At 37.7% G+C, this 60,948-nt stretch overlaps 1 pseudogene; it reads right to left on the reverse strand.

The window, feature by feature from the left end:
- Nucleotides 1–32,226: 32,226 nt before the first annotated feature.
- LOC149180620 (uncharacterized) lies at nt 32,227–60,639 on the reverse strand (annotated as a pseudogene).
- Nucleotides 60,640–60,948: the final 309 nt, after the last annotated feature.

The raw sequence follows: 60,948 nt of genomic DNA on the forward strand, positions 1-60,948 counted from the left end.
CATCGCGAACCCACAACTTATTTATCTGTTGGTGTTGGGACCACTTCCCAAGCACTGTTCTTTACAAATGGATTTATATTCCTCCACCATTGCATCAACCCATATAGGTTGTTCAATTTCTTCCTCCAAAGAGGATGGATCAATCTCTACAAGCTCAATCATCAGATCCATGTAGCCAGTGTACCGATCAGGTGACCTTCTCTATCTGCACTTATTGGAAGGAGAACCCACATTCTCCCTCCCATCTTGCACAAGTCTTTCAACTTCCCTAGTTATTGTCCTTCCTTCATGTTGTGCTTATCAACAACCCCCCATTTATTAGTGTTATTAATAACATTAATAAATGGGGACCCTTCCAAAAAATCAAATCTTAGCATTTAAGTCGTGCCTTTCTTGTTTCTAGAATAAAACAAGATGTCAAATTGGAATTTGCTAAAACATGGAAATTCATCTTTTCATACTTTAAGCGCATAAAACTTCACAAACTACAAGTTTCTTATAAAAAAAACGCTACATATTCGAAAGGCCTAAGAATAACTTTATAACGGAAAGTCGTGAATATTAAGGTAAACATTTAACAGATCCGCTTTAAATAAGATTATTCTTGCATTGCAAAACATTTAGGGCGAACCTCCCTTATAAAACTTACCACTTAAAATTGCGATTCGCGAAAATGCAAGATCATAAAATCTTATAACATTATCGCATCATAGTTTTAAACTCGCAGCGCTACTTAATAAATCATAAGCAAATATCGTGAAATGTGATAGCATCTCGCAAATCGCATACCACAGCAACTCATGTAGCGGTGGGTTTTAACGAAAACAAGTTTTGCGATATAGCGATCTGCGATATTGTGAAGCAAATCGCAAAATCGCTTTTATCGCAATTCGAAGGGCTCAAGATTCTAGGAGAGTACTTCTCGACTTTTGATGTGAAATTATGAACATTAAAGTTAAGCATAACGGTTCGTTAGTGATAATTTATTAAAAGAATGATTAGGATCAGTGTAAAGGACCATTTGACGCAAGTTGATATCTTTTGATGTGATTCAGAATTAAAGAATTTTCGTCACCTTATTTTCATCTTTCTATTGGTTATTCCTGTATTCACTATCATTTTTATCATATCTTTCTCTCTGCTTGCAACTTTTAGGAAGAACACACAGAACACAACATACGAAGAAATGGGTAAGAAAGGAAAGGCACCCGTGTCTGAGAAGTCAGAAATGACCCCATTGTTCACAGACACTACCTGTAATCAGGATGCAGGGACATCTACATGGGAATCTATGTATCAGTTATTGGAGGAGGAACAACTGAGAATTATGGAAGTAACAGTTACAACGGATGGACGCGGCTCTTCTGATGCATCCCTAACTGAACTTGCATGCTCATTTCTACATTGCATTGTTGCAAGGCCAAAGATACTCCCCTACACCGACATGGTGAAATGGATTATAGATGACGCAAACATATCTGACATAGAATTCAACACGGCAAGCTAGGAAGTCATGGGGTCATTTACTCCAGACAATCTGAGGCTTATGTACCACTTACCAGAACCCCAGGCCATCTACAACAAGCAATTTGTTGATAAGTTCGCCAAGGAGAATGAAGACTTGGCAGAATGCACGAAGCACTAGTCAAACAATGAGGAAAGACTCAAAAAATATAAAAACGGTATGTACGCCATTGGTTCTCTTTGTTCCCCTTATTGTTTTGCCACTGCTATGTTATGTAGACTATTTGGTAAACCAGACAGCAACAAATTTTCATTAGAATGGTTACCACTAGTGGATGCGGCTATTAATGCCACAATAATGAATTGGGCCCAAATCCTGTCAGATAATTTAGCCACTGCAATTTTAGAATACAGAAGAAAAAGAAGCATTGCTTCGAGGGTTTACCCTCCATTTTTTATGAGCGCCTATGTTATGGACGCTATTTGTTTTGTTTCCAAATTTCCTGTTATGGGATGGAAGTGGACAGTCCAAAATCCACTTCCCATTCAAATTTATCACAAAGTCATGTGGGAATAAAGTTTTGTGCCACATTTCTTCAAAATTTGTCACGAAGTTATACTCCCAATCCATAAAAAGATCTACAACAGAGATGCCCCAAGGTTTTCCCAAGAAGCTGAGGTAGATATTCTCCCCGTGGCGAGATGGTTTGGGGAAGAATTATTCACGTATATCAGAGTGTTTGGCAACATTGCTTCACCCCATGTGCTACCTTTTTATGTCCCAGACAAACTGATGGCTAGGGAGATAGCCTATCAGACATGCGATGAGGGAGGAATGAGCAAAATACTGAAAGATTCCAAGAAGGCCATTTGGCCTCAATTTCCTGTAATATGTGGAGCATTTGCATTGCATGACTTAGGTCATGCTTTCAAAGAAGTTAATAATGTATTATCTTTACAACTACCCAAGTTCCCGGGAAGGCAATATGATCCCTTTGGTGTTGTAAGTAATTTTAACACAATGGTTAAAATAAGAGTTTTTACTCATGAAAAAGATCCCTTTGATGATGTTTTCCTGCAGAAAAACACCTTCAAAGAGGTTCAGCATACAGCACGAATTCTTTTTGACCAAGAAGGTCTCCAAACTTTTGAGAATTACAGAAAACAGAGGTTATCTAAGGTCCCATTGGACCAATTACTCATCGAACCAATAAGAGATCCTACTCCCAGCATTAGCATAAGTGATGATTCAAAAGAAAAGTCCAAAACAAGTTCTGAAAAAGAATCAGCAGAAAAGTCTGGCAATCAATCTAAGAATGAACACAGTAAGAATGAGGAGTCAATAAAAGACACAGCTCAGTCTACAACAGAGTCTGATCAGCAGACTTCATTAATAAAACAAGCTGAGGCCTCAACTCCCCTTACAAAGCAAACAAAGCCGCTAGTAATTGATCTAGAAGGGGAATGGGAAAATTTTAATAAGATACTTAACACAGAAGAACAAAGCGCAGAGCCACCAACAAATCCAAAAGAGACGACCACAGAAATGGTAATAGAAAGGGCTATCAACACTCAGGAAATGGAGCACATTCCCATTGCTCCCTCATCTGAGATTGTACTAAGAATAGAGGAAATTCCTCCTCTAGATGTATTCTACAGCCCTCAACATAAAGTTGTCGTTAGAAGGCAAAGAAAGAAAATAAAGTTGGATTATGTGCTCGCTCCCAAGGATGAACCTCTGGATGTTCTTTGGAAAGACCCCTCTACAGATCCATCGGCAAATCTCACTAGGCTCTCACAGGTCGTAGGTGCATACGCTTCAGCAACTATTGATAAGGTAGCAGAGGTTCAATTGCTACTTAAAGAAAAAGAAGATAGAATTTCATTTTTGGAACAACATTTACAGCGAGTCAGCATCAATCAACAAGCGGAAACACAGTTGGAAAAACATCAGTAAGACTTTCAGCAGATGCAGTTGGCACATCAAAGCAGTTTAGCTAGCAAAGAAGAACAATTACATGGTATAATAGAACTGCATAAATATGATCCCAAAATTGGGCAGTTTGTCACAGAGGCACTCAATCTCAATTCCCCAACTCTTGCAACAGAAAGAACTACTATGCCAGAAGATTTCGCAATGGAATTCCCATTGCGAAATGAGCGATAATATTAAAAATCAAGTCATTGAATTGCGACTTGAATATGATTCAATTTTTAAGAAAGTCTCAGACTTCTTGAACTCGCAAAAATCCGAAGAAGGGAAAAGAGCAGACATGCCAAAAATTGATGAATCACACAAAGAGATTTTATTTACGAAGTGGGATTCTCGGCTAAGGGAGGCAGAACAGGAAATGGAGGATGCAGCGATAGCAGTGAACAGTGTCATCGAATGCGTAAATGAAAATCTACACAAGGCTAATTTAGTAGCAGAAACTACCCCTGGCTTTCTTCCAAAAGCACGGCAGCTTCAAGCGGTATGGAAGCAAGTAGCGGAGGAAAGGGCAGAGGCAATTAAACAAGTAAATAAATTGAACTGGGAAGCATACTGGCAGTACCTAGTGAAACCACATAGCCAATGGATGACCCTGAAGTGCCTGATGACTTCCGCCAAGAAGATAGTGCCAGCTCTCACCAATGTCGTGTTTGCAGGACAATTAAAAGCTGAAGTCGGCCAACCAACACTCTTAAAACCAATGTTGGATATTTGCGATCTAAAGAATCAGATGCAGGATTAGTCATATATATATATATATATATATATATATATATATATATATATATATATATTTTTTGTTTATGTTATTTTTGCTTAAAATGAGGCAGGTCATTTAAACCTCCTCATCTATTTTTGTAATATTTATTTTTAGATTTCATAAATTAGTATTTAAACCCCTCTCATGCATTTAGATAGGGGTCCAGAGTTTTATCAAAAACATTCTTCAGAACATGCATCTTGCCCCCCACTGAGGAGATTTTGATAAAATCAATGGAACGAGATTTATTTTCTATTTGAGTTTAACATCTGCTACTGATATTGCACTTTTGTACTCTTAGTTGATGTTAAGTGATTTGAAGATAGATCGATATTGTTGCGGCTCATGAGTAGGACGTATTAGGATATTCCGACACATAGGATATAGTTAAGTTCAACTTGGTCTAGTGTAGAGTTAGGTATAGAGTTAGGTAAAGTGTGTTTCTTTACCGTTGTACATTTTGTAACTTACAATCCGACGGTCACGATATGTAGTGATCCGACGGTTCACTCTCTCCTCGGTATTACCGACACTTGATCCGTGGCTTGACACCCGATTGGTCCATGAGTTCTATTTAAAGCGCATGGAGGGTCATTGTTCGGGTAATCCGTGCATGAGAGAAGCTTATGTAAATTTTCATTCTTTGATTAATAAATTGCATGTAGTAGCCACGTTGGCACAGGCCGTGGACTGTTTCCCTCTTTGAGGGTTTTAACCACGTCAAAAATACTGGTGTATTGATCTGTGATCTGGTTGTGAGCGGTGTCCTTTTGGTGTTATTTCTGAGGAACTTACCCTGTAAATTCCTACATGGTATCAGAGCTATTTGAGGGTCGTGTCCGTTGGTGATCCAAATCTGAAGCCGGTAGAACTGCATCCGACTGTCGTTTCCTAGATCTGCTGTTTCTGACTGCTTTCGGGCCGAGAGGACTGCTCTGTTGTGTTCGGAGCATCTGTTCCAGTGAGGAACCCCTTTCGTTTCACGCGAAAAGGTTTCCGGTAGCCCTAGCTGCGTCATTTTTAAGATCTGGAGGTATACAGTCTTTATTTGCAGTTTACTGTTATTTTCTCTCTGCTTATTTCGGTTTCGGTTTATTTAGTTTTTTTTAACCGGATCTATACCTTTCATTTCTGCGTATGCTCTTTTCCCTGCGACTCTGTGCGATCTGGGCAAATCAGAAACAGAAAGGAAGGATTTTTCTCATGCGTATGCTCTTTTCCCTGCACCTTAGTGTGATCTCGGAAAATCAGAAACATTGAGAAAAATATTTAGTTTTTCGGCTAAAGCTAACTTTGAGCCGCAAGGTTCATTTTTTGAAAATATCTAGTTTTTTTGCTAAAGCTAACTTCGAGCCATAAGGTTCGTTTTCTTTGCATGTCCGTGTTGGGTTTTGTGTTTTGTGTTTTGTAGGGAAAAAGAGCTTTCTCAAGGCAAGCACGCAAACCAAGCCCCCCCCCCCCCCCCCCCCTCTCTCTCTCTCTCTCTCAAATTTTTTGTATAGATCAATTGGTTCAAAGCTATTTTAAGAGAGTAGAGGTCTTGGGTTCAAGTCTCCATTTTGTGGGGGCGGATTTTTTCATTTCCGCACATTCGCGCACTTTGCCGGCAACTTCAACAAATTTTTTTTCAAAAAGCCATAACTTCTTCATCCGGAAGCCTTTTTCAGAGCCGTTTTTTTTTAAACCGCCTAATTTTTCGAGATCTATCCATTGGAACACTTAATTTCAGCATCTTCAGCTTCAGTTTTTAAAAAAAAAAAATGGAAAGTCCATGCCAAGTCATTCTTGACAGCACTAACTACTTCCAATGGATATCCTACATGGAAGATTTACTTAGAAGTAAAGGTCTCTACAGAATAGCCACAGACCAAGAGAAGAAACCAAAAGATGAAGACAAGGCTGCAAAATGGGAAAATAGACAAGATCAAGCACGTGGTTTGATAGGGATGTCTATTTCTCCTGATCTTAGATTCCATATTGCAGAACTTGAGACTCCTCGTGAAGCATTGGAACAAATCTATAAAGTTTTTGGGATTAAAAATGAAATTAGAGCCCATCAACTTGAAAATGAGTTGCTTACATTGGATCCTAATAATTTTTCTTGCATTGAAGATTTCTTGTCCAAATTCAAGACCCTTAGATATCTCTTGGAAGGTGTTAAGGTTAAGAAAGAAGATAGTAACCTTATTTATTCCATCCTTACTAAGTTGGGACCAGCCTACTCTGTATTTGTTTCCACCTTTCACTCTACAAGGGAAGCTTTCATTTGTCAAGGAAAAGACTATAAGGCCCCTTCCTTTGACTCTTTTTGTGATTCTTTAATAAGAGAACAAGAAAAACTCTTACACCTTGGTCTTCTTAATCTTGGAAACTCTTCCAAGAAAGCGTTAGCCGCCCAGCAGCAACCAAATTCAAAGAATCCTAAGAAGTCATATCCTAAAAAGAATGGTCCTAAACCAAACAAGGGTCCTAAGCAAACTCACCCTCAAAATGAAAGATCATTTCAGCAAAATGATAAGACCAATAAAAACAAATGGAAGAAGACTGATAGACATTGTAACTTTTGTAATCGAGATGGCCACTTAGAATCTAAATGCTTTAAGAAGATGGAAGCCTTGGAAGCCGCAATGAAGAAACATAACATCCATGTGGAGCATTCTTCAACTTCAACTTCAACTTCATCTTCAGGAATGGCACTTTCTACATGTCGTTGTCAATCATCTCAGTCTGGTTATGCATTAAATGTATCTTCTTCTTCTCATTCTCATGAGTGGCTCATTGATTCTGGAGCCTCTTATCACATGGCCAAAAACCAAGCCATGTTTTCTTCTTTAAATGATTGTAACACCAAAAATATATATGTTGGTGATGATAGATCTCTTAATGTTGTAGGGACTGGAACTGTTCATCTAGACAATGGTCAGTTTAATGATGTATTATGTGTTCCAACCTTATCCTGCAACCTTCTATCTGTATATCAGATAACTCATTCAGGTGAAGGTAAAATTGTTGAATTTTCACCTCATGATATTGTAATCAAGGATCTGAGAGATCCTAAACAGATTCTAGCTACTGGTATTGCTGATGATTCCACAAGGTTGTATAAGTTTCACAACTTTGGGTCATCAAATCTTCCCTCAGTATTTGTTGCTCATAATGATGAAGTGAGCAAACTTTGGCATGAGCGATTTGGTCACTTAAACTATCGCTCCCTTCAGCATCTATGTAAAGAAAATATGGTGACAGGTCTTCCTATGGTATCTTGCAGAGATGGTGTTTGTTCCGGATGTGTACTCCGAAAACATCATCGGGACAGTTTTGAAAAACGTGCCTCTTGGCACGCCTCAGCCCCTTTACAGCTTGTGCACAGTGATTTATGTGGTCCACTTCCTGTTGCTTCATTCTCTGGCTGCAAGTATTTCTTAACTTTCATTGATGATTTCTCCAGACGCACTTGGGTATACTTCTTAAAACTCAAGAGCGAAGTATTTAACACATTTTTGGCCTTCAAAGCCTTTGTTGAAAAACAATCTGGACATCAAATTCTTAAGCTAAGAACTGATAATGGTGGAGAATATGTTAAAAACACATTCATCAACTTTTGCACCGAAAATGGAATTCAAATGCAACATACTCTTCCATACACTCCACAACAAAATGGTGTAGCTGAAAGGAAAAATCGCACCTTAAAGGAAATGGCTAATTGTATGCTGCAATCTAAAGGACTCAGTCTTAGTTTTTGGGCCGAAGCAATTAATTGTGCAAATTATATAATAAATCGCACTCCTACTAAGGTTCTAAAGAATCTCACTCCAGAAGAAGCTTGGAGTTCCATTAAACCAGATGTAAGTCACTTTCACGTTTTTGGAAGTGAAGCATGGGCCCATATTCCAGATGAAAAGCATAAAGCTTTAGAACCTAAGAGTGAGAAATGTACTTTTGTTGGATATTCTGAAGATGTAAAAGGTTATAGACTTATTCCATTTAAGTCCAAAAATGTTATCATTAGAAGAGATGTAAAATTTGATGAAAATAAATCGGCCTGCGAGCCTAGTCCGGCGGATGTGCCACCTCTTCCTATCTCTTCTACTTTTGAAAACATTTCTTCTTCAGATGATGAAAGTGAGGATGACAATCCTCCCCCACCTTCTCAGGATCCTCAACTTCCAAGATGGGTCCGTGCTACTCAGGATGCAGCAAGTGATCTTGCCGGTGATCCTACAGATCAGCGACGTACACGTTCTCAGTTTGAAAGAGCCTCTTCTTTACTGGCTCAAGCTCCAGTAAATCATGATCCTGACACTTTTGCAGAAGCTTCAGGCCATCCACATTGGGAAGCAGCTATGAATGAAGAATATCATTCATTATTGACAAATGATACATGGGATCTTGTTCCTCTACCAAAGGGACGCAAACTTGTTAGATGTAAATGGGTTTACAGAACCAAGTATGGACCAGATGGGAAAGTTGATAAACATAAAGCTTGTCTTGTTGCTAAGGGCTTTTCACAGGTTGAAGGCATTGACTACACTGAAACCTTCTCCCCTGTTGCCAAAATGAACTCTATCTGCCTTGTTCTTTCCCTTGCTGCCTCTTTAAAATGGGAAGTCCATCAGATGGATGTTAAATCTGCCTTCTTGCATGGGGACTTGCATGAAGAAATCTATATGGAACAACCCATTGGCTTCATCCAAACAGACTCCAACCTTGTATGTCGACTTAAGAAATCCCTTTATGGTCTCAAGCAAGCTCCTCGGGCTTGGTATGCCAAAATGGATAGCTTTCTTTTAGAATCTGGCTTTTCTAGGTGTTATTCTGACAATACTGTCTACACCAAGAAAGTGGGCAACTCTCTTATCATCCTTGTTCTTTATGTTGATGATCTTATTCTTACTGGTAGTGATCCCAACCTTATAAACCATGTGAAGTCCAGCCTTAAAAAGAAATTTGAAATGACAGACTTAGGACACTTACACTATTTTCTCGGTCTTCAAGTCTTGCAATCCAAGGAGGGTATTTCCCTTTCCCAGTCCAAGTATGCTTGTGATGTTCTTCGTCATTTTCACATGGAAGACTGTAAGCCAGCCCCTTCTCCCTTTCAGTCTGGAGTCAAACTTTCAGTCTCTTGTACTTCTCCTGAAGTTGATGCTACCTTATACCGTCAACTTGTAGGAAAACTCTTGTATTTAACCCATACTCGTCCTGACCTTTCCTTTGATGTTGGCCTTGTTTCTCGTTTTATGCAAAACCCCCGTGAAAGTCATTGGAAATCAGCTAAAAGAATACTTCGTTATGTTCGAGGTACAGTACAGTTTGGGATTCATTACAGTGCCAAAGCAGCTCCTCTATTAGTTGGTTTCACTGATTCTGATTGGGCTGGTGACCCTGATGATCGGAAGTCTACTATCGGTTATGTCTTCACTCTTGGTTCAAGACCTATTACATGGGCTTGTAAGAAACAGGCTGCCATTTCTCTTTCGTCAACAGAAGCAGAGTATCGTGGTGCCGTGGAAGCCAGTAAGGAAGCCTTGTGGCTTCGTCAAATCCTATCAGAGTTTGGCTTTGAGCAGCAGCATCCAACCACACTTTGGTGTGATAATCAAAGTGCCATTCAACTATGCAAAGATCCAGTCCAGCATCAGCGCAGCAAACACATTGAACTACACATGCACTTCATCAGAAAGCTCATTCATGACCATGTTCTTGAAGTGCAATATTGTTCAACAGATGATCAGGTTGCAGACATCTTCACAAAGGCTCTCACAGAGGCGAAGTTCACTAAACTTCGATATATGCTTGGAGTTCAGGAAGTTGTCACTAAGGGGGGATATGCTCTAGTGCCTCCTTCCTTCTCCTATTGTGTCATATTTGTAAATCCTTCAATCCTATCCCAAGTTGTTCTTAAGGGGGATGTTAGGATATTCCGACACATAGGATATAGTTAAGTTCAACTTGGTCTAGTGTAGAGTTAGGTATAGAGTTAGGTAAAGTGTGTTTCTTTACCGTTGTACATTTTGTAACTTACAATCTGACGGTCACGATATGTAGTGATCCGACGGTTCACTCCCTCCTCGGTATTACCGACACTTGATCAGTGGCTTGACACCCGATTGGTCCATGAGTTCTATTTAAAGCGCATGGAGGGTCATTGTTCGGGTAATCCGTGCATGAGAGAAGCTTATGTAAATTTTCATTCTTTGATTAATAAATTGCCTGTAGTAGCCACGTTGGCACAGGCCGTGGACTGTTTCCCTCTTTGAGGGTTTTAACCACGTCAAAAATACTGGTGTATTGATCTGTGATCTGGTTTGAGCGGTGTCCTTTTCGTGTTCTTTCTGAGGAACTTACCCTGTAAATTCCTACAGGACGTATTACAAATGGTACTTTTATCTCCTAATGCTTTTTACTTGTGTGTTAAGCAATAAAGCATCTTCAGTTATTTACATATAAAAGTTTAAATGTTTAGTTATCATTATTGCACTTTTGTATGGTGATGACTTACTCTGCTGAACATGTGAATGACTCTTTATGCGATATATTTCTCATATTGTTTCGGCTAACTTTTTATACGAAATAATCATTCTTAAATGGATTCTCTTCTTATTATGATTGAATGATCTTCATTATCAGTCACTCTCAGAAATTATTTTAGATCGCATATCTAAACATTACTTCCGGGATATTCTTAAACTTAGATGTTTTCTTTGATTATGATAGATTGCATATGGTAGTTAGAAGATATATTAGATTTAGAACAAGTATTCATCCTTTAAAACCCAAAAAAGAAAAACACATCCCATTAGCACACACATCATAAATAGATTTGGAAACTGGTCCCATTATCCCCAGTCAGAGCCACTATTCCAAACGGAAAAGGAGTTGCACTAAGGTCCGAACTGGGTGGTTATCCCTGTTGGAAATAATACTGAGAGGGGGGGTGAATCAGTATTATCAGATCAATCAAACTTTTCTATTTCATACTCAGAAACATATACGCTACTTCAATTAAGTGAACCCGCGTGTACACGCTACTGTGTCTAATGAAACCCGCGTATATCCAGAGATCTTATAATTCAGTTATCTTAATCTTCAGTAAATGCATCAGATCATTATTAAGCATATTAACAGTAAACAGGTGCAGAATAACAGAACAGAACATCACACAAGAGCCACACACATGAACACCATGATATAAGGTGGAAACCCAATGTGGGTGAAAACCACCTGCTGCAATTCGTCTCTTTCTTCTTTAATAAGAAACTTCTTTTACAATGCACTGGTGCAGTCATTTACCAGCACGCAGGCTGCAACCTGCAGAGGGCTACAACCCTCATAGCTTTTGTACTAGCCGATCCATTTACTAGTACGTAGGTGCCAACCCTACAGAAGGCTACAACCTTCACTCGTTTTCCAGCTGCTCCTGGAAGGGAGCTACAACCCCCTGGCTCTTGTACTGGCTAATATGTTTACAAATACGTAGGTGCCGGCCTATGATCTACCCGGGACCATGTTTCATACATTTTCATACTAGATCCATAAGACAATCATCATTGTAGCACAACCTGCATCATCAATCACTGAAACACCCAATTCTGAATCACTGTAACCCTGTCAACAATCACCAGACAATCATAGCAACAACCAGATCCAGCTCCATATTCAAATATCATACTTCACATTGTATACGCTACTTGGATGACCCCAACCTGCGTGTATACGCTCTTTTACCAAAACCAACTCGCGTACAGATCTATAAATTCAACCTTAAAACTCTGCAGCTATATCAGACATCAAAGCATACCCAGATCATAATAATAAACATGCGTCAGTAGATCTAGTCTATCCAGAGTCAAACCATATGAAGATAATCATTCCAAGCCTTGAGATCTCGTTCCATCATTCATCATCCTCCACATGGGTGAAACCTTGGTTCAGATCACCAACCCATAACCAGCACTTGGATCACACACTTTCTCAGATCTTCATCACTCACACTTGCTCACACTTGCTCTCTTTGGCCTAGTGATCTTTTCCTTATATAGCCTTAGGTCTTGCTCAATGCCAAGAGCCAAAACCATAGTAACACAATACCATCAACTTCAATACTAGGGATCGACACGCCCGTCGAGACACAATGGTCCGAAACCATAGGCACAACTTCCAAGGACTAACCGCCATGGACCAAAGGTACGTTTCCACATACACGCGCTTTTGCTGAAGCCAACCTGCGTGTACACGCTGATTCGCCTTGCTGAACCTGCGTATATCTCTTTCTTGTCCTGCTGTACTGAGATCTGTCCATTAGTTAAGTTGTCATCACCTGTACCAGTCTCTGAGCACCTGTACCAACCTCTGAGTGAGTTGCCATCAAGGACAACACTTGAATCATAATGCCAACAATCTCCCCCTTTGGACTTGATGGCAACCACCACACCAAGTCACTCTCCCCCTTTGACATCAAGGGAAAAGGGTGGACCAAGATATTCTCTTCCTTGGTATACCTTCTGCTGTCCATACTGCTGTCCATACTCCCCCTGAGTACATGTTGAAATCTCCAAATGTGCTCCCCCTTTGTGTATGCCAAAGTGTACCAATCTATCCATCCTGCTCTTGCTGAATTGTGCTGTTCATGCTCCCCTTGACTGTAGGCAAGATCTGTAAAAGATGTTCTACAAAAAGAACAAAGACTTATACATCATAGAAGACCTTCCTATCACCAAAAGACTCAACATACATTCATCACCCAACCTAGTGGGGATATCCCAATATTGACTCATTCACCTAACCATGTGAAGATACATGATAATACATGAACATTTCATCATTCATCCCAGGCATAGTGGGGAAACCAACATAGGCCGTTACATGACGTTGACATCATAAAAGAGATACATGACATAGTGATGAAATATCTAGACCAAGACTTATGAAAGCCACCAACAGTATCATGATCTGTACCATAAGCATCAGCCTGCAATACCATTCCTAAACAGTAAGATGTATCATTTAGCTTCATAGACTTTATCAACACCTTCTAACCATAATGCCAACAATGCATTATTCGAAGAATATTCTCCCCCTGAGTGTGAGCCAACCATGTCTGAACCATTTCCTGAGTCTGTTCTGCTCCCCCTGAGCCTGAGCCAACCATGACTGAACCTGGGTCTGTTCTGCTGCCCTTTCTCCATATACGCGACTTTGCAGCCTGTAACTCGCGTATATACGCGACTTGTCTTCATGAAACTTGCGTATGAGAATCAGAACACTGAAGTTCTATACCTTCAGCTCCCCCTGAGTCTGTTATGTCTGTGCTGTGCTGAGTACCCTGTGCTGTGCCACATCTTTCTGACTGAACTTCCTTCTTCTTCCATATCTTCACGCATGTTGATGATTTCTTCTTATCATGAGCTTTGTTCCTGCAATCTCTTGCTTTATGTCCAAACTTGTTACATGCATAGCATCTTACATGTTTCATATTCCTCTTGTAGCAATCAGCAGCTTTGTGGCCAAACATATTGCAAGAAAAGCAATATCCATTAAAGTATCTTGAATGTGATGATCTTTCTGCATGATGGTCTTGAAACCGTCTTCTTCTACATATGGCTGCAACATGTCCAAGATTATGACACACATAACATTCAACATTATTCAGTGGAGGAAATAATCGTCTATCACGTCCATAGTTAGGAGTAGAGAATCTTCCTTGAGGAATTTCTTTCCTTGGTTGTTCCTTTTTGGGCATTTCAGATTTCTCATTAGAGTTTCTTGCCTCACCTTGTGAACTAGATTCACCTTCAACATATTCATGAAAACCAAGACCAGTCTTGATAGCAGGAGATCTTTGACTACTAAGAATATCATCCAAGACTTTAGAGCTATCTTGAAATCGTAAAAGCTTATCCTTTTCTTCTAATTTGTTTTTCAAGATATTTACCTCAACTTGATGTTGTTCTTCTTTTTCAAGACATTGCTTCTTCAAGGTCTCTCCAACTTTCCTTTCTTCATCCAACTGATGCCTTAGTTTGAGGATCTCGTTTTCTTGCTCTTTATTCAGTGCTAGCAGCATTTCTCGAACTTTGAAGGCACATTCCAACTGTTCTTCTAATCTGATGATTTCTTCTTTGAGGGCATTCTCCCTTTTGCTAGGTAGATCTTGTTGATCTATGATTTGATCTGACGCTTCATTTGCTTGTCCATCTTCAATCTGAGGTGCTTCTGGATCTGAATACTTGCTTCCACACAACGACAGGTTGTCATTGTTCTTTTGAGCTGTCTTCTTCTTCTGACGTGCTTTCTTCCCCATTGTTCTACGAATCTCCTTCAAGCGATCAAGCTTCTCTGAAGGACCTGCTCCGATACCAATTGTTGGAAATAATACTGAGAGGGGGGGTGAATCAGTATTATCAGATCAATCAAACTTTTCTATTTCATACTCAGAAACATATACGCTACTTCAATTAAGTGAACCCGCGTGTACACGCTACTGTGTCTAATGAAACCCGCGTATATCCAGAGATCTTATAATTCAGTTATCTTAATCTTCAGTAAATGCATCAGATCATTATTAAGCATATTAACAGTAAACAGGTGCAGAATAACAGAACAGAACATCACACAAGAGCCACACACATGAACACCATGATATAAGGTGGAAACCCAATGTGGGTGAAAACCACCTGCTGCAATTCGTCTCTTTCTTCTTTAATAAGAAACTTCTTTTACAATGCACTGGTGCAGTCATTTACCAGCACGCAGGCTGCAACCTGCAGAGGGCTACAACCCTCATAGCTTTTGTACTAGCCGATCCATTTACTAGTACGTAGGTGCCAACCCTACAGAAGGCTACAACCTTCACTCGTTTTCCAGCTGCTCCTGGAAGGGAGCTACAACCCCCTGGCTCTTGTACTGGCTGATATGTTTACCAATACGTAGGTGCCGGCCTACGATCTACCCGGGACCATGTTTCATACATTTTCATACTAGATCCATAAGACAATCATCATTGTAGCACAACCTGCATCATCAATCACTGAAACACCCAATTTTGAATCACTGTAACCCTGTCAACAATCACCAGACAATCATAGCAACAACCAGATCCAGCTCCATATTCAAATATCATACTTCACATTGTATACGCTACTTGGATGACCCCAACCTGCGTGTATACGCTCTTTTACCAAAACCAACTCGCGTACAGATCTATAAATTCAACCTTAAAACTCTGCAGCTATATCAGACATCAAAGCATACCCAGATCATAATAATAAACATGCGTCAGTAGATCTAGTCTATCCAGAGTCAAACCATATGAAGATAATCATTCCAAGCCTTGAGATCTCGTTCCATCATTCATCATCCTCCACATGGGTGAAACCTTGGTTCAGATCACCAACCCATAACCAGCACTTGGATCACACACTTTCTCAGATCTTCATCACTCACACTTGCTCACACTTGCTCTCTTTGGCCTAGTGATCTTTTCCTTATATAGCCTTAGGTCTTGCTCAATGCCAAGAGCCAAAACCATAGTAACACAATACCATCAACTTCAATACTAGGGATCGACACGCCCGTCGAGACACAATGGTCCGAAACCATAGGCACAACTTCCAAGGACTAACCGCCATGGACCAAAGGTACGTTTCCACATACACGCGCTTTTGCTGAAGCCAACCTGCGTGTACACGCTGATTCGCCTTGCTGAACCTGCGTATATCTCTTTCTTGTCCTGCTGTACTGAGATCTGTCCATTAGTTAAGTTGTCATCACCTGTACCAGTCTCTGAGCACCTGTACCAACCTCTGAGTGAGTTGCCATCAAGGACAACACTTGAATCATAATGCCAACAATCCCCCTTGTTGAAGTCTTGATTTTTCGAGCCTTCAACATATTTGGGGCTAGAAGGAGGGCCTGACTATGAATGGCAAGTAAATCTACATCTTCATGCCATTCTAAGAGTAAAACTCCCTCACCATCACCCTCAACTTTTCATTCCAAATCTTCCATCTTTGAACCAGAAGTTGAAAATAAAAATACAAAGCACATTACTAAAATCCCACACAAGCGAGATCATTCTTCTTCAAATCCCCCTGAGTTACAAATTTTAATTCATAAGTTATAGGGGATTTCTATATCTCAAGAAGAATCTGAGTTATCCCAAGGTAGTGTCACTTCCCATCTGACCCCATCTCAATGACTAACTAGAGCACAAAGCGAAAAGCTAGGAATCCCACCAGTTGAGTTTCCTCTACCGAGTTGTAAGAAAGCTAGGAAAACACCAGCAGAATCTCAGAGTGAGGTTCTATCATCATTTTCATCTACCATCCCATCCATATCATCACAAGGTCATTCATCCATCCCTCAACTCCATATCGTGGTTCATACAGGTACAGGAGTAACATCCTCCTCTACCCAATCACCTTCAACTACTGCCACACCTCCTCCTACTCATACTCCGACGATGGCAGGAAATCCACCACCAAGGCCATGGGCCAATCTAGGGGCTGTAAGAATGCCTGCACCTTTATCTCAATTACCAGCTCACCCTGAGAAATGGTTGCCCAAATTCAATCTTGATAATGGCCAACTAGCCGAGGAACACATAAATAATTTCATGTTATCTATTAATTTGAATGGAGTAACAGAAGAGGACGCAGTTGTAAGATTATTCATGTATACTTTACAAGGAGCAACAGGATCCTGGTATTTTTGTTTACCAGCAGGCTCCATTAATAACTAGGATACATTTCAAGATCAGTGTTTAACAAAATTTGGGGATGATAGGTAATAAATGACCTCACCAATTTGAAAGCCGAACCAAAGGAACCAATCAAGGATTTCAACTCTCACTTCAATAAATTGTTTAACGAAATACCAACAACATCTAAGCTTAGATATGAAGTCCAAAATGAATGGTATATTTCTACTTTACCTTCAAATTCAGTTATCTTTGTAGATAGAGCTGCCAAGCCGACGTTAGCAAAAAACATGAAAGAGGCAATAGCCGTAGAGAAACGTATCCTAACTGTAGAAAATAAAAACGTTGTAGATGAAAGAAAGTCTAAAAAAGTGTCTTTTAGAGATAATCTTAAGAAAAAACAACCGAAGGATCCATTCGACCTAGAAGGGTTACAGAAAGTCTCGAAGACCATGTCCAATGAAATGGTTGATAAAAAGAAACAAGTAGCAGAAACCTCTTCCAAGAAACCTTTCAAACCCTTTAAAAGGAATCCTCCAACCAATCCTAAACCACCAAATGCTATAACAAACATAGAATCAGAAGGGGAAGAGGAAGAAGTTTCAAATGAGGAACAAATCGATGATGATGAAGTTGTAGAACTACAAGGAATGTGGGACTTCATTCTTCCATATGAGGAAGATCAAGATGCATTACCTGTTGCTACTAGAAGTAGAAATCAACTAGATCCTTCGCAATCTAGTGCTAAACAGAAAAACCCAAGTTCGACTCCCAAGGATAAAATCGTAGGTAAGAAATCCTCACCAAAGTCTACTCAGACAAACCCAATCCAATCTGATTCAACAACTTCATCTAAAACGCTTATCATCTCAGATGAAATGGAATATAACATTGTTGAAGATATGAAGAAAACCAGAGCAAACATTACTCTTCACGAGCTCAGTAAATTGAAACATCAACAGAAATTACTCTTGAAAGAACTGAATGCAATACCTACTACGCCTCTTCCTACCGCTGTAATTTCACAAGCTACTCATGAAATGGGAAGACCTCCGACTGGCATTTCAAATAAAGTCGATCCGACTGACATTGCTCTAATTGGCGGAAGATCAAAATCCCATACTCCGCCATTTCTCCTTACTTTTGAAGTTTTCAATAAAAATTTGCATAATTTTCTAGTGGATTCCGGTGCATCATCTAACATTTTGCCTAAGACAGTTTGCGCAAAGTTAAATGTCCAACCTTAGAAATCTGTAGTACGAATAGTACAGCTAGATCAGTCTCAAGTCGAGGTCATCGATGAACTTAATCAAGTGACCATAAGACTTTCGTCAAACCCAAAGGTATGTCAAGTTATTGATATACTTGTCGCAGACATCCCTGAATTTTATGGACTGATCCTAAGTAGGGATTGGTCAGAAAAGCTTCGTGGTTACTTTGCAACTGACTGGTCTCATATGTGGCTCCCTTACAACGACAAACCAAATCAGATCAAGGTTGAACGAGAAAGGCACCAAAAGTCTATAGTGACAGAGTTAGAAGGAGAAAACGAACTTGTAGCGTATAGCAACAACATAATTAGAAATTATTATGTTGATTCGTTCTTAGAGAATTTCAATGCTCATACTTCACCTTTTTTGGAAAATGTCGTTTTATCTCAGATAGAAAATTTCTCTCAAACAAACACTTCTAGATGAATTCATTTTGTAGATAAACATGTAAATAAAACTTTCTTTTGGAAATTATTTTTTGATGGTTCTAAATCTAATGATGGAGCAGGAGCAGGTTGTATATTAGTTAGTCCAAAAAGAGAAAAAACCATGTTAACATGTAGACTTGAATTCGATTGCACAAACAATACTGCTGAATATGAAGCATTACTTCAAGGATTATACAAAGTAATCAGGCTTAATATCAAATACCTGCAAGTATTTGGAAACTCTGAGATTGTTATTAAACAGGTAAGAAATACTATACATTGCCTGTCGAAACACTTGAAACACTATCAATCTTTAGTACAAGAGTTGACCTCACACTTTACAGCATTTAATATTTCATCTATTCCAAGACTCCAAAACACTAGTGCTGATCTCCTTGCTAATGTAGCTTCCAATCTTATTCCATCAGAGGACCATAGCCTAGACAGATTCTCGATTGAATTAATCTTTAGACCCTCTATTCCTGATAACATTACCAATTGGAGAGTTTTCAACAATGACCCTAATATTGTGAGCTTTCTGACTTCAGAAGGCTCTTACAATAATCAGATAATTGATGAAGACCAACATGACAAACAGCTGGAACAAGAAAATAGCAATAATTCTATACCAAAATCCGTAGTCAAGTTAGAGGACCTATATGACTTAAAGGACATATTTAAACGATCCACCAATTCAAAACTCCAGAGTTCAACTCTGAGATATGAATTAGTAAATTTGGGAACAGACATGAAACCACAAAACATCAACCTAGGTCTTGGCCTAACATCCGAGGAAAAATCAGCTTTCATTCGATTGTTGAAACAATACAAGAGTGACTTTGCATGGAATTACGATGATCTTAAAACCTATAACACTTTGATTATACAGCACAAAGTTCTGATGATCTCTGATGAAAATCTTGTTCAACAGAAATTGAGGAAAATACATCTTAATTTGAAAAGCCAGATTAAATCTAAGTTGAACAATCTATTAGGAGCTAAGATTATTTTTCCCGTTAGGCATTCCAGATGGGTCTACAACCTGGTCCCAGTCAAAAAAAAAAAAAAAACGGTGATATTCGGATTTGTATTGACTTTTGAAATCTCAATAAAGTTTTCCAAAAGGATAATTTTCCACTGCCCCCTATGGAATAGATATTACAATCAGTCGTAGGGTCTAAATTAATGTCCTTTTTAGATGGATTTTTAGGGTATAATCAAATCTTGGTCCACCCTAATGATCAATTAAAAACTACAGTTAGAACCAAATAGGGCACTTACATGTATTAAAATATGCCATTTGGGTTAATCAATGTCGGTGCCACGTTTCAAAGAGCCATGGACATTGTGTTTAAAGGGTTAGTAAACAAGTCAGTGGTGATCTACTTAGATGACATAATGGTATATTCTAAAAAATGAAGTAATCATCTTAGGGACTTAAAACAGATCTTCCAACGTTGTCAAAAATATGGAATCTCGCTTAATCCAAAAAAATCTTTTTTTGCATTGAGTGAAGGAAAACTTCTTGGATTCATAGTATCCAAATCAGGAATCCATATTGACCCAGATAGGATCAAGGAAATTTCCAAGATATCCTTACCCCATAATAAAAAAGCAATGCAGTCTTTCCTTGGTCAGAGAAATTTTGTTAAAAGATTTGTCCCTGACTTCTCAAGGATTATGTCACCTCTCCAAGCCATGATAAAGAAAAACTCTATCTTCAAATGGGGTCATGCAGAACATGAAGCATTTAGCTTGATAAAATAAGCAATTATAAATGCCCCATCTCTAGCGACTCCAAACTTTTCTGATCCTTTCACTCTATATACATTCGCCTCCGAGAAATCGTATGCTGCCATACTCACACAAGCAAATTGAGATAAATCCGAAGCCCCAATTGCCTTCTTCAGTTCAAACTTGCAAGGAGCTGAGTTAAATTACTCCGATGTTGAGAAACAGCTTTATGCTATTTTCAAAGCAATCAAACACTTCAGACCCTTCCTTCTCAAGACTCACACCAAAATAATAGTACCATTTCCAGCAGTAAGAAATCTTTTGGTACAAAAATATGTGGGTGAAAAGAGGGCAAATTGGGTTACAGCCTTGCAAGAATATGACGCTGAAATTAAACCAACAAATATTGTGAAAGGTCAACGTTTTTGCAGGATGTTGGTAGGAGCATTGCACATATTAGAAACGCAGTCTCCAGATAGTGAAATACAAGTGTATGAGGTAAGCCTAAACGACTCTGAATCAAGGTATGTTGATATCATGTTCTATTTAAAAAATGGATATGCTCCTCCACATTTGAATTACACAAAGAAAAGGGCCCTGAGGCTAAAAGTTAAACAATATCAAATTGTCAATGATATACTTCTTAGAATGAATTATGATTTTGTTCTCCTTAGATGCCTTGAGAAATCTGAAGCAAAAAAAGTATTACAGGAACTTCATAACGGGCCAGTAGGCGGACACTATGTAGGAGATGCAACAGCACATAAAATCTTGTGCGCTAGCTACTACTAGCCAACTTTATTTAAAGATGCACATAGCTATGTAAGGAGATGTCATATTTGTCAGGCTGCTGCCGGAAGACAAAAGAAACCATCATTGTCATTACAGTTGGTCAACATCGATCAACCATTTGAACAATGGGGATTGGATATAATAGGTGAGATCGTTCCTCATTCGTCACAATAGTATAGGTAAATCCTTACAGCTATTAACTACTTTACAAAATGGGTGGAAGTAGTTCCAGTCAAGATAGCCAACTCTGAGACTGTCATCGAATTTATAGATCAATTCGTAATCACCAGGTTTAGCTTACCTTCTGCTTTAATGTTTGATAATGCATCATATTTCTTAGGCAATGTTGTGACAGAATTTGCGCTCAAAAGAGGTTTTAAACTTAAATATTCTGCTAATTATCATCCACAAGGGAATGGGTTGACCGAATCAATAAACAAAAACCTTATTAGAATCATTAAACAGACTATTGATCAAAATCATAGAAACTGGCATAAGTCTTTAATGTATGCTATCTGGGTAGATTGAATAACTCAGAAAACCTCCATTGGCACTTCTCCTTTTAATTTAGTTTATGGGAAAGAAGTGGCCTTACCAACAAATCAAGCTTTTCCTTCTCTAACCTTAGTTCAATTCATTGAAGAAACCCCTTCCTCATCCATGCAATTAAGACAATTGCAGATCCTTAAACTTGAAGAGGAATGAGAAAAGACCAGAATTACCCACGCGCATCATCAACAATTAGTGAAAGCTTCTTTTGATTCAAACTCAGTGTCTAGAAAAGATTCTCAACTTGGGGACTTAGTATTAAAATGGGATAAAGCCCATGAAGAGAAAGACAAGCATACTAAATTCCAACGGATGTGGCTTGGGCCATTCCAGATTGTCGAACTCATTGACCCATCAACTTTCATGCTACAAGATTTAGCAGGGAAAAGGAAATCTTTACCTGTTAATGAACAAATCCTAAAGAAATATTTTCCATACAAAATGATCTCTTCTATTCTTGTAGATTATAGTTCTAGTTAAGTTTTCTTTTGATAATAAAACAAGTTGAGAGTGTTCACTTTTGGTTTCCACGAAAAGAATAGTGTCTCATTTCAATTTTGTTTTTTCACTTGTATAAGTGGGAGTGATTATGAAAATTAATCTCCATTTATGAAACATATGGGTAAGTGCTATTATTTCAAAAAAAATTGCATGTTCTTCTGTTTCAACTATCCAAGTTTTGGTTAGAAACAACCTTAGGAAGAAGTTTTCCTTACATCAGTCACAAAAGGTATCAATAACAAAACAAAGACTCTCTGTGGAAAAGCTATTTTTAAACTCTACAATTGTCGTCCAGGAGAATTCTTAAGGAACCAATGACTTCCCCCCCACTCAAGGAATTTGCAAGATTCAAGGAGTAATCCAATTATACACCTTAAACTTAAAGAATAAGAGGTCTCATCAAGAGTCGACTTATCATGATCATAAAGATTATAACTAACTAACATTACCATACTGAATATCAAAACAGGGTAATGGCTCAAGATTGTTTCAATCAAAAGACAAGGAGTCTCATCATGAGCCAACTTGTTCAGTTAAGTTATAAATCAAGTGAATGGCACTGTCAATTTTGGCTACCAAACCAAGACATTGTTTTTTAAGAATTAAAAGAGAAATAAGAAAATAAAAAGCAATAAGTGTATATGAGGATTTATCTTTGAAAATTGCATGCTTCTCAAGTGGGACATTGGATCATTGTTGGGTAACAGTTAACCCTGTCAAGGCTATGAACGCCAGCTAGCAGCAGAGGCTCTACCAACGACAAATGAGTAAACCAAAACTGATCTAAAGAGATGTTTTTGTTTTTATCTTTACAACCAAGTAATGACTGATGTGAGTAAAATGACTAACTCTAGGAAGAAGACAATCAGAATAAAGATAGTTAGAACAAGATGTTGTTATTAATAAATAGCACTATTTGCCTAATATTTCGTACAATGAAATTTCATTTACAAAACCATCTCCATTTTGGAAGTTTTAGAAAAAATCAAAAAACACTCAGAGATAACTAGTTCTTCCAAGTGAATCACCAATTGTTGTGCTTATCAACAACCCCCCATTTATTAGTGTTAGTAATAACATTAATAAATGGGGACCCTTCCAAAAAATCAAATCTTAGCATTTAAATCATGTCTTTCTTGTTTCTAGAATAAAACAAGATGTCAAAGTGGAACTTGCTAAAACATGGAAATTCACCTTTTCATACTTTAAGCGCATAAAACTTCACAAACTACGAGTTTCTTATAAAAAAGCGCTACATATTTGAAAATTCTAAGAATAGCTTTATAACGGAAAGTCGTGAATATTTAAGGTAAACCTTTAAAAGATCCGCTTTAAAGAAGATTATTCTCGCATCGCAAAACAATTAGGGCGGACCTCCCTTATAAAACTTACCCCTTGAAATTGCGATCCACGAAAATGCGAGATCATAAAATCCTATAACCTTATTGCATTGCAATTTTAAACTCGCGGCGCTACTTAATAAAGCATAAGAAAATATCGCGAAATTCGATAGCATCTTGCAAATCGCATATCGCAGCAACTCATGTAGCGGTGGGTTTTAACGAAAACTAGTTTTGCAATATAGCGATATGTGATATTGCAAAGCAAATCACAAAATCGCTTTTATCTCAATTTGAAGGGCTCAGGGTTCTAAGAGAGTACTTCCCGACTTTCGATGTGAAGTTATGAACATTAAAGTTAAGCATAACGGTTCATTAGTGATCATTTATTAAAAGAACGATTAGGATCAGTGTAAAGGACCATTTGATGCAAGTTGATATCTTTTGATGTGATTCAAAATTAAAGACCTTTCATCACCTTATTTTCATCTTTCTATTGGTTATTCCTGTATTCACTATCATTTTTATCATATCTTGCTCTCTGCTTGCAACTTTCAGGAAGAACACACAGAACACAACATACGAAGAAATGGGTAAGAAAGGAAAGGCACCCGTGTCTGAGAAGTCAGAAATGACCCCATTGTTCACAGACACTACCTGTAATCGGGATGCAGGGACATCTACGTGGGAATCTATGTATCAGTTGTTGGAGGAAGAACAACCGAGAATTATGGAAGTAACAGTTATAGCGGATGGACGCGGCTCTTCTGATGCATCCCTAACTGAACTTGCATGCTCATTTCTACACTGCATTGCTGCAAGGCCAAAGATACTCCCCTACACCGACATGGTGAAATGGATTATAGATGACGTAGACATATCTGACAGAGAATTCAAGACGGCAAGCCAGGAAGTCATGGGGTCATTTACTCCAGACAATCTGAGGCTTATGTACCACTTACCAGAACCCCAGGCCATCTACAACAAGCAATTTGTCGAGAAGTTCGCCAAGGAGAATGAAGACTTGACATAATGCATGAAGCACTGGTCAAACAATGAGGAAAGACTCAAAAAAGATAAAAACGGTATGTACGCCACTGGTTGTCTTTGTTCCCCTTACTGTTTTTTCGCTACTATGTTATGTAGACTATTTGGTAAACCAGACAGCAACAAATTTTCATCATAATGGTTACCACTAGTGGATGCGGCTATCAATACCACAATAACGAATTGGGCCCAAATCCTGTTAGATAATTTAGCCACTGCAATTTTAGGATACAGAAGAAAAAGAAGCATTGCTTCAATGGTTTACTCTCCATTTTTTATGAGTGCCTATGTTATGGACGCTATTTGTTTTGTTTCCAAATTTCCTGTTATGGGATGGAAGTGGACAATCCAAAATCCACTTCCCATTCAAATTTATCACAAAGTCATGTGGGAATCAAGTTTTGTGCCACATTTCTTCAAAATTTGTCACGGAGTTATACTCCTGATCCATAAAAAGATCTACAACAGAGATGCCCCAAGGTTTTCCCAAGAAGCTGAGGTAGATATTCTCCCCGTGGCGAGATGGTTTGGGGAAGAATTATTCACATATATCAGAGTGTTTGGCAGCATTGCTTCACCCCATGTGCTACCTTTTTACGTCCCAGACAAACTGATGGCTAGGGAGATAGCCTATCAGACATGCGATGAGGGAGGAATGAGCAAAACACTGAAAGATTCCAAGAAGGCCAATTGGCCTCAATTTCCTGTAATATGCAGAGCATTTTCATTGCATGACTTAGGTCATGCTTTCAAAGAAGTTAATAATGTATTATCTTTACAACTACCCAAGTTCTTGGGAAGGCAATATGATCCCTTTGGTGTTGTAAGTGATTTTAACACAATGGTTAAAATAAGAGTTTTTACTCATGAAAAAGATCTCTTTGATGATGTTTTCCTGCAGAAAAATACCTTCAAAGAGGTTCAACATACAGCATGAATTCTTTTTTACCGAGAAGGTCTCAAAACTTTTGAGAATTACAGAAAACAAAGGTTATCTAAGGTCCCATTGAACCAATTACTCATTGAACCAATAAGAGATCCTACTCCCAGCATTAGCATAAGTGATGATTCAAAAGAAAATTCCAAAACAAGTTCTGAAAAAGAATCAGCAGAAAATTTTGGCAATCAATATAAGAATGAACACAGTAAGAATGAGGAGTCAATAAAATACACAGCTCAGTCTACAACAGAGTCTGATCAGCAAACTTTGTTAATAAAACAAGTTGAGTCCAAAACTCCCCTTACAAAGCAAAAAAAGCCGCTAGTAATTGATCTAAAATGGGAATGGGAAAATTTTAATAAGATACTTAACACAGAAGAACAAAGTGCAGAGTCACCAACAAATGCAAAAGAGACGACCATGGAAATGGTAATAGAAAGGGCTATCAACACTCAGGAAACGAAGCACATTCCCATTGCTCCCTCATCTGAGATTGTACTAAGAATAGAGGAAATTCCTCCTTTAGATGTATTCTACAGACTTCAACATAAAGTTGTCATCAGAAGGCAAAGAAAGAAAAGAAAGTTAGATTATGTGCTCACTTCCGAGGATGAACCTCTAGATGTTCTTTGGAAAGACCCCTCTACAGATCCATCGGCAAATCTCACTAGGCTCTCACAGGTCGCAGGTATATACGCTTCAACAAATATTGATAAGGCAGCAGAGGTTCAATTGCTACTTAAAGAAAAAGAAGATAGAATTTTGTTTTTGGAACAACATTTACTGCAAGTCAGCATCAATTAACAAGCGGAAACACAGTTGGCAAAACTTCAGCAAGACTTTCAGCAGATGCAGTTGGCACATCAAAGCAGCTTAGCTAGCAAAGAAGAACAGTTATAGGGTATAATAGAACTGCATAAAGATGATCCCAAAATTGGACAGTTTGTCACAGAGGCACTTGGTCTCAATTTCTAGCTCTTGAAACAGAAAGAACTACTATGCCAGAAGATTTCGCAATGGAATTCCCATTGCGAAATGAGCAATAATATTACAAATCAACTCATAGAATTGCGACTTGAATATGATTCAATTTTTAAGAAAGTATCAGACTACTTGAACTAGTAGAAATCCGAAGAAGGGAAAAGAGCAGACATGCCCAAAATTGATGAATCGCACAAAGAGATTTTATTTACGAAGTGGGATTATCGGCTAAGGGAGGTAGAACAGGCAATTGAGGATGCAGTGGTAGCAGTGAACAGTGTCATCGAATGCGTAAATGAAAACCTACACAAGGCTAATTTGGTAGCAGAAACTACCCTTGGCTTTCTTCCAAAAGCACAGCAGCTTCAAGCGGTATGGAAACAAGCAGCGGAGGAAAGGGCAGAGGCAATTAAACAGGTAAACAGATTGAACTGGGAAGCATACTGGCAGTACCTGGTGAAACCACACAGCCAATGGATGACCCTGAAGTGCCTGATGACTTTTGCCAAGAAGATAGTGCCAACTCTCACCAATGTCGTGTTTGCAAGACAATTAAAAGCTGAAGTCGGCCAACCGACACTCTTAAAACCAATGTTGGATATTTGCGATCTAAAGAATCAGATGCAGGATTAGTCATAGATATATTTTGTTTTTGTTATTGTTATTTTGCTTAAAATGAGGCAGGTCGTTTAAACCTCCTCATCTATTTTTGTAATATTTATTTTTAGATTTCATAGATTAGTATTTAAACCCCTCTCATGAATTTAGAGAGGGGTCCAGAGTTTTATCAAAAACATTCTTCAGAACGTGCATCTTGCCCCCCACTGAGGAGGTTTTGATAAAATCAATGGAACAAGATTTATTTTCTATTTGAGTTTAACATCTGCTACTGAAATTGCACTTTTGTACTCTTAGTTGATGTTAAGTTATTTGAAGATAGATCGATATTGTTGCGGCTCATGAGTATGACGCATTACAAATGGTACTTTTATCTCCTAATGCTTTTTACTTGTGTGTTAAGCAATAAATCATTTTCAGTTATTTATATATGAAAGTTTAAATGTTTAGTTATCATTATTGCACTTTTGTATGGTGATGACTTACTCTTTATGCTGAATATGTGAATGACTCTTTATGCGATATATTTCTCATATTGTTTCGGCTAACTTTTTATACGAAACAATCATTCTTAAATGGATTCTCTTCTTATTGTGATTGAATGATCTTCATTATCAGTCGCTTTCAGAAATTATTTTAGATCGCATATCTAAACATTACTCCCGGGATAGTCTTAAACTTAGATGTTTTCTTTGATTATGATAGATTGCATATGGTAGTTAGAAGATAGATTAGATTTAGAACAAGTATTCATCCTTTAAAACCCAAAAAAGAAAAACACCATCACGTTAGCAGACACATCATAAATAGATTGGGAAACTGGTCCCATCATCCCCAGTCAGAGCCCCTATTCCAAACAAAAAAGGAGCTGCACTAAGGTCCGGCCCGGGTGGTTATCCCCCTTGTTGGAGTCCCGATTTTTTGAGCCTTCAACACTTCTCTAGATGGTTCTACTTGAGTGATTGTCTCCACTCTCTGCTCCTGAATTTGTGATTGCACCACAACTTCTTGAGGTTACTCCTTTGGAGCTAAAATCTCCTCTTCTGGTGGGATCTGAAGCTACCTCTCAAGAGAGCACCACATTGCTTTCTCCTCATCAAATTTTACATCCCTTCACACAATTATCATTCTGAGGGATGGAAAGTACACACGGTAATTGTGGGGAGATTTTGTATAACCCATAAAAACCCCCAATTCTGTTGTCGACTCGAGCTACTTCCTTGATTCTTTGGTGACATTTCAGTAAATAGAGGCTCCAAAAATCCTGAAGTGCGACACATCCAACTTCCTCCCCGAGAAAGCCTCCCCCTATGTAATCATGCCCAGAATTTGATGAGGACCTTGGTTCTACAAATAGACTTTTGTGTTGCATGCTTCATCCCATAAATGCAGAGGTAGGCCTTGGTCATGCAACATCACCCTCACTGCTCCCATAATGCTACGGTTCTTTCTCTAAGCCACCCCATTATGTTGTGGGTTGTGGGGTGTTGTCAACTCTCATCAAATGCCTTCTTTTGGACAAAAAAATTTAAATTCATTCAACATGTACTCACCTCCATTATCACTCCTGAGAGCCTTCACCTTCTTGTATGTTTCTCTCTCAACCAGTGCCTTGAATTCTACGAACTTGGAGAATGTCTCACCTTTCTTCTGCATGAAGAAGATTCAACACTTCTATGAGAAGTCATCTACAAAGATAACATAATATTTGTCTCTGGAAGTGGAGGATATCGAGAAAGGTCCACGGACATCATAGTGGATCCTTTCTAGGACTGCATGTGCTTTGTTGTCCCGATCATGGAATATGGATTTTATGTACTTCCCCAAATTACATCCTTTGCACACATATTTTTTCTCAAGTGCTCCTTTGGGGAGGTCTATGGTTATTTGTTGCATGATCTTCAGGGCGTCATTATGCAAATGCCGAAGTCTTTTATGCGTAAGTTCACTAACATCGAGGCTTTGCACCTTCTCCATCTTTCTACTTAATGTAACATAATCTTCCACATATAGCTTATACATGTTCTTCACACTAACCCCGATCTTCTTCACCTGTCCAGTGGCTATGTGTCTCATGAATGCCTCTCCTTTGTTGAAGATCACATCAGAACCACGGTCTTCCAAAACTATAACAAAGATGAGATTTTTCGTTAGGCCCGGAACAAACATGACATCCTTGAGCCTGAGGGGGGAGAATGACTCCCTCTGAAAAGTAACTATACCAACCCTGTCGCGATATACCTTCCATCGTCCCCCATCTTGATGTGCATCTGCAAGTATTTCTCCTCCAAGTCACTGAAAAAGTCTCTACACCTTGTCATATGGAACAATGCACCTGAATCCAAGTAACACATGCTCCCCATCACTGTGTTGGCCATGCATGTGATAAGGGTAAAGTCAAGATAGAACTATGAAACCAAGGCTTCACTTACTGCTCTTCACGAGGTCTTCTTGCTTTCCTTTTTGTGTGGACACTTTGTGGCATAGTGCCTGAATTTATGGCAATGGAAGCATTTAATTTTTGACAAATATTTCTTCTTTCCCACTTGGCTAGACTTTGGTTTGGATTGAGATTTCTTTTGTTTTCCCTTCTTTGCCTTTCCAACCAATGTAAATTTTTCTTCATCTTCACCCTTGGATGAAGTCCCATCTTTGGTATTCTGCCTTATTTCCTCCTGTACCAAATCAGACCATACACGTTCCCAATTTGGTAGCTTATCCCTCCCATTCACCAAATGTAGGTAGCTATGTCACCTCTTGGGAAGGCCTAGAATGGCTAGGCTCACCCAGTCATCTTCTAGAACAGTAACATCAAATCCACAAAGTTCATCACGACATTATATGAACTTGCCAAAGTTTATCCTTGAGTTACAGCGTCATGTGGTCACTACTATTGTCAAACAATTATGTCAATGCTTTCCACATTGCAAATTGAGTTTCTTTTCCGTGGAGATTTGAGACAATGTGATCACGTACTCCCTCCAATATTATTCTCTTCACCTTGGTTACATCTTTCTTCCATTGAGCATGGTTATGGGCATCGGCTTCTGGTGGTTTTGGAACATTTGTCTTGATGTATTCTGGAAATCCATTGTCATCCAATACTGCCTCCATGCGATCCTTCCATGCAACAAAATTAGAGGGGCCTTCCAAGGCATACTCTAGCCTTAGTCCATTGAAGGCCATCTTCTCAATTCTAGAGAGATCTTGTTGCACTGAACTCCAAATTCGAAACTCCTGAGAAACAACTTCAAATTTTTTTCTCTAATGTGAATCATGCTCCAATACCATGTAGAAATTATGGTGTAGATTTGCAACTACTCATGAATTTTTAATCAAAAGTACAAGACACAAATATACTCTATTGCTCTGTGGACATTAATTCATAATTTTGAACAAAAATCTCAGACATGCAATAGGAAATCACACACATGCGAATAGTATTTTTCCTGGGGAAGCAAACTGCTAAAAACTCCAATGCCTTCTTGCATTAATCCGATGAATAGAGATGTATTACAATTGCTTTGATCAACTAAGCTCAATTTGAAAGCGCATAACCTATCTCTCTGCTCATTAAGAAGCTCTGACCTAGACTTAGTGAATTTCTGCCTCTGCTTGAGCCCCTATTTCCTTGCGCAATTCCTTGAGAAATTAGGCCCCTATTATTTAGGAATTTCTCCAAAATGGATTGCGCAATTCCTCAGGTTGATCATTGGACTGCATGCAACACTTGTACACTCAAGACTACTCTACAGTTGATGTTACACTACCTTGGAATCTCCACCACAACTAAGGAACTTGTATTCTTTGCATACACTAGCTATTTTGGGTTGATTGATCAGTTAATTGGATAATCATTGAGTTTGATAGAAGTCTCACCGTACAACTAACCTTCCACTAGTTCCTGCAATAGTTGGAAGTAGTTTAATTTAAAACAACTTGAGATAACTAACCTTGATTGCTACAAATTAGAAATCACACATGCTTAAATGAACTCTAAATCCTCCAACTCAAATTTACTGAGTAGACTAGATGACACCAGCCATGTCACACAAGTTAACCCCATCCAAGTTTTCTGCTGATGTGGAAATTCAAATTTTCTCAATTTAATCAAGCAAAATCAAATTGAGAATTTTTTGCTGCATTTTCAATAGAGAAAAGTAGGAGAAAGGCATTGATAATGAAATAATGTCATATTAATAATTTTACTCACAATTACAAAGTGAAACAAGAACACTTATCGTACCACGGGCTTCACCCACATAATGCAAGATGCTTGTCAATGGCCAGATAGAGCGAAGATGTGGTTAAGTCGAAGAGGAGAACAAAGTTTCGACACTCATGGAAGACCACTTGGTTTCTTGATTGGATTCATATGGTTTGGCTCAAAGGTTTTTTTGGCTTACCATGGTGTTTTCTATTCTCTGTGCTTTTGGCGATGGATCGACTTCACAAATTTGCATCATAGGTGCTTTATCCCACCTGATTCCAAAACTTTCTATTGATGGCGACATGTTATTTCTATGAGCCTGTGTTTTTTTGTAGTGCATGGCTTGTTGTTGGTCAAGCTGCCTCTTGTTTTAGGTTGTCATAGAGCTCATGGTTTGTGCTATTTTTGGTGGGCACTATTTTCAAATGGACATCAAGCCTATGTGTGTTGCTTTTGTTATCTACTGGTAAGCCCAATGGCTAGGGTGTCAATTGATCATTTACCCTAATTGGTAGCTTCTCACTGTGGTGCTCTATTAGTGCAAACATGCTAAGCCACAGTGACAACTGCTAAGCCTTCCACCTCACAAGCTCAAAACCTAGAACCAATTTAAGATCAAATGTGCATCATCTATCGATCTTATAATAAGTTATGGCCAGATTTAACATGGCTACAACCTTTCTTCAAGTGAAATTAATATCAAACAAATCTATCAAAAAAGCTGCAAGGAGTAGTAGTAATGGAAAAATGGGTAAAAATAATCATATAGATTTCATCCAACCAAATAAAGGATATGCAATACTTACCCTCCATTTTTTGTGTCCCTCTCCTATTGGGATTTCTCAATATACAATACTTACCCTCCATAATACTAAGTTGATGTACACATATTATCTACTTATTTCCATGTCTCACATATGAGGATGTATTCTTCTTTTGTTGAAAGAGAAACTTCGTTTGCAAACCCAAGGCCAATGAGTAAAACTATAGTCTTCTTTTTTATTGGATCATATTTCACAAGCTTGCCAAGGGGTTTTGCTTCTAAAAGATCCAGAAAGGATCTATCATATTTAAACTTGGTGCTTGCATCTAAGTCATATACACTTCCATCGCTAGCCTCTATAATTGCATCAAATAACCTATAAAACCCCACATGTACCCTTTGTTATATTTTATGAAAACAAAAGCAAACAATGTTATATTCTTTCAAATGTTTGTGTAAGTGTCAAAGGTGAAAAGACATAAAACAGTTTCAATTGAACAAACCTGATCTAAATTCCATCAACTTCTGAAGCTAAAAGAAATATTTGATCATCATTAACTTTCAGTAGACCCTATAGAATAATCCATGTCTTATGAATACAAAATACATGAAGTTTCATTCTCACAATAAAAAATACCCATTTAAGCCCCAATTTGATATGCATCTTCATAAGTTTCTTAGCTAAAATTTGTATATACAAAATTAAAATGGAAACAATTACTCATAATAAAAACCATTTTCAAGGGCATATTCGCCAAACTATAGGCTCAAAAAGATTAGAAATCCTCCTCCCCTTTCTTAGAAAACTCAAGTTGTTTGGGCTCAATTAACACCAAAACTTTGGGATGAGACCTCACCTTTGCCTTATAAATTGTAGGTCCATCTGCCACATTTTTCACCTTTCTTTTCACAATCATAGACCCTTGCAATTGTGAGACTATAATTGAAGGATAGTTGAGGTCATGTATCTTAGGTTGGTGTGTCGGACAAGAAAACGCCTTCCCTGTTATGGCCTTGACCTCTATTGAATTATAATTCAAGTTGCGGAAGAATTTGTAGTAGTCTTTGACTAATAGATCATAGACTAGGCTAGGATTTCCAGCCACATTCAAATTGACATGACCCACACCATAGTTGAAAGGACCTGCTCTTTGCAACGATGCATTCCTAATTGGCTTATTAGTGTCATCCATTCTTTCAGTTGTGATTTACAAAAGAAATAAACGAAAGAGTAATTTATCATAGAATGTCTTCTATCTATCTATATTTTTCTATTATGTTATATGCTTCTCTACTTGAAGGATGTGTGTCTTCTTCTACCTGCAAGAAACAGTCATCACAACTTCACACCTTTAGGAACGCTCAATGACATCATTATGTGAGTGATGGCAATTATCACAACATCACACTCTTTTAATCGTGTAACCCTTAAGCACTCTCAATATTTTCTATGAACTACTTTAGTTTTACACAAGAAATCCTACTGAAAATGGAGATCATTGCAGGAATAGTGAATGTAACATAGGAGTCCACGTTGGGACAACAATTTCACCCACATAGCATGTCACAAATATCCAACATTCTCCTTAAATTGTTTCATCAATTAAAACTACAGTTCACACTCTTCATATCCACTAGAGCTACACCATATATGTATATGTGGGAACCTAAGGATACACATCCATGTTGTCAATTTATTTTTTACACTAAAAGGTGTTTTCTTTGTGGGCTTGGGGTGAGCAAACACTGTTCACCCAAGCCAATGATCGCAATCCATTTTCATTGTTCCTGCTAGTGAAAATATGACACGTGGATAACACCTGATGCATTCAAACGATCCTCTGTCACCCGCTCAGGCCATTCCCTCCTAGCCCCTCTGCTAGCAATGGCTTTGTTCTCCATTTTCATTCTATTTTAGTCCATCGTCGTGTAGTACTCTTTGTCTCTTTGCTTCATTAATGCACACTGCCCTCCACTCCAATTGCACTTGAACATCTCACCATGCAATTCAAACTCCACTTTGGTGGTCTTGCTAAGAAAGCCAAAACGTAAACGGAAGGAAGAGATGATTGCGAATTCATCTCTTCACGGAATTAATAATAGGAAAAAAGATATAACTTTACATAGTAATCAACACTCCAATTAGTGAGATGACCAAACCCGTAGCACCTTGCCCAGTTAACTAAGGAACGAAGATTCCTTTAAAGAGCTCTCTGGGTTTAGGCTTTGCATATACCAGCTCGGCAAGGAAATCCCTCCAATTTTGTCATTTGGATTTCATATTAACACTTGTTAAAAGATACATCTATGTCGTTCAACATGCAACATTTCTGAGGAAACATTCATTGGCTAGAATAATCTTCACCATTTACATGCAATGGTTTGATCCTTCAGATCTCAAGCATACCACTTATTTTAAACCAAAGCACACAATGACAAATTTCTGTGATTTCAAACCACTGTGAGAATGAAACGTTGTTCTTAGGGATGTAGACAATATCACGCTACAGAGATCCTTAACAACATATTCATAAATAATTCCATGCGACCAATCAAATCTAGGCTCAAGAGAAATGTCGCAATATGCCTCTGTTAGCACTCTAAATCAAGGTCAAAGTCATTACACAGATCAATGATAAAGAGTTCTTGTACAAATCCGAGAGTTTTACATAGTAGCTCATAAAAGAACCTTCACATTTCTTCATATTTTGTTCTTTACGTTCACGAGATGTTAACTTTAGATGTGCACTTATGTTTACTTTCTATTATTATTTTTCGACCACCATCTATATTTCTAATCGAGTTGACTCTCCTTATATTTATGTCGATAGGCATTATATTATGGAGTTATTTGTGGTGAGACTGTTGAGATTCGTTGTCCTCGACAGCTAGAGTGAATCTCGACAGTGTCGCCCGCTGTTGACCAATTCCAATATTCCTCATCCTATTATTTCTCATGAGAAGACGAATGTTGAAGCTTTTTTGGTTGCTTTAGTTCGGTCTGAAACCCGGCCCTATACGATGGATCATGGCATGTATTGAAAATGTTAACTATGCTGTCATAGTTAATGGTGTTCCCACTCCTTATTTTCGTGCAGAAAGGGGCTTGCGACAGGGTTGTCCACTGTCGCCTCTCCTTTTTATATAGGCCATGAACTCCTTGAGTCTACACATCAACCGAGCAGTTGAGGAAAAAGTGTATGCTCCGATAAAGATCTGCAAGCAAAATTACATTTCTCATAGTTTAGATAATCTTCGGCAAAATCACATCACCAATCTTATGTCGACGCGTTTCGAACCAACCAGTGTGGTTCATCGTCAGGACAGGTTGAAGAACCAATCTGGCTAAGCTGATTAAATAGAGTGACGTCCTGTTCGTTGATGACGTCCTGTTATTTGCTATGTTATCTAAAGCATCCTGGACATGCATTAAAAATATCCTTGACCGTTTCCAAAAGGCGACTGGGCTTATTATTAACAAGGCCAAATCATTCCTGTATCACAATGAAACCGACCGGGATACGATTTTATGGATCTCACAGCTCTTTGGGATAGAAACTAGATCTTTGACTGATGGAATCAAGTATCTGGGATTCCGCTTCAAAGCGAAGGCTTATTCAAAGAATGATTGGAGATGGCTAGTTGAGAGATTTTTTAGCAAGATTTCGATGTGGGAACATAGATCTTTATCGTTGGGAGGTAGAGTCGTCCTCACCCAATCTGTCTTGATGCAAATGGCGGTTTACTGGGCCCATCTTTATCTCCTCCCGGCCAGTATTATCCATGCCATGAACAGGATCTCCACCAACTTTATTTATGGTGCTAAAGCAGATAGAGGCAAAATCCATCTGTCTAAAATGAATCTCTTAACGATGCCAAAAAAGCTCGGGGTTGGGGTCTGATGGATCAAAGGCTTTTCGGAAAAGCTCTGGTTTGCAAAACTTTGTGGAGAGGTATCTTCGACGCAAATCCTTGGAGTGCTATCATTCATCAGAAGTATCAAAAAGGTAGAAGCCTGGAGTTCTGGTTCAGGCTCGGCTCCATTGGAATTAAACAGGGTTCTGCAATTTGGCACAGTTTCAGAAAAATTGAAAAATACTTCTTAAACAATCTGAAATGGAGGATGTTCTCTGGAAGGAAAATCTTCATTGGTATCGACTCATTTGCTGGCTATAGGGGGAATCTCCATGTTCCGGACCCTCTTCTATTTGTCCTTCACAGAATGGGTATTTTTACTTGGGACAAGATCATTGCAGAGTGGAGGGGCCTTGTGCCTTCTCTGAAGGACGCTGCTGACATTGGCCTTCCTCATGCCTTGTTATTACCTTGGGAAAATGTCAAGAATGCTCTAGCTGAAGGAGGGATAAAGCGTGCCGAGCCAGAAGATCATTTAGTATGGTCCCTATCTCATTCTCATTCGACAACGACTGTAAAAGATATCTACTATGATCTCGTTTCCAAAAAAAATATGCCTGCCAGACAGATTTTTCCGGTGCAATGGTGGAAACTCGGTTGTCCTCTCAAAGTGATTATTTTCTCATGGTTAGTTTTCTACAACAAAAACTTAACATGGGAAAACTTGAGGAAGAGGTGGTGGCATGGTCCCAGCAGATGTGTGTTGTGCAACGCTGAGGAGGAGACAAACTTCCACATGTTCTTCAAATGTGCGGCCTCCCAACAAATCTGGTATGAATTGGCTTCTTCTTTACATTTTCCTCACCTGAGTTTCATTTCTGTTAATGCAGCTTTTGACTGGTGGGGAAGACAAGAGGTATCTAAGTGTCCAATCCTTCCCATTGTGTTATGGTGTGTCTGGAAATGGAGAAATTTAAAAAAAATTGAAGACACAAACATCTCCTTCAAGACTGTTTCGTTAAGCTTCTCCTCTCTCTATGAATCGATCCAAAGATAGGACAAAGAGCTCTACAGGTTCATGGTCTGGAGCGAAGTGATGCGTTTTTGTCGTGGGTGTCCAGGGCTTCTATCGGCTTCTTACACCTGGAGAATCAGCTGGCTTGATCTTCTGCATTGTAAAGCCTCCTCCGGGGAATGCCCGACCGGCAGTTGACTACGATCTGAGTGATATCTCGGGCTCCTCTCTCTCGTCGTTTTTTTGGTTATGATTGTCAATTAGATCATCCAGCAGCATGTTTTGGCAATATTATGTGTTATATGTTTTTATGTGTCCTGTTTATATCATATGCTTCTATACGGATGCCCAATGGTTTTTTATATATATCTCTCATCTTCATGTAAAATCTGTTCAAAGCTGTCTTTTTGAGTTTGGTCACCATTGTTATGGGAACCAAATCGCTTCTCCGTATTTCTACAGGTCATGCTGTATATATTGCCTCAATATAATATATCGCTTTTTCTTCTTAAAAAAAAAGAACTTTTGAAAGCCAAAGGATGTTTCATCATTAACGTCTTTAATAAATTATTGGTGTAGATTGATGTGCCTTGCAATGGAGATTTTTTTTCAAGAACTTATACTTGTATTGTGCACATAAATTTCATGTTCTGGAAAAATTCGACGAGGTGAAATGGAGTTGCAGAAAATGCCCAGTTGACCATAACAGGCAGAGGCGCAAGTCGCAAATAAACATGATCGATTCGACTGTCTCCACTTCTTAAGCTGCAACTACCTTAAAAGTGGAAGATGACAACAACAATGTCTCAAGGAAGCTGCAATAATACAGCAAGGGGTCAAATATGCTTCTTTCCCCATGAATTCATTAAATAATTAGAAAGTTTAAATTGAAGATTTTTTTTCCTAGTGTATTATGTGCCCTGTAAGATTAAGATTCTAATTTCTTTAAACTCTTACGATTGATACATTATTTTTTTTATTTAGTAGTGTGAGTTGTATATAATATATCTGGTTAATAATGATTTCTATTTAATAAATTTATTTTGGATATATCATTTAATATTTTTAATTTATTTAATGAATTAATAAGTTATAAAAATATTTAGTATTTATGTGCAATTTGAAATTAAAATTTTATGAATATATTAAGAGGAGGTAATAAACTTTAGTTTCAAACATTAGAATTGTTTTTTGGTTTTGATTAGTATTATTGTCAAAACAAAGATTATTTCTTATGAGCTTTATAGTGAAATGCCTTGTGATGAAAGAGTTTATCACCTATACCATCCTAAGAGGGTTGAAAATGAAAAATAGTTCCTCCTAGATTGTTTGTCTTATCCTCACACTCTATTTAGTTTTCAAAATACTTATTACATTACATCTTTATTTTTATTTTTTAATTTAGCAAAACTATGGTGATCTTGTATGTCACTTCTTTTTAAGTATAGAAATAAAATGTTAAAAATTTCCAATTATTCTCTTATCTTCTTAATGGCCAATAAATTATAGAGATTTAAGAGGACATTAATCATCATCATATAGAATATTATAAAATAAATCATTTTTCATTATTTACATTCTTAATATAATAATGATTATAATATTTTTTTCCATTTCACAATGAACTTTCAAATTAAATATTTATAAATTTGTTTTTATTTTAACAAATGTAAATATAGTGTTTTTCAAAAGTAATTATAATAATAAAAAAAATACTAAAATTAGGGTTAATGGTAATTTTATAATACATTATTTTAATATATTTAATTATATTATTAATTTCTCTAAATTTAGATATGATTGGTTAATCTAATGACATCAACTATCTTTAATAATTTAATCTAACATTAATTTTTTTTTCTGCGTAAATACTAATTCTATTAAAAAAGAGAAAAATATGTACATGGAGGTCGAGACCTCAGAGGGGGCAGAGGCCAGCCCTCAGCCAGAGATTCTGAAACATACATATGCTACTATCTGCCATTTCCGGATTACAGACTACAAAAACTTGATTTGTTAGACAGTGACCCACTAAAAAATAATTCTGTTCTGAGTCTAACATTACATAGCTATCGTCGGCAGAGGCTTTACTGAGACGCATGCTGTCATGCCCGTCATGAACAGAAGAGGCAAACCAGAACTCATCAAACCCAGAGTTGTTGCTGCAAACTAAGAACAGGTTGGCTAGCGCCAAAAACTTAAACAAGAACTGAAACCAGACACATGACCAGAGACCTAGAAACAAAGACACATAGCAAAAATCAAACAGAGCGAAGGCAAGAATGCCACCCATCGGTGATGAACCAGCCTTAATCTGCATGTTGCGGAGAGTCGGGCATGTCCTTATCCACCTGGCTAGACGAAGCAACCCAGGTGACGAAACCATTGTCTTCAATTCCTTCGATGCCACCTTCTGGAGGAGTTACCAGGTTGAGAATGCTGCCTGCACAATGAGTCGGTCCACAGACAAGGATCTCGTGTTGTGTTGAATCGGCTGGATGCGGAGGCGCTTCAGAAACAGGGGTGTCATCCTGCATGTTGTCTGCATTAAACACCACCCCAGCCATCTCCCCCTGAAGGACGTTGTCTTCCTGAGATTGAGAGGTGGTGGTGTGGGCTGAGCTATTGGGATTGTCCTCTTCCTCAGCAAGAATAAATGTGATACTAGCAGACAAAACTTGCCTGTTGAGCCTACTATGGAAGGTGAACCGGGTAGTTTGAAAGGAATTGTGCAGGAGAGGCCCAGCATGGCCAGAGGGCGGTGAGGACGGGGAGGCCGAAGTAATGGGGATGACATTCTGAGGAGCAGACCGAGAGGTTCTGCCTCTGTTACCGGTGTTACCTCCTCGGTGAGAGACTCCTCGACGACGAGGCATTCTCACAATGACAGACCAGCTGAGAAAGGGAAGATGGCGGAGCTGACGGGAGAGGGACTGAGCACAGAGGAACCCAGCAATACCAAATAACCAGGCGAGCTTCCAAACAATCTGAGCCAGGCAGGGGTGCGGGAAGAACAACGGGCGGAGGTGAAAAGAACCAGGAGCAATGGCGTGAACCAAATATCGAGCCATACATAAAACCTTGAGCATGAACTCTCGAACCAGGCGCACATTAATGCCAATCTGTGCGACCAACATTCCGTCCAGCAACCGATTAAATGCGCATGCCATGGAGATCGTCTGCCAGCCAGGTGCAGGGCCAGCTGCCTGCCTTGAGCGCCCCCTCATAAATCTTGTTTATTAACACCCGCATCTGGGTAATTTAATCTAACATTATTATCTTTATGCTACTATTTTTTTTTAAGTGAATTTGTTTGAAATTTAATAGAATATTACTTTTTTTATTATTATTATTATCATAAACCTAGAATAAATGCTTTAAATTTTTATATTTATTTTACCATCAATATTATTTGAAATTCAATATAAAAATTATTAGAATGGATGGAGAAGTTTCTTAAAAGATTGTATTTATTTTATGTATTTTAAAAATACAAATTAATCTCAAATAAAACTATTTCTTATTTTTTTAATAAAAATATATATAAAACAATTAAACTATATATTTTATCATTTAACTATTTTATATTTATATATCTAATTTTTTTATTATAATTATATCTAAATAATTAAATAAAGCATTAAAATTATAAATTATATATATATATATATATATATATATCAATATTATGATGATGGTGGTGGTGGTTAACGTCCACTGAGACCAAACTTTGGTCTATCGGACCTAAAGAAACAAATTATTTAGTTTGATTTAAGATTTTATTCTTATGCTCAAAAAGCTTGGAGAGAAGACTCCCGAGCTCACTATAATTTTGATATCGTAAAAGGCTAGGAAGGTCAGTATTGTGACAAAGATTATGAAACTGAGATCTAATGTGGTTGTACACAGGGCACTCTACGAGGAAGAGGAAGTGGTTTTCATCCTCGATGTTCCTATTCTCATAGAAATGGCAGATCCTTTCCATCCATGGTGTTTTATAAATAATTAAATTAAAAACTTAATTTTTAATCACTAAATTTTTATAGTTATCTTTTGCATTTTGAAATTTAAATATAATAAAATGTATATATTTTAATATATAATTTTATATATTTGTAAGGATGATGTAAAATTGATTTTCTTTTATGCTCATGAAATTTAATTTTGAAACTATGTGCATGAACTTTTCAAGTTGTTAAAGTGAATTTTTTAAGTTATTAATTTAATTGTTAACTGATATTTGTTTTGGTAATTTTTTTATCAATAGTATATCTTTCTAATAATTCATCAATATATAGGTTCACATCAACTATATTTAAATATGGTAACAAATTAAATATAATTTAATTAAAATAATAAAATATAGGAAAAACTATGTTATTAAAAAAAAAATATATATATATATATATATATATATATAATTGAGTGATAATATTTTAAATCTATTTTAAATCAAGTTTTATTGGATATTAAGAAGATTAAATTTTGTGGAAGACATAGTCTTCCTTCAAGCAAGCAAGAAACTTTGGAATAAAAGCGAAGCAAGAGCAATCTCTGCCCGAGGTGCCTCAGGAGGGATAGGCACTCTTTGGAACGCCAATAAATTTACAGTCCTATTTGAGGCTAGAAATACACATTGGTTGTTACTGAAAATGCAGAACTTGGACACTAAGGAAACGTTTTGTCTGTTCAATGTTTACTCTCCAGTCAACGTTGGGGGAAAAAAGACTGCTGGGACTCGTTAAGACACCAAGCAGATTTGACAAATCTGGAAAATATAATAATTGCTGGCGACCTCAACCTCACTTTGCATCCATCAGAAAAAAGGGGAGGCAACGTAGTTAGAGACCTGGCTAGAGAATGGGTGGAGGACATAGTGCAAGACTAGGATTTGCTGGACATCAAACCCTCTTTCGGTAAGTACTCTTGGTCTAATAAAAGAGTGGGACCTGGACACATTGCTACCAGGCTAGATAGATTTATTATAAAAAGCTCCTATTTGTTGCTAGGTTTAGAGCCCAAAATGCATATACTTGCTAACAGCATCTCTGATCATATGCCCATAAAGCTAGAACTCCTAGCTCATCTTGATCTGGGCCCTATTCCATTTAGATTCAGCCCTCTTTGGGTAAAGGAGCCAGATTTCATGCAAACTGTCAAGGAATGTTGGAATCAGCCAGTTAAAGGATCACCATTCTATATTTGGGAGGAAAACCTCAGAAGGGTGAAAGGAGCTCTAAAAAGATGGGCTAAAACGCTGTCCAATCCGGCCATAGAAAGGAAAACCATTAAAGCTGCTCTTGTTTCCCATCAAAATGGTATGGAGAACACTACGCTCACAAAGGATTTATTAGATCAAGAAACCCAATTGCAACAACGCTACCACAAAGCCTGCTTAGCTGAGGAAGAGTATTGGAGATTAAAATCTCGGAACCTCTGGCTTAAAGCAGGGGATAGGAACACTGCTTATTTTCACAAACAAGCCCACGCAAGGAAATGTTTCAACACCATCTCAGAGATCAAAGAAGAGGGCGATATCCATAAGGATTTTGATCACATAAATAAAGCAGCTTTTGCTCATTTCCAAAACTTATACAGTGAAGACAAGGATCTGAGCCATTATCCAGATCTGCTAGATAATATACCCTCTGTAATCACTCAGCGAATTAATGAATCTCTTGAGGCCAAAGTCACTAAAGACTAAGTGAAAAAGGCTCTCTTCGATATGGAACTGGATAAGGCCCCTGGGCCGGACGGTTTCTCTGCTAGATTCCTCCAAGTCTGCTGGCCGATTGTTGAAAAAGACCTCCTCAAAATGGTTCAAATATCCCAAAATACACAGAAAATTGGAGGCAGTACTGATTCTGCATTTTTAGCACTTATACTCAAGGAAAAAGGTGCCAATAACTTCAGTAGATTCCCGTCGATTTCCCTATGTAACACAGGGTTCAAATTAATCACCAAAGTAATTGCAAATAGACTGAAGGTCATTCTCCCCAAAATAATTCCAGAGAATCAAGGAGGCTTCATCCAAGGTAGGCAGATCGTGGACAACTTCTTCCTGGTACAAGAGGCAATTCATTCAAGTCTCCTTCGAAAAGAGCAAGGTATGGTGATTAAACTTGATTTAGCAAATGCTTTTGATCGAGTAAATCATAGCTTTCTTTTAAATGTTATGAGCAAGTTTGGTTTTGGAGCAAACTTTATTAAATGGATCCGGGCATGCATCTCGGAGCCATGGATTGCTCCTCTTGTTAATGGAAGAGCCACAGACTTTTTTAAAGCCTCGAGAGGACTTAGGCAGGGGTGTCCTCTATCCCCTCTGCTCTTTGTCATCCAAGCCTCAGTTCTTAGCTTCCTGCTAGACAAAAAATTGCAAGACCAAGAAATCAATGGACTGTGTATTGCAAGAGGGATCAAAAATATTAATCATGCCTTGTTTGCGGATGACACTTTGCTTTTGGGTCCTGCCTCTATTTCCTCTGCCACAAAATTCAAAGCGGTTCTGGATGACTTCAGTGAAGCCTCAGGCAGCATTGTTAACAAGAGCAAATGCCATATTTTCAGCTGGAATACTACGCCCAGACTGCTATCTGCCATCTCCAGATGTTTGGGTTTTGAAGCCTCCGCCTCTTGGTCTTCTTTTAAATACCTGGGCCTCCCAGTATCTCACAAGAAACCTGCAAGCAAAGAATGGCTCCCACAGCTGGAAAAATTCAAGGCAAAGATCCAAGCCTGGGGATATTCCTGGCTGAATACTGCTAGCAAAACAGTCTTAATTAAATCAGTACTTACCAGTTTGCCTCTATTTCAATTCGCTGGGCTTCTCGCTCTGACAGTCATCCTAAAAAAAATGGAGGAATACATAAGGAGGTTCTTCTGGAAGGGAGGAAAACAGAATGAAAAAAAGATCCCCCTTATCAGCTGGGAAACCATCTCCAAGCCATTGTGGGAAGGTGGTCTAAATTTCAAAAACCTTTGTCAACAGAATGTGGCAATGGCTGCAAAAGTCATTTTGAGGATCATCACGCCCAATCCTGGCTGGGCCCAAAAGGCGCTCTGGAAAAAATATTTCAGAGGACCAAGATCCAGATGTTTAGAAAATGTGATCCGTCTGCCAAACTCCTCTTTCCTAAAAATGTATGATAGAGCTGCACCTCTCATCACTGCCCACTCTTACTGGATCCCAGGAAACGGAAAAAAAATCAAAATCTGGACGGACAAAATCATGAACAAGGAACCAATAGAACTCAGAGCCTCCATTAATTCGTTGCGTTGTTGGATGGACAGAGAAGGTCTGAGATGCTGTGGGATATCTCATGTTGGAATGACTTGGTATGGGTAGGCTGGAAATGTGTAAAGGTGCCAGATAATCTGAACTCCGAATGGACCACGCTGCTCAACTCCATGCACGGGTTGGCGCCCACGCACTCGAGGAAAAGAGATGCAAAAGGCTGGGGGCTGAAAGCCATATGATACGCAGTCTCCTTGGGGTACACTAAGCTAAACGAGAGACCACACGTCCCCCCTGATCCAGCTCCTTGGCAAGGTGTCTGGCGGCTATCTTCATGCCCAAGGTGGATTTCTTTCACTGGGTCTACTGTCATGGCAAAATCTTAACTTATGACAACTTGTAGAAGAAAGGATACCATGGCCCATCCATCTGCTCAATGTGCAATGAAAATGCTGAAACAACAGTTCATCTAATTCTAGAATGCAGCTTCTCCAGGCAGATCTGGTCCTTCTTTACCCAAGTTTTGGATCCTAACTTCACTCTTCCTTGCTCCACTTCTGAACTTTTCTCTAAATGGACAAACAGATATCCAGGTTCCCCTAAAAACCTGATTATGAAAGCAGCATGGGCAGTCCTCCCAAAGATTATCTGTTGGCAGATATGGCTAGAACGTAACAGAAGAATTTTTAGAAATACAATGCAGAGCCACAAAGTCTTAGAAGCCAAGATTAAATGCCACATAAAGGAGTGCTTGACTGATATAAAATACGACTCCAACCTCAGTCAACAGGACATTCCATGGGGATCAACTCTAGAACTTCAATTTCATCCAGCAGTCAGAAAAGCCCCCACTATCAAAGAATGGAAGATAAGGAAATCTGAGAACGACTTTCAAGATTGGCTTAAATCACAAGCAAGGCACTTCCTCTTTTTTGATGGAGCAGCAAAGGGAAATCCCGGCAAAGCTGGTGCAGGAGGTGTTGTACTAAATGAAATTGGGGAAAAAATTCTCTCCTACGCTTGGGGACTTGGATATTCTACCAGCATCCAAGCTGAGGCCTTGGCCCTCTTCCAAAGACTCAAGACCCTTAAAGATCTGGACATAAATGAAGCAATTGTTGTAGGTGATTCCCAGGTCATTATAAACACAATGGTTTCCAATACTCCAGTTGCGGACCTTAATCTAGCAAGGCTGATTACTAGGATCAAAGGTTTGGAAAACAATTTTCAGAACTTGAAGTACTATCATGTCTTGAGAATCCACAATGAAAAGGCGGACATCGAAGCCAATAAAGCTGCCCTACTCTCTGTCGGGGTCAAGTTGAAAGAGGAAGAAGAATCATGGGATCCCATTCCATAAATTGATTGCTGCCATGTTCTACTGTCTGCTACTAAACAAATTTGTTTGTATCTTTAAGTGGGGGAAAATCTCTGAAATCAACTCATTGGGTGCCTTTCCAAGGAAGAAATCTGCAAGTCTCAGCTGCATTCTCATCCTTAGCAGTGAGATACATCAGGGCAAAGAAACCCACAATGTAATCAGATTTTCGGCATTCAACCCAAGATTAATATAAATGCTCCATAACCGTTTCTGTAAAAAAAAAAAAAAAAAAAATAAATTTTGTAAATTGGGTTTGTATATGGTTGAGTATAATGGTTGTATTCTTCTCTAACTAGTTTCAAAGCTTGGTTAGTAACATGATGAGTTATAATGTTTTGAATATTTTTATACTGGCTTTGAGCCTTGAGAACTCTTGATTCTACATATGGGTTGGCTTGGTACCAACAACTTGCTTTAGAGAGACGTTGATCTCTTTCCCTAATAAAAAATAGAAAATGCAAAAGAGTAAATTTTTTAATATACATATATATTATTTAATTATTTATTATGTATTAATTTCTTTATATAAAAGTTATGTATTAACAAATTTAACACTTCTCTGAAAATCCATATTTAAAATGATTTTGCCTATATTTATTTATTTTATATTTAATTGTCACATACATAAGTACGTAATTATTTAATTTTTATTTAATTTAATTTAAGATGGAGATGAATTATAACAATAAAATGGAGATGAGGATCATTTCTGATTTTCCTTTGAAATTCCAATAGCCATCAAGTTTCTAAAATTTCTATGTTTTGTTTGAAAACAAATTGTTGTCCTTTTCAACCTATCTAGTCCTCCAAGCTTCATTTTATAAACTTTGAAACAAGGATGGGAGCAAGTATACCACCCATCCAAAATCACAACATGATAAAAATGTTTAGGGATTCCTTAAATTGTAGCAAAGAAGGACACCAATTCAATTTGTTTAGGCTTTTGAGCACCCTATGAAATGCATGTTTCTCAATTGTTTTTTTTTCTCCCCCATCCAAACAACTTCTCATCATAATCTCTAGGATGTTGTTCAGAGAAAATGGTAGAATATCACAGTGATGTCTCCTCGAAGATTGCTTCTAGTTTAGTTATGAGTTCGGTGATATAAATATGATATATTGCAGATTCTATAATGCACTTTTACCCACTTGGAAAGCTCTACTTTACCAATACTTTAGCCTCATGATTCCTCATGCCTTTCAAGTCAATTCTCTAATTCACTTTTACCCAATTGGAAAGCTCTACTTTACCAATACTTTAGCCTCCTAATTCATCATGCCTTCGAAGTCTACATCCTTGTTTCATGCAGTGCTACCTCTAAGTAACTCTACATTCATCTACACTTCTATGGGCATGTCTTTGCACCCTTTTGGTGCAAATAATAGTTATATGTATTTTATGGAGTGAAACGACACAACTAAAAAGAGTTGAGGTCGAGTTTACGATAAAAAGGTTGAATTCAATTTATTTCATGTCACGTTTGGCTTTTAAAGGTGAGCTGACAAGGAGGAGCGAAATTATGGAATTTTTATATAAAGGGAGCGATTAGGAAAGATTAATTTGGCAAAGGTAGGATATTATAATTTTGGATTATGAAATTTAGAAAATGATTAAGGTGCCAGAATTAGGATTTGTCCCATGGATTTTAAGAGATATGTGCGTTAAGGTTATTAGGGTAGAGAGTAAGGCTTATAAAGAACGTAAGAATTAATGTTTAGGTTTTCCATAATTAGGGCAATGATACACAAGGGTAATAAGACAAGAATTAGTGTTTAGATTTTTATATCTCATTGGGACAAGTGGCATTAGGCATTAGGGCATCATAAATATTGGGTTTGGGACTTGCATCAACAAGTTAGGATTAAGGCATTTTCTAGAGGGGTTTGGGACTTGCATCAACAAGTTAGGATTAAGGCATATTCTAGAGCTTAGGGCATTTATTAAACATCTAGGGGCATATATGCACTTAGGGTTTTGCACTAAAATCTTCATTTGCATATACTTCATAAGCTAGGGTTTCATTCATGTACTTAGGCATATAGGAATTACTCACTTAGGCTTTGCTTCACAATGCATCTAGCATATTGACATCAATGACAACTTTTACCAACATAAACTTGGACCTGATTCAATTGCTTTCATAATTCTCCTCAGGAGGAGTTGACCCCATGGGATTCAGCCTTTATCACAACCTCAACGATCTCTGTTCTCTGTGTTGACTAGCCTCTCCTATCACATCAATAAGCCATGCTTCGCCCTGCACACATTTTCCCTTTTCCTTTATGTGGAAAGGTATGGGCTAGGATTAGATTCCTGATGCTTTCTTTCAAGGTTGATCAAACCGAGCACCGCTTGAAGTCCACCACTGGAAAGGAGGAGGAGACAAGGATTCTAATGAAGGCCAACGTCGCCCTACAACTTGTTATGTTTTGTGTGGAGATGTTGGTGCTAATACTGGCTTGCTCACTTCAATGTTGTGCATGGGAGAGGGAATACCAAGGGCTTGATGTGGAGTAGAGGAGGTGGTGGGGTAGGAAGTTGGGCCAACTGCTTCACATGCAATTCTCCACCATGCTCTTTCCTCAAGAACTTTGTCATGGTGTTTTATAAGATAAAATTGCCAAAACCCTATTCCTATAGTTTGAAGTGGCTCTGCCAACATGGGAATCTATCCAAGTACTTGGTCATGGAAATTGAAAAGGCCAAGCAAGTGCGCGTGGCCAACACCTAGCAGAGTTCCTTCATATGCTTGAAGAAGACCCCCTTCTTTCAATTCTGTGGGATACAAGAATTTTGAACAAGGCTATCCAAGCTCAAGTTTAGCGAAGGCTTGGGGTGTGCTTGGATCCTTCAATCCTTTTTCCTTTGTCCTCGGGTCAAAGACAATGTCTAGTTTCATTCATAGGCACATCGTTCCCATGAAAATTTAAATAAAATTTGACATTACTTAGAAACATGACAATGTACAGAAGTGGAAAATCAATAATTGTTGATGTCGTTAGCTTATTTAGCTTAATTAGCATTTGAGATAACAACTTTTTCTACATTGATGTTGGAGTGACTAGTAAAACTATATTATGTGGGGAAATTACTAGCGTTTTTGTCAGCTTCTTACCCAGTTGAGGAAGGTCTATGCTAAATATTTATCATGTTCTCAAACCTGTTGAAGTGGACTTTTATCCTCATGTCTATATGCTACTAGAGATTGATGTAGAGTGGTGATTTGTTGTTGTTCTCATCAAATTTGTCAATGGGGTTTTGATTTTGCTTTAGAGCATCATCAAGTTGAGAATTTACGTTGTTGGTTTCCTGTTCTGATTTTTGGGTGGCCTTCATTTAATCTCTGATCTGTTGGGGCATTTTCTTTGAGATTTCAAGCTTTATTCTTAATAATTAGTGCCCATCCTTTAATAACAAATTGTGAAAATTGTATGTTCACTTTATCCCAAAGCCAAGCAATTATTTGGGGTCGAGTACCACTACAGCATCACATCTTGGCAATTGTAAGAATTTTTTTTGACAAAATAAGACCAGAAAGTGTCACAAGTATTAGGGGATAGAAAACATCAAAGTGTATTCAGATTCAACCTGGAAGTAGAGAGGTCTCTTGCAGAGTGGTGGCTTTATTAACCACTAAATTTGCATCTTTGTTTAATTCAGATAACACATGCCAGAATTCACAAGAAAATTGGCTTAAGATTTGGCTTCCACCTGATCATAGTTTTGGAGATGGGGAGATAAGAGGACTGAGCCAAATCTTAAATCAAAGAGATAATGAGGCAGGAGTCTCCAATGCAAACCATTTTTCCTGAAGTAATCTAAATCTTTTAATATAACCAATGACTTTGTAATGTTACTTAAATTAATCCATGTATTCCAAGCATAATTGAGGCTTACCATTCCTCCAATATGGAATTGTCCCCTTGACCAAATGGGACCAACATTCCCCTTCACTTCTCCTTGAAAAGAGTTTGATTTTTTGAGCATATCCATCTATAAATGTTAGTGTCAACAAGATGCAAGATGGGATGTATGTGGGGCGGGAAGATGTATGAAAGTGCCTCACAGAGGTCATACTTGCCTCTATAATGATGGTTTATAGAATCTCATGAATTCGACGATAGGGTATTGTGTTACAAAATGTAACTTTACTCTTCCCTGAACTCATTTGAGTTTTTCTATTTTTAATTAATATTGAATAAATTTTATTCTGATTTATGCATGTAATTTATTTTCAAATATTTTTTGTTTTTTCAAGTTAAATTGTTTTTGGTTATTTTAATTTTGTTTTCATTTTCATTCCTCCCTCATCTAAATATAACAATGTCCACCAAGTTGTTCATATATTGTCTTGTTAGAAATTCCATGGAAGATTGTGGGAGGCATAGTTCTCAGGGTATCTCATATGCTACCGAGATGACAATTTATCAACATACAGATATGAATGTTGGTGTTGTAACCGCGACTATAAGATAGTTGTACACATATTTCATGGAAAATTTAGAAATAACAAGGAAATCAATTGTTCACCCTAAGTAAAATGACCCGTGGATGACATATTGGCATCAACATCTATTTATTTCATGTCTTTCAATTTCTTTTTCATTTTTCCCCGGAATAGCTTCTTAATGAATTCATTATTGAAAAAGATAGAACAATATTTTGAATTTCCTAAAGAAGGGAGAAATACATACATTATCCAACACAACATTTTTGCATGTCCAATCTATCACCAATTTAGAGTCACCGTGACCTCCAATTTGGATACTCCCTGCTTGCTTGCAAAATGAAGAAAGGTCTAGAAAGCTACAAACTCAACCTTTTTGTCTGAGCCTTTGCATGAACAATATTGAATATGATCCATAAATTGGTGTAGATATTCCATTGGAATTGTTTGTCAAAAAAAAATGAGGACAAAAATATTTTTGTTTAAAATGAGGACATAAATATTTTTAATTTTTCCTATTCCATATTTTTTAGTTAGTTGATTTTCTACTTCAATAATTGAGAAAGATAGAAAATAGAAAAAAACACACACACCATCCACAATAGACACGAAATTTTCCTAAGAAACCCTTAAGAGGGAATACCTAGCTAGAAGGTGCAGCTATTGTGCTCTGTGTTTTTTTCCCCAAAATTTATTTCATGTCATTTTTTAAAAAACCCAAATAAATTGAACTCCTCTAGCAAGTACCTTATGGTTGCAAGGATTTCCACTGTTCTGGGACATTTATGTTAGTCTAACTTTCTTCTTAAATTTAACCTCCTGCTACATTCTTTAGCAAATATAGAAACTCAAATTTTAATTGCATTTCATTGTCAATATATTTCACTTCTTTATTGTCTTCTAGATTCCCTGACTCCTCCTTTTATCATTCCTTTGCACCTCTCGGTGCAATTGCTAGTATATTATGTTATAACAACATGCATGTATATTCTAAGCTCCATGTTGTAGCATATTTACTCGAAGCGGTAAACAACATTCCACAATCTAGCTCTCATTCAGTACTTAGTTTCCCACTGTCTAGTCTCCAGTTTGTAGCTTCCATCTACTCAACCCAAGTCATGGTGATGTGTTAATATATGCAAAACCCCACACATGAAACATTAGTTCATACATAATCTATATGTAATAATTTATACAATTCTTTTTGTAATTGGAAACTCATGTTTTGTATCTTCACTCCTCTTTTTATCTTCTCTCTTTATCCTTTCATTGATACGAAATGATGAAATTAAAGCTACATCAGAAAGAAAAAAGAAAAAAACACATATCTACAAAGCAAGGGACACCGAGATCATACTCCAACTCTCCTTGAGGGAAAATTTTATTAATTAAATCATTTTATTACTAAATTTCCAAAAAAAGGCCAATACAAAGATTGCACCTTCTTAATGGGAAAATATAGGAAAAATTACCAGCATCACATTAAGACCAATGCAAATTCTAAAACAACCCTTAAGTGGTTCACTACCTATACACAATCAAGAATAGATCGTAATTGCTTTGCATTAAGAAGATTTGTGAACTAAAGGAAATCTTGGATGCATTATCAAAAGGATATGGATATAAAACAAACAAACTCTATGCATGCATATGCATGATAAACATTTACCAATTTGTGACCAAAGCAAATAAAATTATTTATAAAAAAGAAAAACTACCACCCTGTTTGTACAACAATTATATAGAAATCAGCAATCTCTGCAAAGTCAAGAAATTTTCAAATACCTGCTTTGTAAATGAACAATCCACAGAAAGGACATTTTAGCTTTTGAATTGTGTTCACAATGTTTCCTTTGTAAAACCATCTTGACAAAACATTGTGGCTTCTGGAGTTTCTTTTCACATGATAAAGATGAGGGTATTATCTCATAATAACCCTTTTGAAGTCAACTCTATTTTTTGGAAAGACCACCACAATGGCTAAGAATCAAACTACACAAACCATTCATAAGCTAGCTAGACAAGTGAAAACATAAACCATTCGTTATCAAGTCTCCAAACATCAATCTCATTTTCTCACAGACATAAAATAAAACACCCCTACGAGATGTGGGGACACCCATAAGGAACTCGTTGTCCTTCCTTCACCCATATGTTTCCCCATTCTTGGGCTTTAACAAAGGTTTGATGTGCACGGTATGCATTTAAATTTATGTAAGCTATGTTCTAAAGCAGTCTGGAGATGGATGTAATAAACATTTGGGACAAACCAAATGTGAAAAGCAACCCAGATTTGGAATAAGAAAGGAGCTTGGTTATAAATCACAGACACAAGTGAGAGGAACAACAAAACCACAAATTACTACCATTTTGTAAGCATATTGAAAGGATTTCAACTTCTTTATGCTCCAGGATGACATACACAGAAATCTGACCAAACAGGGAGGGAAGGATGCCAAAAAGTGCAAACTCCTTAGACAAACATTGTCAGGGACGTTCAAAAGGCATATAAGCAAGTGGAATGGTCATTTGTATTGACGATGCTTAAGGTTTTGGGATTTGGCTTTGTTTATTAGTGCAATTGAAACATTGTTTGTTGAGGCCTCTGCTTGCCTCCTCAATGTGTTCCCAATCATCCACTCTTACATACATCTAATCTTCCTAATCATTGGCTTCATGAGCATATGGCCAACCAACCTGTTCGAAGCATGCTCAACTACCTTCATGGGTCATACAATATCCCTTTTACCGTTCCATATTTGTACATCATATGTATTCAAGAGGCTTCTTTTTTAGCATGTGCTTTGTTGGCTAAGGCATAATGCCCAGCTCTGATAGCCCACTATAGAGGATAGGGCCACAAAATATTTATTGCTAAATTCTACCACTTTAAACATGAGATCCATCTTTAACTGCTCGTGAAGCTTCAACATAATCTACTACTGGACCAGTTATTGATGGGTAAATAGTTGCCAAAGGATTTTCATGGGTAAAGATAGGTACTACCATTTGAATAATAAATGTGTCAGCATATTACACTAGATGCATATATAGCTCAAAATTTGAAGGAAACAACTAGAGATCCCAAGAAGCAAAGTTGTCTGCAACATTATTACATAAAAAATGTTAAAACTCATCATCATAGAGAGATGTAGCTTTTCATTCCTTGGACTAACACTAATAGCACTTGAAGGATATTATATATTAATGTTTCTTGCTCCCATGGTTATGATCCATGGTGCCACATTTGAAACTGTCCCTGGAGTAGGACCATCATTTCTAGTGGAACATACAACTACCTTTCCTCTATGGACTGCATGGAATGCTCCAATTGCAATTCCATCTTGAAAATAATTAGAAAGAGGAGGGTCAGATCTGATAGAAATGGAGAACACATAACTCCATCATGTACCCCTACATCGAATGCAGCAAGAATATCTACATCATAGAATTCTCCTCCATTTGGATTGGGAGGCCAACAAACTTTGTAGGTTTCAACTCTAGCATGAGGAGCTCCTCCTTTTGCAATCCCTTCTACATATCCAGTTATACTTGCATTTTTCACAAAGTTCCCACCTGTTGTAGACAAAGTATGAGTACCATGTCCATCTTTATCTCATGGAGAAAGAAATTCACAAGTTCCAGAGATATTTAAAGGCCCATTTGCAACCTCATACTATGTTGCTCCAATCAATTTCCTGTTGCAAACAACACATTGGATAGTGAAACTTTAATTCTATGAAGCAATTCTCAGGAGGGCTACTTTCCAATCAGATTCCTATAGAATGTGAAATCTCGATTCTATGAATATAGATAGTAAAGACATTGTTTTTTAAGCAGGTATATCCTACAATGGAGTTGGGTTCTAACAACCAACAACAAAATAACAAACAAAAAGAGACAAAGGCTTGTTTTTCTCCTTAGCATGTTGTATTATTTTTGTTTTCAGTAGAAGAAAAAACTAAGTATCACAAACACAAAGACAAAATTCACCACAAAGAAATCCAACAATAGACAATACACCACATGGAAGTTGTGCCACTTTTTATTATTATTAGGATGAATACAATGAACCCACAAATACTTCTTTGAAAATGCAACCTATACTCCAAAATTAGCTTACTCAATCAAGGATTGTGAAAAGTGTTGCATGTCCTTGTGTTTACCATGTTAAGACAGACCTAAAATATGTTAGTGTGAACAACTTGATATAAGTAGTAGAGAATCCTATCCTCTTTGTAAAAATTATTAAAAAAAGAAGGACTGGAGTTTCCTTTAACATTGCAATCAGGAATCTTCTATGAAGCCATAAAGCGGACATATAGACAAAGAATTATAAACATCATGATCAATACAATTGGAAAAGGAACTGACTCCTGAAATGGATATTGATGGAGGTACCTATTGCAGTGAGTTGCACTGAAGTTTGTGCTAGTTTGGCATATCCTCTTTCATCGAGAAGGAACAGGCCCCATACCCATGTCATTGAAGCTCTCAGATTCAAGCCAAACCCCTTTAGTAAGAGCATCAACACCAACCAAGGAAATTAAATGATACAGTAGCACAAACCCCTTTAAACTTCAATATTTAATATTTGAAATATGCAGTGTAACACTATCGATATCAAATCTACATTCACATGGGTATAGACCATGCACACAATTTTTCTCATATAAATTCAAGACGTATAAAGTCTCATTGTAGTACAAACACATTTAGATTCGCCCGAAATCAAGAGATATTTCTTCAAGTAGGGTATCTTTTATTTAAAACTGGCTAGATTTTCCTTCTTTCAGTGAAATTTCAGGAGTAAATTTGGAAGAAAATTAGATGTGAAGTATGGTTTCATGGATAAATTGCCAAGGACATAGTTTTTCTATGCTTCAGAGGGTTTGAGGGTTTTTAATAATAATAAAAAATTATGCTTTAGGGATTTTGATGGTTTTTGAATAATTCTTCCTATGCTTCAGGGGTTTTGAATAAATATGAAATCTCCAAAATTCAATTTGAATTTTTCACTTTACCTGACCAAAATAAGTGGGGACTGTAAAACCAACATAAAATAGTGAAGATACACTCTTACCTGGTTGGGCATACAAACAAGAACATCACCACTCTTGCTCATAGTGAGGCCGAGAGGAGCGCTTCCAACCATCTTCCAGTCTTCCCATGTCCCATTTGAATGCATATGTTTTATCCAACCATCTTGGGTGGCAGTGTAAATCAATCCCCGACTGTCCACAATTGTATCTTCTGGCCTGTCTAGCACCCCTTCCCCCAATTTCTCAACAACCTGAGCACATATAATGCATTTTGGCAATTTCAGAAAACAAAATATTAGTCCTAGTATGATCAACAACAATATATAGTTATGATACATTAATATACCTGAAGCTACACTCACCTGTAAAACATTATTTTTAGCAAAGGTACCTTCTCGTTTATAACTATGTAGACTTCATCCAACCAAATAAAGGATATATAATACTTAACCTCCATATTTTTGTGGCCCTATCCATTAGGGATTTCTCAATATACAATACTTACCCTCCATTTTTCTATGGCCCTCTGCAATAGGGATTTCTTTGAATCACTCGTAAAACTTACACGAAGAATTATCTATACCATTTTTCTGTGGCCCTCTCCCATAGGGATTTCTTGGTTGAATCACTCGTAAATCTTACACGAAGACTGATTAGTAACAGATCTAGCAAAAGAAAGCTCAACATACATCAATTGCACTAGTCTACTATGGCTGGACTTGAACAACAATAGGATGAGCAGGAGTGGGTAGAGGTTAACGAAGCCTTCCAATTCGACGTGTAGGATTTGGACAGAGACAAAGCCCACGTGTAAATTTTTTGTACGAAGAAGGAAGACAAAAATAAGCTTATGTGATTGGTTGAATCTGCCTAGCCCAACCTCGCAACTATAAAGTAATTTTATTATTATATTTTTCATGTGACTTTAATTTATATGGTAACTTCATTGTAAGAAAATATTTTTTACTTATTTTATAAAAGTGGGTGTTTTTATAACTTTTTTTGTAAAAATGATTTTTTTTGGCAAATTAAAAGATGGGATTTTTTTTCTTGCTTAACAATCTCATTATGCATCCATTACTACATGGCAAAACTTCCACTCACCATGTGGCACTTGGTTACCATTTACATCTTTCTTAAAAGTGACACAACATTGAACTGAAGTCAGTTTTCAATGCCATTTTGTTCAATTGTCTATTTTTATGAGAGTGTTCCACCCAAACATTTAGTTTCAACTTTTTAATCCATATTACATGCATATTTTCATATGGCTAGTCCAAGTGATCTTTTACTTACCAATACTGCTATTTCTCATGGAAATCTTGTGTGAAGTATGCGCTATAAAGTAAAACACTATACCTAATTACCCTAGGAAAAGAAAAAGGGTGCCCCACTTAAACTACAAAGAATGTCAAATGGGATAATAAAAATGACAAAGCATGTAGATTACTTATAATTTCCATCTCTACTTATTTACACTTTCACTTTAAAGGAATTTATGACCTACAAGAAGCTTAAAATAAGCTAGAAAAATTATTTGGTAAATATGATGCGATTCAATCTTACTTGCTTCAAAATCAATCAACTTATTTAAATCCAAATTATTTATATTTCTCTAAGTTTAAAACAATTAGGCTTTTACTTGTAGACTGTAAACTATAAGTGAAGGATAACATATGTATATATGTTATTATTGTGAAGCTTAGTAGAGCATATTCTATTTCTATAGCTACCTTTCACTCCACTAGAGATGCTCTAGGAGCTTCTTACAAATCACCCTTTCTTGAATCATTTTTGTGATGATGATGATGATGGTGATGGTTAACGTCCACTAAGACCAAATTGGTCTATCGGACCTATAATTTTCTTAGTTTCTAATTGTCTGGCTCCTTGTCTTTCTTGGCGAGATTGGTGTTGTAGCTTTCTTCTTTTTCTCTACGGCCTTCCAACTTTCTTTATCTTGCATCTCCTTCATCTCTTCTGGTTCTTGGGACATTGGTGTCTTAGCTTCACGATCTATTGTGTTCGTCCCTTTGAAGATAGTCGGAGAAGAAGTTTGGTCTCGGAGATCTGCTTTGCTGTTAAAGGAAGATTTATTTTGTGCTGTATTTGAATCCTCATAATTGTTGATGCTTGAGGGGTTGTCGAGTTCACTCTTTTGTTGTTGGGCGGGGCTTTCCCCCTGCTTGTCTTGAGAGTTGTTTCTTTCTTGCCCGATTTCTTGTGATTCAGAGTTTTCTCGAGAGTATTCTTCTTTGATAACAGTGTAGTGTTATTTTTGTGCTCCTTCCCACCATGTAGATCTATGGTGATTTTTTCTAGCAGAATTTTTCTAGGAGGCTTTTGGGCAATTTTTGGCTAGGTGGTTTATCTCAAAGCAGGATCGACATCTGAAGAGGACACTTTCATAATCGAGTTTTTGGTTCCACACATAGTCTTTACTTGTTAGGTGTATTTCAGCTGGGAATCTGGAGCTGAAGTCCATTTCCACATAGATGCGTGCATAGGTGGTTCTAGCATATTCCTCTGTTTCTGGGCACCTGCAGTAAAATTTCCCAATTGCATTTCCAATGGCTTTTAGCGAAGAGAAATTCCAGAGATGCAAGGGTAGGTTTGGCAATCTCACCCAAACTGGTGCTGAGGTTATGACTGTTGTTGAGGGATCAAATGATGGGTTCCATGGCCTCATGAATAGCCCTGATTTTTCCCAAAACCAAGGGCTGGAATCTAGAATACATTATCTGCTTTCAGGGTTTTCAAAATCTACTATAAAGAAACCCCTAGCACAGGGGTATATATTAATTGCATCAGGAATTAGAGGCTTCCATACCTATGAGATCCAATTGTGGAGAGCTGTCAGCCATGGCCAAAAACCATTGAATCGACAGATTAGGGCACTTTCGGAGAGCTTCAAAGCCTCATCGAGTGAGGCCTAGACCACCTGGACAGTGGGAGCTGGGGCTTCACTGACGATATGGGCAGGAGCTTGCCCCCAGAGGCGAACATAACTGAGCCAGTAGCTATTTTCACAAAGCTGTGAGCCATCTGGAGAATGCTCTCCTGTTGAGTATAAAAGATTGTCGAAGTGAAGTCCACAGATTGCTGAAGAGAAGTGAAGAGCCACAAGTCTATAAACCGCAGTAAAGAGAGCCACAAATCTATAAACCGCAGAAGGCCCAATCGATGAGGAGAGAAGTGAAGAGTCACAGATTTATATCACGACTTGGTTAAAGAGCCACAGATCTACGACAGCCACAAGATCATGAAGAGTTGCAGATCTAACCGCAGAAGGCCCAATCGATGAAGAGCCACAGATCTAACCGCAGAAGGCTTGGTAAAAGACATTCATTCAACTAAGACAAGACAGATAGTAGAGGGAGTGAATCTCCAAAGTAAGGGTGGGTATAGGAAGCGTGAGAACCATCGAAGGCAGAAGCCTCACTGTAACTCGAACCACCGAAGGCAGCCAAACGCAGAAGCTTGGCCGTAGCTCGAACCACCGAAGGCAAAAGCCTGGCTGTAACTCGAACCACCAAAGGCAGCCAAACGCAGAAGACTGGCCGTAGCTCGAACCACCGAAGGCAGGCGAACGCAGAAGCTCGGTCGTAGCTCGAACCACCGAAGCCTGGCCGTAGCTCGAAGGCAGCCGAACGTAGAAGCCGCAAATCTATAAACCGCCAAATGCAGCCGAACGCAGAAGCTGCAGATCTATCAGAAACCGTAGAAGCCGCAGATCTACATGAGAAGCCAAGATAAGCTCTTGCATGTTAGAGTGATCAATATTGCAAGTACATCTAATGAATCCTTAGTGGAATGGAATAAGGATAAGCCCAAGCAATCAAAGAAACAAATTCCTTGCAACAATAAGAAAAACAAGAGTCCCAAACCCTCTCAGGCGGCTTCTACTCCCAGTCGTGACTAAGGACTAAAAATAAAGAGTAAGACACTTAGAAACAGTGCAATTTTTATGGGTTAGATGGTCATCTAAAGTCTAACTATTTTCAAAATACCCTAAAAGTATCAATGAAGAAGCACAACAACAATCTTGATTCTTCTTTGTCCAAGTCTTCTTCTCATGGGAATGCACTTTTTCCTTCCATTTTTTTCCTTTAATGCAACATCTACTTCTTTTTCTAATGAGTGGCTTATTGATTTTGGAGAATCTTATCATATGGCTAAAGATAAAGCTATTTTTCTACTTATAATGAATCTAACACCAAATAAATATTTGTTGAAGATGATAGATCTCTTTGTGTTGTAGGGTCTGCAACAATTCAATTAGGTGATGACTGTTTTAGTGATGTCTTATGTATTGAAGTATCTCATGTGACCTTCTATCACATATGGTCACTCATTAAAGTGAAGGTCAAACAATTGAGTTTTCACTTCACGAGGATGTAATAAAGGGTTTAAAAGATCCTAAGCATGTCATAACAACTAGAATCATTAATGATATCACTGGGTTGTATAAATTTGACAACTTTTAATACCATCTCTCCATTAGTTTTTATTGCTCATAGTGGTGATTTGAACAAACTTTGGCATGAGCGATATGGTCATTTAAACTGTTTCTCATTACATTAGCTATGTAATCAATATATTATGACCAATCTTCCTCTCATTTCTTGTAGAAATGGTGTTTGCATTGCCTTCGTTCTAAAAAAAAATCATCATGACAAATTTGACAAATGTGCCTCTTGGCATGCCTCAACCCCTTTGCAACTTAATCATAATGATTAGTGTGGTCTTCTTTCTTCTAATTCTTTCTCTGGGTGGAAATTCTTCTTAACTTTCATTGATGACTTCTCCAAACATGCTTGGGTTTATTTCTTAAAAACCGAGAGTGAAGTTTTTGACTTGTTTTTGGCCTATAAGGCCATTGTAGAAAAACAATCTACACATCAATTATAAAGTTCAAGCATAGATGATGGATGCAAATATATGAATAAAAAATTTACAACTTATTGTACTACATAGGGGTCACAAATGTAACATATTGTTCCATATACAACGCAACTAAATGGTATTGTTATGAGAAAGAATAGAACCTTAAAGGAAATGACAAATTGTATGATCAAATATAAGGGATTAAGTCTTCATTATTAGGCATAGGCCATTAATTGTCCCTATCATAAAGTAAATGATATTCCCACAAAGGCTTTAGATAAATTACATTCCCATAAAGAATTTAAAAATAATAACACCAAAAGAAGCATAGAATAATATCAAGCCAAATTTAACCCACTTCTATGTATTTGGTAGTGAAACAAGGACTGATGTTCTTGATGAGAGAAGGAAAGCATTATAACCTAAAAGTGAGAAGTGCATTTTGTTGGATATTCTAAAGATATAAAGGTTTTTATACTTCTCAATATTCATTCCAATGGAATTATTGTTAGAAAAGATGTCAAGTTTTATGGGAATCTGTCAGCCTACAAGCCTAATTCGATGTTTGTGTCATCTTCTCTTCCTGAATATTATGTTATTAATCCTATTTTGTTTTATTATTTTGATGTTGGCAATGAGGATGAAAATCCACCTCTACCTACTCACCTTCTTCTAGTTGATTCCATTTAACATGAACTTGCACTAGAACCACAACTTCTTAGATGGGTCTATACACCATATGAAACATCAGGTGATCTTTTTAGTGATCCTATAAATCAACATCATGTACATTCATAGTTGTAGTGAGACTCCTCTGTTGAATTATATGCAAAGTTACAAAAGGAAGAGATTTTTTATTTTTACTTTTAATTTTTAACTTAGCAACCTTATTACGTGTTCGTCATGACGTGGGCCAACTTCTAGTTACTGTACTGTTGGAAATAATACTGAGAGGGGGGGTGACTCAGTGTTATCAAATTCTTTTCAATATATCT

Source organism: Pinus tabuliformis, chromosome 3_2, assembly GCF_031772625.1.
Source record: "Pinus tabuliformis cultivar Carrire ecotype Pingquan chromosome 3_2, CPIR1, whole genome shotgun sequence".
In the NCBI taxonomy this organism is placed as follows: Eukaryota; Viridiplantae; Streptophyta; class Pinopsida; order Pinales; family Pinaceae; genus Pinus; species Pinus tabuliformis.